Source organism: Mercenaria mercenaria, chromosome 10 (genome assembly GCF_021730395.1).
Source record: "Mercenaria mercenaria strain notata chromosome 10, MADL_Memer_1, whole genome shotgun sequence".
NCBI classification, from domain to species: Eukaryota; Metazoa; Mollusca; class Bivalvia; order Venerida; family Veneridae; genus Mercenaria; species Mercenaria mercenaria.
Window position 1 is genome coordinate 10,910,361 of NC_069370.1, and position 72,089 is coordinate 10,982,449.

Sequence of the window (72,089 nt, forward strand, 5' to 3'; positions counted from 1 at the left end):
TCACCTTTCTCTTCTTTGGTGTGTGTCTGGGGTGGAGGGGATGATACAACTGTTCTTGTTTGACATGCGAAGCTGCTCTCGCCTGTCTGCAGCTTCACATGTCTGAAGGCTACTGGTGACAGAGATAGAGAAGATGATTTCCCACTCTCTGCAACCACCCTGAGCTCCACCTCCGCCCCACACATGTTTTGACTAGCCATTGCCAAGAAAAGGTGTGTAATATGTTATTTAATTTTTTTCTGAAGGTTAAAAAGAAGTTTCTGCAGACAGCATCTGGTTGTACTGAAATTGTGAAGTACAGTCAGCAACCGAAAGTATATTACCAAGAAATAATGCGATAAGAGAAGTGTTAAGGAGTAGACAATATTTGCTATATCCCAAGCAAAAAAAATGAACACACAAGTTTAAATGGTAAAATTAAATTTTGCGGTGAACTGGAAAATTTCAATGCAGAAAGCTTACTATCAAGCATTTGTTGCTGATGGCATAGTTCATAAAAAAGAAATGTTATATATTATGAAAAGCACAGAAAGACTTCTCTTGACAAACAATCTTAAGATGAAATACATAAAAAGATTCTTGAGGTGTTGGACCTAAAACCTTGAAAGGAGACCAAAATCATGAAAGAATTATTTACAAAACATGTGAAGGAACTAGATGTGTGTCCATAGGACACAGGTGCCCCCAACTCCTGACACTGTAACATGGTTTAATGACTCGGGTTTAACAACTTTTAAGATACAACAATCCTGTAAAGTTTTGTGACTCTACGTCAAATACTGTTGGAGCTACGCGTGACAAAACATTAAAATGACAATTTTTTCCTAGGTCAGGGGCCATAACTCCTACAATACTGAATAAATCCGGACACAAAACGCAATGTGCACAACTGCACATGCTGACCAACATTCCTGTAAACTTTGGTGACTCTAGGTCAAATACTTTTTGAGCTACGCATAACACAACATTAAAATAACCAATTTTTTACTAAGTCAGGGACCATAACTCCTACACGACTGAATGAATCCGGACGCAAAACTCCAGGTGCACAACTGCACATGCTGACCAAAATTCCTGTAAACTTTGGTGACTCTTTGTGACTCTACGTCAAATACTGTTGGAGCTACGCGTGACAAAACATTAAAATGACAATTTTTTCCTAGGTCAGGGGCCATAACTCCTACAATACTGAATAAATCCGGACACAAAACGCAATGTGCACAACTGCACATGCTGACCAACATTCCTGTAAACTTTGGTGACTCTAGGTCAAATACTTTTAGAGCAACACGTGACAAAACATTAGAATGACCAATGTTTTACTAAGTCAGGGGCCATAACTCCTACAAGACTGAATGAATCCGGACGCGAAACCCCAAGTGCACAACTACACATTTTTACAAAGTCAGGGGCCATAACTCCTACACCACTGAATGAATCCGGACAAGAAATTCCAGGTGCACAACTAAACATGCCGACCAACATTCCTGTAAAGTTTGTGACTCTATGTCAAATAGTTTTGGAGCTAGGCGCGACACAACATTCTCGGAAGGACAGACGGACTGACAAGAGCAAATCTATATGCCCCCACCACTCAATGGGGGCACAAAAATGCAAGGATGAATACTTGAAGTTTTATTACACATTTACAGACGATATTTATGTTCCAATGTTAAATATGTACCTGAGACTTAAAAGTCTTCAATCTTTTTGAAAAACACTTTTGCTTTGCCCTTCTGTTAGAGATATATCCCAGGTTGATTGGGCCTATATGGTGCTGTGTACTCATGAATTTCATTGATTGATTACCTGTGCTTGTGCATTCATCAATTTGTTAAATATTATAGATATCATAGATATGCATGCAGATATCATAAAATAATTAATGAATAATCTACACATACATGTACCCATGTAGGTGTAGTACTGTGTACCCCTCTCATTTGTATATTTGCTGTAATATTTCACAATACAGTACAAAGTATAATATTTTCAACACGATGTTTAGCAAATTGCTTACCGGTACTAGTAAATACAGTGGTTAAAATTACACTGTATTATTTATATCAACTGTATGAACTTGGTTATTGTAAAAAAACACAGCTTCTGCTTGTACATGAAATACAATGTTTAATACTATCTACATAGCATATTATAATTTCAATTGATAGTTTGATACAAAGAATTTTTTAAACTACCTGAGCATGCTGAGTATCCAAAAATTCAACTGCAGCTGTTAGATTTGCCTCAGTGCTGTTGGGTTGCTCTTTCTCTACCTCTTGATCCTAGAAGATAAATACCCATTTTGTTGTTGTTGTTTTCTAACATGTATTGTAGTCACAACTTGACCGCGATGGTTGACCTTAGGCTGATTATTCATATCGATTATTTCATTGTAGAAATCAAGGGTGCTTAGGGCAGCCGTGTATATTTATATGGAATTAGTTTGTATTCAGTTCAGTATCAAAGTATATATACTTACATTTGATCAGTAAAAACTTTCCAATACACTAACTTGTAATTACACAAATTTATATTTCCTTTTTCTCGTGCAGCTCATGTTTTACGTACACTCCTTTTCAATAATAAGTTGTGCCTCATTATGTATTATAATACAAAGGTCAACCATCGGGGTCAAGTTGGGTCCACTATACATATGAGTTATTACTGTTCAATATTATAGCTTAAGCACTTAAACAGGAATAAAGAGTTTGATTTTTTTCTACATTTACTTAACTTCTAGGCCAATAGTGACAAATGTATCTGCCTTTGCGACCAGTGTGGATCTAGATTAGCCTGCACATATTGGCAGTTTGATCATGGTCTGCACTGTTAGCTATTCAGTCAGTAAATTTTCACTGAATACCCCTATGAACTTTAAATGGTACTGTAATGTCCAAATAATTTTGGCAAATTGAAAGATGGAGTTGCCAATTTTAAAAACTTAACAAGGTAAGAGTTAGATATCATGCGCAATACAGATTAGAAGTCTGTTTTCAATATACAAGTCATTACTACTGATGAATCTATATACCAGTTCTATCTCTGCAGCCGAGTACACATGGTCCATGTTTGTGATCAGCTTATCCAAAAAGATAAATGATAGTTTAAATAGTAATAAACTATTACATGAAAAACAATATATAGCCACAGTCTCCGTAAATGCAGGCAGATTCTTTTGAATTCCAGTACTGTTAGTCTGCCCAGATATACGGTTTCATTTCTATAGTATCTGCCCACTTTTACGGTAGAGTAAGTCTCTCTCTCTCTATATATATACACATAAGAATCTTTATATTAAGCCAGATACAACAAATGTATAATAAAAATGAAATACAAGAGCTGTCTCCATAGGATGACACATGCCCCCGATGGCACTTTGAATGAATAGTTATGGCCAATGTTAGAGTTTAGGACCTTTGACCTACGGACCTGGGTCTTGCGCGCGACACGTCGTCTTACTGTGCCACACATTCATGCGTAGTTATTTTAAAATCCATGCATGAATGACAAAGATATGGACCGGACACGCCCATCCATGCACTATCATGAAATATGACCTTTAACGTCTAAGTGTGACCTTGACCTTTGAGCTACAGACCTGGGTCTTGCGTGCGACACGTCGTCTTACTGTGGTACACATTCATGCCCAATAATTTTAAAATCCATGCATGAATGACAAAGATTTGGACCGGACACGCCCAACTATCATGAAAAATGACCTTTAACGTCTAAGTGTGACCTTGACCTTTGAGCTATGGACCTGGGTCTTGCGCGCGACATGTCGTCTTACTGTGGTACACATTCATGCCAAGTTATTTGAAAATTCATCCATGGATGACAAAGATATGGACCGGACACGGCCAACTATCATGAAAAATGATCTTTAACGTCTAAGTGTGACCTTGACCTTTGAGCTACGGACCTGGGTCTTGCGCGCGACACGTCGTCTTACTGTGGTACACATTCATGCCAAGTTATTTGAAAATCCATCCATCGATGACAAAGATATGGACCGGACACGAAAATTGCGGACAGACTGACAGACCGAGGGACTGACAGACCGACAGACTGACAGATGGTTCAAAAACTATATGCCTCCCTTGGGGGGCATAAAAAGCAAACTCTGTAAAAAGGAAATTGCAAGTTTGTACAAATACATGTACATGTATACATCATCCGAGAAAAACAACCTTATGCTGAGTCTTGTTAGCAAGAGTTGTTTTAATAAAGCAAGTGTTTGATCATATTGTTATTTTTAACTGGAGCCCATTATTCTTTTTAGTTTTGTACACACCCAGATTTGATATCCAGCCGTTAGTCATACCTATAGGGACTGTATGGAATTTGGCCAGAATTTAGAACAATGGATCATGGAGGGATGTAAACAAAACTTGCTTCAACATTTTTCGTGGTTTATAGGATTTATATTTTAAATTTAAGAATAATTCTGTTCATTGAAATGGGAAAAGATCAACATTTTTATATATTTAAGCCTTCGTGATGTGCGTAGTTCAGAATTTCCTCGGTGAGTGTCGGCAAAGCGGCGGACTTCTTATCTCAATTATTCCCACTCTCTCTGCTGGTACAACTAAAAAAACATGCAAAGCAATCTTTCCCTGTGCAATGATTGTTAAATGACACCACTGCTAAAATATGTCGCCAATTCGGGAGACTTCTCTGTATCTGGTGACAAAAGCAGGTATATTTTTTTGTTAAATGTCTCCTGATTAGGAGATGTCTCCCTATCGAGAGATTGTCTCCAATTTGGTGAATCTTCCTTAGCTGCAAGTGACATACTACTCAATGATTGATATCGCAAAATACTGCTGCATTTATTGAAAATGTGCATCCCATTGGGACGTTATTATAACCATTTATGCATTTGGTTCTGACATATACTGCATTATTGTTCAGGGCCCTTGATCAGCCATTTTTAACACCAGATATCGGCTGCTTCCCCTGCCAAAATAGTATCCCTTTTTCCCCCTCCAGAGAAAAAAAATTCCCACTTACATGGGCATTCAGTTGGCCCAAGGTCCTGGGTTTTGACCCGCGTACATAGAGAAAACTTGTATTTGACCCGCACAGAATTTACCCTGTGTGTCGGGCTGACTCGCGGAAATTTTCTTTGATGCGTCTCGAGTTCGAATGTTCTGCCCCTTGTCAATCAAAATCAATGTCAATTTCAATATTGTTCACTGTCATAAGCGGAAGTATGGCAGTAGGCGGAGCATCGTATGTTAATAAGTTACTAACATATGTCAATCACGCCATGGGCCGATTGAGAAAAGGTCATCTTGCAGTTTGTATACAGTACAATAATCCCTGTCATTATCAAAGGTGTTTATTGATCTATGTGTAAAAGTTAATTGATAAACAATGCAGCTTTAGATTTCATTATCGTGTTTGCACCACTTGCTAATTAGCAGTATGCAACTTAAGTTGTATTTTTACATGTCTTTCCTACTTAAAAATAAAGATTATCTTACCTTATAACTAAATAGAACAACAAATTGGATAATTAAAATCATTATTTTGTTTGCCTGATAAAATTACATGAGCCGGTCAACCGTTATGGTCTGTAGAAAATTGATTATCATTGCTGAGGCTTTGTTTGGTCCAAAACAAATTAAATGCTTTAAATAAGCAGAAATTATAAGTACTGAATAGGTATGGTGAAAAATAAAGAAATTTAAAACCGGTATTTCATCAAGAATTTTAAATGTTTACTTTCGTTTTTCATATCTGTCACCCATTTTGGCGACCGTGACTTTCGAACATTTTTATAATTTCTTACAAGATTTTTCTAGCACAATCTAAATAAAAAGCCATTAAGAAGTCTGCATTTAAGAAAAATATGTTCACTGTTGCAAAAGCAGCCCTTATTTTGCAGCATTTTTTGATAATAAAACATGCAAAGGCACTGAACCCCACCCACTTTTAGGCAACTAGAATATAAATCAATTTAAAACAATCTGTAATGATAAACATGATAAATGTACTTGTTTTAGATAAAGTTTGTGGAAGTTGCATTAAAACAGTATAGCTTGACCCCTCTTACGAAATGGTATAAAAGCTGCGAACATGCCGCGAACATACCTATTCGAAGGAAGTATTCGCGGGATATTCACTGCTACCGCGATCATGCCAAGATTGATTTGATACTAGTTTGCGCGATATTCGCAGGAAGACCAATGATCGTGGCATGTTCATGAGAAGAACTTAGAAGATTATAATCTTCTGGTAAACTGATACTGAAGAGCTTTTATAAGAGCAGGTAATTGTAGATCAATTAATTTGTAACATTATCTGTAAGGTCACAGTATGAGTCTGATAAGTTAATCACAACCAGATATTCTAGACATGTTTAGAAGGAAATCTGTGTGCATTACAGACAGTTTTCATAAGTGATTCTTAGAGGCAGGCTGATAGGAATATATACTATTTGTGGTAAGTCAGAAAATTTATGTTTAATATCTATACTCATATATCTCAATAAACATAAGGAATTTTGAAAATGAAATAGATATGCTTAAGAACTTAGAAGATTATAATCTTCAGGTAAACTGATACTGAAGAGCTTTTATAAGAGCAGGTAATTGTAGATCAATTAATTTGTAACATTATCTGTAAGGTCACAGTATGAGTCTGATAAGTTAATTACAACCAGATATTCTGGACATGCAAGGTTTTCCCTCGGGTTTTTTATTTGGGAGTCCATGGACTCCCATGATGGCTACTAATTTAATAATTTTTGGGGTTCAACAAATTACTGATCTTGAAAATGGACATTATTGCTATAAAAATTTACTCTAATACCGTATGAACTTGTATCTTTTTAATTTAGATAGCAGCTGATTTAATATTTCAGAATGGTATCTTTCAAAATGACATGAGCTTCTCAATTCAGACCGATAACAAAAGGTGTGATAGTCTTTTTGTTACGATCAAATAGCCCGTAATTATCAGCAATTAACGTGTCACCTCGTGTCAATTATGTTGTTCACAGTTTTATCTGGGTTAAAGTTAATACTCGATCCTTAATTAGTATCATAATTTTTGTGATTTATTAATATTTCTTTCATCAAAATACTTTTAAATGTATATGAAATTAATTTTGTTTGAAAGAAAAATAAACCATTTGATCTTTTATGGAACGTAACGGCAATCTTAGATTTTAGCGGTGACAGCGCGGAGAGTAGTTTCCCTTAACCAAAATGGCGAACATCGGTAACAAAACTTGTTTTGAAGTTGGAAAATCGTCTATACATGTGTATAATGCGCATCCACCATTCGGGGGGTGGTTCCAGGGGTCAAAAAACTGCACATCATACATGGGTATCTGCGCAAAGGAGGCTTCAGTGCAAAGGAGTTTCGTTAACGATTTTGCGGGTCCAGTGGACGCAGAGGCACTAAAAAATGCGAGTTCAAAGCAGTAAAAGCGCGTCAGGGACGCAGAAAACCTGCGTCCGGGAAAACCCTGGACATGGACGGGATGTTTTCAGCAACTAGTTCGCTGAAAAGCTGATCTTGACATGATATAATTGCTGTTACAAGTAGAATGTTGAGAAAAAGAAACATGTAGCTGCCTGAAAAAAAGCTATACATCTTATTATTCTTACACAGAATGTTATTCTTTAAAGGTGTCGCGAAATTGGTCCTTTCGCGCTTTAAGTGCATTTCGGTAAATTGTATCGGTATACAGTAGTCTATGTAAAAGTCAGAGGTATGTCCGTATGCAAGTGACGTCATACGGTCATATAAATACACACTGCGCATCCAGTTTGGGCAGATCGTCCTGGGAGCTCAAAGAGTGCACATCGAAGAGAAACTGGAGAAATAATTTATAATAAATAAGCCATAATTATAACTGGGACTTTGGTAATAAATAATTTAGGTGAGGCACCCTCATATTTGCAGCTTCGGCTCATCCTTGCTGGGTCCTCTTGATAGCTATATTATTTTTGTGGTCCGGGTCGCAGTATAAGCTGATGGTTTAGGGTTATAGTGCTGAACCTTGGTAGGTCTGAGACAAGGTTTAAAACATAGTTTGAGACAAGGGTTAAAACAGTGGTTTAGGACAAAATTATTAGGTGTTTGAGACATTTGGGTTGAACCAGTTTTAAGGTTTGGACCTAGGTGGGTTGTGGAAAGGTCAGCCTCTCATACTTGCAGCGTATGCTCATACTTGTGGGGTTTCCGATCCATATACTCATTCTAGGTCGAGTGGTTCGTGACAAGGTGTTTAAAACGTACCGTTTAAAACAGCTGGTTAAAGGTCATAAAGGGCTTGGTTCACTTATAGGTTAAAATGGCACAACATCAAATGTTATTGAAATATTATTATAATGAATGATCAACAACTCAGAATGCAAAATCTCATATTTTAATTCATTTGAAATTGTGTTGTTGCCATGGCAACCGATTGATTTTCTTTATGGAAACACGAAAATTTCTTATAACAATTACATCAGAACGTATAATTAACATTCAGATATGCTAAGATATAACCCTAAGCAACGCCTATAAATTGAGGCAAAAAAATATATGGTTGCCATGGACACGGAGTTAAAAATGAAAATATTTGCTATGTCTGTTTTTTATGGAATAAAACCAATTTAGGTCATTCTTTAAGAAAAATAACATATGTAATTTGTTTGTGAAGATCATAATTCATAAATAATACAATATATTTCTGTTGCTATGGTTACAATGGAGTTGCAGTATATGCTTCAGTGAGACAACAATGACGTTTTTGCTAAGTTATTGTAGAACACTTTCAGCATTTACCATTACATGTAAAAATTTTAAAAAAATGCACCACTGACAAGTGTTCTTCAAACAATGTTTTTTTTCAAGACATAATATAGAACAACAGAAAAATGTTTCCATGGTTACGCAGTTAATTCCGTAAACATAATACTACATAATCTCATTTAACACACAGTAATAGTTTAAGAAAAATGCCGTATTAAATGTCTTGATCATATTAAAAGAGTTAGATAACACTAACGGCAATAATATATAATTAGGCATACAAAAACTAAATTGTTTCCACAATAATCCAATGTATGTTTTACAAATTATACATATATTGTGCTTTCAAGACAGGTTAAATTAATTGTTCATGAAAAGGGAAAATAAACATGATACTGCAGACAGAAATGATTACATGCAGTTTGAATACAGCAGAAAATATTCGTAGATCTATATAATCCAACTGTCGTAATGAAAAAAATGTACATTACTACCATATATGTTACAATTATTGTTGAAAAATCTTCCAGTATTTTAGAGGAATTTCACATTTATACTGTGTTCAGCCTTACATGTATATTGTGAGTCAATATTTAACAAATGCATAGTACTGTTGACACCATAAAGTTGTTAATTCAATGTTTACATAAACTATATGTATCATTTGTTCTTTTTCAAATATATGGAATTTGGGTCTAGTACATCTTAAAAAAATCAAAACACTTTCAAATTAATCAAAATTTCAGAGCTCTTTCTCTGTGTTACTTTAAATGTAAAACACTTTTTTCCATTCATTCTTCGTTTTAAATGACTTGAATTATCAATTTTAATGGATTTGACACTGCTGGTTTTGAGCATACATTGCTGTTGCTGCAAAGGGGCGCTATTTCATTATACAGGTACCACTGTCGACTGGCATCCAGCTCAGGAATGGTAATACGGTTAGTGAATTTGCCTGTCATGCCAACCCCCTGCCTAAAAATATTAATCTCCGTCTCTGTGTTGAAGTTATAATCCTTCAAGAATACTATCTATACCAGGTCATGCAGAAGACATTCTGTAATGATAAATGTATCAAATATTTAAGACAAAGAACACATAACCTTTTCATCAATCCTGAACAACAGCATTCCAAAAGACATCCCACACATAATTACATTAAATAACATTTTAGAATTTTATTACAGTAATAACTTCTTTTCATGAAAAAATTCAACCATCGCACATATTCTACATCAAGTAAGGGCCATGATTTTGATCTCATTTTAACAAATAGTTCTTTTACCTGGTTAAGAAAAAACAGTTACTTTATTAGAATTATGTTATTTCTGATTAACTTGCTTGCAGTGAGCTAGACACTCTTTAACAACACAAAAATAAACAAAAACTGTGGTATTTTAATGTAAGTGGCCTCTTTACAAACATGATCTCTGCAGCAAGTTTTATCAATACTTTATTATTAATAAAAACATAATTGATTAAAGAGGCTCAAGCCAAATATACCTAAACATGTTCAGGACTGAATTCTGTATGCCGGGCCTCAATCAGGTTGTACTCCAAGTCATCATGTAGACCCATCACAACAAGCCACATTCCATAGCTAAAATAACGGGTATACTTAAACAATGATTCTTAAACAAAAACTTCTAAGTAGCAATAGTGAGTCCTTAGAATATAACATAGCATCACTTTATTAAAACAAATAAATGCCAGCTACACAGTTTATTTTCTTACATACACACCTAAGTCTTAAAACAGTATGTTGTGTAAGTATGCAGTATTCAAATTGTAATTCAATGTTTATCAGTGGAGATATTATTTTTCATTTAGATAAAATTATGCACATTATATATATAAACTGGAAACTAGTGACTTTCCAAACTGAAGTGTATGAACACACTGTAAAATTAAATATTTCAACATCAAATTCTGTGTGCTTAATAAGTATTTCTTTATTTATTGGGAATTCTTACCTTATTACGACACTTTTCTTATTTTGTCCACTATAATTGTCCATATGTAATGAAACATTCTTTTCTTCATAGCCATGATGCTTGAAGTGATGGTGGACCATAGATACCACACTGTTTGCTCCTCTTCCAACAGCAGTACTGTACTTTTCATACAAAAACAGAACAGTTTATAAGAAATGTATTAAATTCTCATCAAAAATGGAGTGAATCAACACTGACCAAACAGTTCATCCTTTCTTATAGATATTGCTTAACATTAACTTGTATTTATCAAAATTTAATTGAATTCCAATTCACAGTGCTTATGATATAGCATCTTTATTATAAAGCAATGCAGTATTTTCAACCCAATTTCAGGGATTTACAGAAAGTTCAGTGAAAAAAAACCATAGAAATTAGTAATATCAAGTCTTAACGAAACATAACTTCCTTTAGATAATTTTACTTGACAAAATTTCTGCAAAGGTGTCACTATAATTCCAATGTAAAATGTGCACTGCAGGCCTGAAGCTTTTATTCATAGAGTCATGATTTGTTTGAAGACTATGGAAATTAATTTAGTGATTATATGGAATTTCATAGTTAAAATTGATATTGAAAAAGTCCATTTGAGGATACTGACACTGATATGAATGTAAACACTAACTTCAAAATCTTATACCTGCATGAGGATTCACAGAAATACAAGGGCCCTACTTGCTGAGCATAGTATGGGGTCAATATTTGTTGAGCACTCAAAACTGCAGTGAGCCTTTATATTTCTTACTGCTGGAGGTTATCCTGAAAAATATAAAAAAAGAATTTCTCATTTATTTAGTAGCCTACCAGCATGCTGTCTACCAGTATTGGCAGTAGTGAGAATGAAAAAAGTAGTTTTTATTGTAATTTGCATGTAGAATTTTTAAGAAATTTTCAGGAGGTCTATTTTAGCTGCTATAATTACAACAAAAAGTGACAATTTAAAACACCACTTTTCCTGTGTTATTTTACTATAATTTTAAATTTTCATAGATTCCACTGTGCATAATGACCATGTAATTATTAAAATGTTCACATCTGTGACAGTTTAAACAGTTCACATCTGTGACAGTTTAAACAATGTACAATATCTTGTAATATTGGGCTATTCCAGAAAATATCCACCCCCTCCCTGTGGAAGCAGTTTTTTTTGGTACAACCTGAGAGGAGGGGGGGGGGGGGTATTTGGAGGGATCCTATTGGGAGGAAGGGGAGGGGGGTATTTGAGGTAACCGGGGTGTGGAAGGGGGAGGGGGATATTTTCTGAAATAACCCAAGAGGGGAGGGTATTTGGAGGGATCCTATTGGGAGGAAGGGGAGGGGGGTATTTTCATGTAACCGGGGTGTGGAAGGGGGAGAGGGGGGTAAAATGTCTCCAGGAGGGGGGGGGGGGGTAATTTTCTCCGAAAAAACTGCTTCCACGGTGGGGGTGGATATTTTCTGGAACAGCCCATTCCTGTTCATCAGTTCAATTACCTCTTTACAAATTATAGATAGAAAGTTTCATACAGAATGTAGGCCTACTTAACATAGTAGATGCCCGACTGTCTTGGCTACAAGTATATTCTGCCATCATGAAAACTTACAAATACACAGGAAAGATATTAAAAGTAGATCTATTTGACAGCAGACAGTCGAATCGAAATGTCAACACTGCTATTTTTCGCTGCAAAGTTGTATCTTCGATAAGTCAACAAACGAAGCGGTCTGTCCATTTTGTTTTGCCTCCAATTACGAATAAATTTATAATGAAAATTAACACTTACCATAACAATTATTAAATCCGCCATGCACTTTAAATATCCGCGTATATTCAGAGCAATAACTGCATGTATTCTCTGACCAAGTTTCAGACATGTATCCACCGATAATGGCGTGTTGATTTCAAAGGGAAACAATTCGCTAATTCACTCATAAGGTTTGTGATATTTCACTTAATGTTGAAACGTTTAAACTTAAAAATCTTCGTCCGATATTATTGATTTTAACACTAGCTCTAATGGCTGTTGCTTGAAAAACAAATTAATGAAAACAAATATCTAATTAAGTGACGTCAACTTCAACGTCATTTTACCGAAATCGAGGCTTGTGTAATTTCGGATAAAAATGTGTCACTGAGACGGACGTTTTTTTTTTCGTTTTTGAATATGGCGGCATTGCTCACCAGCGACGATTTTTGCACTTTTTGTTGGTTTTTCATGTACGAAGTAGTGGTTAAAATATTAAGACTGGTAAAGGATGCCGCCAAGGCGAAAATCATAAATAAAGTCTCAAATTTCATGGAAAATTCACATTTTTTTGGAAAGTGGGGCATGTTTGGAGTAATATATAAACACAACAACACATTATTTTTCAAAGTTTATTACTTATATATGAAGCATTGTGTTTACTTGTTACGAACAGCATATGTATCAATGTAGAATAAGTAATGTATAATATGGCTAAATTCGGTGCCATTTACGTACATTAGTGAACCAAGCCCTTTAGGTTGTTTGAAACCAGCTTGGGTACAGTAACGACCGCATAGTAAATTGATTATCTGTTTGATTTGTAGTTAATTTATGTTTCAAACAATCATTTACAAATCATTGGTCAAACCTATCAGAAGCAAGGCAGCTTAAGTAAAATTCTTTATACACGTTTTATATTAATCAAAAGCAGATAGCTTGAGAAAAATTATATATATACAGTTTAATAATTAGTTACGCTCGGTACACGTGACAGAAGTTTTTGGTGGCAGCGGTGGGATTCGACAGATATCGAACAATATCACTTACCCACACATAAAGATGGATAGTCCAGATGATGTGGAGGGACGGCTGGAGAATATGAACGAACATTTGAAGGAAGTACAAAGACGGAACGAAATCAGTAAGCCCCAGACAGAAATATCATTTCTTGAACGTTAGCTGAGTATGCTTGAAACAACAGATGTCAAAACACGGCCAAGACAGTTGTTTCATGACAATAAAAGAAGCACAAACAGTATGTCTGGTACAGATATGTCACCTTTGGGTACACCTAAACAAAGTAGAAAAGTTCAGTTCGACACAACAGATCAAATCAAAATCCCAGATCGTTTTGTGACTAATAGAAAGAAGTCGAAACAACCAGTCACCTCAACACCAACACAAGACACTTCTACTCCAAAGATGTCAGTTCAAGCTAAAGCTAGTTTGAAACAGAGTGGTGCCAAGCTGAAACCTGCAACTTTTGATGGAACAGGGAATTGGTTAGATTACAAGGCTCACTTTGAAGCATGTTCCACACTAAATAACTGGTCGTATGATGAAAAAGGGTTATATCTAGCGATATGTCTAAGAGGGCAGGCACAAGGAGTTTTTGGTAATTTATCAGGCAACAAAAATGATTATAACGAACTGTCAAAATCATTAGAAGAAAGATTTTCCCCACCAAACCAAACAGAGTTGTATAGGGTTCAACTTCGTGAAAGACGACAAAAAGCAATTGAAACTTTGTCAGAGCTTGGTCAAGACATACGGCGTCTCACAAACATGGCATATCCAACAGCCCCGAACGATGTAAGAGAAACTTTGGCAAAAGAACAATTCATGGATGCCCTTATAAATTCAGATATGAGAATTCGTGTTTAACAGGCTAGACCTATTAATTTAAACGATGCAGTGCGACACGCCGTTGAGCTTGAAGCTTATAACAAAGCCGAAAGGAAACATCTTGAAAGCCAGGGTTTTATCCGTTCAGCAGGTGACCATGATAAAATGTCTGAAACTTGTTTTGCTGAAAGTTTGAAAACATTGCAGAAAACAGTTGAACAACTTACTAAGTCAGTAAAATCTCTTGAAAATCATCAAAACAAATCCGGTCATAGGATAGTAATTTTCAAAATTTTCAAAGATCAAGGTTTCACCCAAAATTGAAAGAAAGGCGTAAATGTTTCAACTGTTGTTCTGAGAATCATATCTAAAGGAATTGCCCTAAATTACATCATTAACCTGAAAACAAGAGGCAGTCAAATAATTCCACGGGTTCAGGACTTATTGCAGATGTTAAGTTTAATGGGTTACGATCTGAATGCCTGATTGACACGGGTGCTTCTCTATCTATCATATCATTATCTTTATGGAACAAACTTCTAAACTATTCTAAGCATAACTCTTTGAGACCATACAGAAGTAAAATCTATACTGCTTCATACACAACTCTTGATGTAAAGGGAAAAACAAAAGTTTTTATTGAAATAGAAGGCATAAAATGTGTTTGGAACGTTGTAGTTGCTAACATTAATATAGATGCCATTCTTGGCTTAGACTTTCTTAAAACTCAACACTGTCAAATTGATGCAGTATCTGATACATTAATAATACAAGGTAGGAAATGTAATCTAAGACTAGCTGACAGGACATGTTGTATGTCTAGCTTTAGGGTTCAAGAAGAGAATTTATCAGAGGTTAAGTGTACGGTTGTTCGTTGTAAGTCAAAAGAAGGTAGATCAGAGTTACCGAAGATGAATGCACAAGGTATGGATATGATATGTCCACCGGTTAAGGAGCGTCTATGTAAATCCACAATATTTCAGGACGAAGACTTGCAATGTGCTCTGAATAGACATCAGTGTAAGATCTGTCAAAGGTCGTTCAAGGAAATGATTTATCTGTTAAGACATAAAAAGCCGAAACATTCTGGCATATCTGAGAAAGATGATTTTGATCCATCAATAGAAAGTGTGAAGAAGTCAGAATGTTCAGCCATAATGAAAGAAAGGAAGATAGAAGAATCAAAATCGTATTCAAAGTTGCTTAATGAAAATGAAGCGGTAAAGATAGAAGACAGTGTTTGAGACACTGCACTATCGCTTCAAACAAGCGTATTGATAGAACCTCATAGCAGAAAAATCATCAGTCTGCTATTGAGACAGTGATTCAGAAGGTTAGATATATAGTAATTTATTACAGTATTGTTACTTGTTGAGACAGATCTTTTGTGTTATATGCTTTGAATTTATAATGAATAAATGAATGTTAAATGAAGTCAAGCGGGACGCTTGGAAATCGGAGGCGTGGGTAATGTCGCGAAATTGGTCCTTTCGCGTTTAAGTGCATTTCGGTAAATTGTATCGGTATACAGTAGTCTATGTAAAAGTCAGAGGTATGTCCGTATGCAAGTGACGTCATACGGCCATATAAATACACACTGCGCATCCAGTTTGGGCAGATCGTCCTGGGAGCTCAAAGAGTGCACATCGAAGAGAAACTGGAGAAATAATTTATAATAAATAAGCCATAATTATAACTGGGACTTTGGTAATAAATAATTTAGGTGAGGCACCCTCATATTTGCAGCTTCGGCTCATCCTTGCTGGGTCCTCTTGATAGCTATATTATTTTAGTGGTCCGGGTCGCAGTATAAGCTGATGGTTTAGGGTTATAGTGCTGAACCTTGGTAGGTCTGAGACAAGGTTTTAAACATAGTTTGAGACAAGGGTTAAAACAGTGGTTTAGGACAAAATTATTAGGTGTTTGAGACATCTGGGTTGAACTAGTTTTAAGGTTTGGACCTAGGTGGGTTGTGGAAAGGTCAGCCTCTCATACTTGCAGCGTATGCTCATACTGGTGGGGTTTCCGATCCATATACTCATTCTAGGTCGAGTGGTTCGTGACAAGGTGTTTAAAACGTACCGTTTAAAACAGCTGGTTAAAGGTCATAAATTTAGGTTGTTTGAAACCAGCTTGGGTACAATAACGACCGCATAGTAAATTGATTATCTGTTTGATTTTTAGTTAATTTATGTTTCAAACAATCATTTACAAATCATTGGTCAAACCTATCAGAAGCAAGGCAGCTTAAGTAAAATTCTTTATACACGTTTTATATTAATCAAAAGCAGATAGCTTGAGAAAAATTATATATATACAGTTTAATAATTAGTTACGCTCGGTACACGTGACAAAGGCAATGAAAATTCCCCCTTTTGGCTAAAACGACGCGAAAATTCCTCTACCCGAGGGCTGCGGACTCCTTCCCCCAAAGTAGAGTGAGGGCCCTGTTGTCATTGGATTTATAGCTGATTCTAGCTATATATACAGTGTTGCATCTAGGATTCGGAAAATAGGGGGAATTTCCCCCTACTCAGAAAATATAGGGGGGATCTATGAAAAATGGGGGATTTCCAAAGAAGTATGTCTTATGCCGAAAAATAGTAAACCTTTTAATCAACACTGATTATCAGCAAACTATAAGCGGCATAAAACTTTTCTTTTGTTTTCATGTGTTACACTAACATGCAGATGACTACCGGTAATGGTCATCACTAAACGCTGATGAATATCGGTGTCGATACCAGTCCAGTACAGGTTATATAGACACAGCTCAGGATGAAAATGTTGGAGATTTGGTCGCGCATTCGGCAAGAACTTAGCGTGGTCGGCCAAAATTATGCGGGAATCGCGCGTCCTTGATGTAACACTGACAGTAACTCAGTTTTAATGCATGACATGCTTATTTCATTGCTCTATCACAAAATATGTAATATTGGGAATGCGGTGGGTGGGGTAGCGCCGATGTCAGGATTTTCGTTTCGGACCGATTGAGTTATCAAAATTTCCGGAGCCCTGAACACTGTATATAGCTTAATTCAGCTATACTGGTTGGGAACCATTTTCCTGACAGGACCAGTTTCCGGACACGTGTAATATTCGCTTTATTTCGTTGTTATTCATGGAATTGTTTCCTCTAGATCATTTAGATGTTTAGTCTTTATGTCTACAACAAACCACTATTTTATAAGGCTATGTAATGTTTGGGTTTTTGATGATAACTCACCTGCGTTTACAAAACAACTTTCTGTCTTAACGGGGCATGAAGACAGCATTGCGCATGCGCAGTAGTTCACACATGCCGAGGTATCAAGTGGGGAAGGAATATTCAAACTACATGATTGTCTGCTGATAACATGTTCTACTTTTAATTTCACGCTAAAAGTTACACAAGATGCAGGGCTGTCGATTTTTGCACTAATTTTATTCTATATCTATTGGAATTAGCAAGAATTCGTCGAAATTCGAGTTTTTTATAGTCAACCTCGGTTTGCTTTCATAGCTGCTACTGGTCCAGTGCCTAAATCCGGACACTTTTGGTGGGTTTTTGACAGTAACTTTGCATTATGAAACCACACGTGCATAAAATTTTAACTGTACAATTTTAGGTTCTTTATAAATCTCTTTGCAAAACAACAAAATCGTATATTGCTGATTTCATCATAAAAATGTCATCCGAATTGGGCCAGTAAAAGCTGTCAAAACTGACCTTCAGAGTGCTTAAATATTTGGACACTATTTGGGTATAAAATGCAACGAATATGTGCATCCAAAAATAACAATAAACACGACTTCGTTTAAAATAAAGCAGTCAACTACAGTCCTGTAAATATATACAAACATCTTCGTCCGAATAAAATTTTATTACCTGTTCATCACGTGATCATATGGACTAGTTTCTAACTTTATATAATTGCAAAATATAATAATAATATAATAAAACTTATCTGAGCAAAAATTAATGTTTAAAATTACTCTTTCTTACATGTAGATTCTGTCGCTGCTGTTATACATTTTGACACAACTACGGGGATCATTATAATGACACTGTGCCGATTTCATCTAATGAATTGCTTTCCTTGTCTGTAAAATGTTGGCATTTTTTTCTCTATTGATATATAACAGAAATTGGTTAAATCTTTTAAATAAATACTGAGGGTAGTACAGAGTTCTAAAACATGTTTTACATCAGTTTCGATCAGCAAACAAAAAGAGTCGTCTGCAATAGGCAGAATATTTTTCTCATTTAATCAGTGCCTCGTCGCACCTCAAATAACTGGCGCGCGCTGTATGACGTCATCCCCCAACACACACAATGTTTACTTTATGCGGTGTGGATATTTGAAGGTAGTTTTCTCTGGAAAAGCTTACATTCGTACACTGTTGTTGACAGCTGGTCATCTAAGCTTTCGTTTGCGTCGATCCTGTTCATTTCAGTAAAAATTCATGATCGTAAAGCATTTTTAAACGGTGTCCGAATAATTAAGCACTGTCCGGATTTAGGCACTGAACCAGTATTGAAAGTCTGGTTATGTTTCATGTGAAATTTTGAAGAGTTGAATGATAAAGAAATGTGTAGAAATAGTTTAATTACTTATTTTGATATCAAATTAACAACAAAACACCGTCAAAATATTTGTCCGGAAACTGGTTTACCTGACGGGAAAAATAACTCATTTTAGTGACCCCATTTGAGGCCCCATGGAACCCATATTTTACGTCACAGCACGATGCTGATTACAACATCGGATGTGGAAGGAGCTGAAGTATGTTCTTCATTTGTGTCAAATATCTTTTTTAGGGAATAATGGAGCCGAAATACGAAAATGTGTCCGGAAAATGGTTCCCAACCAGTATATAGCTAATATGTGACTTTTCTGGGACATGTTGACTACAACTGTACAAGTTCAAATTCAATGACTGGTCAATACCTTTCATAATTACCCTCTGGCATGTGACATGATGAAGTACAGCGACCTGTCAATAAGTTATCACGCCCTTAACGAGCAAAAACCTGGTACAAAAACATCTGCACGGAGCTCGTCCGGTGCAAATGCCGTATTTGGTTAAAGGGAAGTAACTGTGCACTGCCGAAGTTGTGTGGTCCCGTGTGCATTGACGAATATTTACTCTTTATTTAATTGTGTTTATATAATCAGAATTAATCGGGTTTTTTCACTTTTATGACTTATGTTTACATTGTACATTTGTGATTATTATACCAGAGATGGTCCATAATTGGAAAAATAAATATTCACGGCGATCTCTCCTATTCTACTCTAATTCTGTTATCGTTAAGAATGATAGAAATCGCGTAATTTAACACAGGTTTAGGCTACATATTGCTTTGAACACTATGGAACACTTTGGTCTAAAATCAATGGCTAATTGTTCATGCTGTTTGCCCGCTGTGACAATAGGTGGTAAGATAATTTAAGTCTTCCGCATGTTATTAACATCTGTAAATGCAAAGAGATATAAAAATAAATAGATGTATTTTATACTTCATTGGTAAATGTTATTATGCATCATGCTGCCCAAATTGCCCAAAATGTGCACCCCTGCACAAGTGTATCCATTTGTAACCCATTACATAGCCCAGGGGTTACTTACTCTATGACTTTGATTACTTCGTCAGTGATAGGTGTCCATTTACGACCCACTACATACCTAACTCCTTTTTCCTGTAGACTTATGTGGTCACAGGTCATCATAATGGTGATATTGAACATTGTGCAAAAAGAAGTGGTTGTTTATAATTCAGCATTGCGGCAAATGAAATCTTCAAGTAAGATCATAACATATCTTACGCATTTTGTATTTTCTAATTAAGCACTGTTCGATAGTGTACATCCTCTGAAAATATAAAGAATACTACGTGTTACATGAATTTCCATATTCTAGTTTCTAACTAAACTTCATGATCGAGATTAAATGCATAGTTCTAAAGACATGCATTGTTCCTTTCATGTGGCATTTTTCAAAACAGAGTTGTATATAATGCTCATATTATGTCAAAACCTACAATTTTAAAGGAGCCCAGTACCTTTGAGAAAGCCTTTCCAATTTAGATTGTGTTTAAGGTTCATTTATTAACAAAGAAAAAAAACTGTTAAGGCTGACATTCAGCTTTTGTCTAAAATGATAGTTTTGGCATATTATAAACATATTAGAATATGAGTATTTTTTTAAACTAAGTTAAAAATACCAAAACAAGAAAATAATAATAATGATGATGATGATGATGATAATCATAATAATAATAATAATAATGGTCCTGATCAAAACTATAAGATTGTCTTTAAAATTTGTACAAATTTGGGAGCTAGGCTGCCTGTATGTGCCAATGGAACTAAATTAGAAATAATTTTAAACGACTTCTTCTCAAAATCACCTGATGAATCTTCATGAAACTTGGTTTATAGCATCACTAGAAGAATTTGCAAAAGTAGTTAAAGTAGTAGCCTGGGAATCATGCTTTGTCAGAAGAAATCATACCTAATATCTATCAATTAAAGATCCCACTTAATTTGTGCTAATTAGTGTTAATTGGCATTCATCGAGTTTCTGATATTAACAACATGTCAATTTGAGAGTAGAAAAAAGTTAGAAATTATCAGACTGGATTCCCAAACTATTCAAATGGCGGCACTCGCCACATTATAGCCGCTAGAGCTAAAAATAGAATTACCTTCTTCTGAACCGCTTGATAGACAAACTTGCTTGGTACACTCATTTCTGTCTAAAGTATGTTCAAAATAGAGATATTGGTCCCTTTCAGCGGACATTAGAGTTAAAAATTAGAAATACCTTGAAACAAATTCTATTCGTGAACCATTTCACGGAACTTCATCAAACTTGGTCTGTGGCATTATTGTAAAATTGGTCTGTAACATCATTGTAGGATCCTCTCCTCAATTTGTCCAAATGGTGGATTTTGGCCCCTTATAGGGGCCACTAGTTCACACTAAAGACAGCTGAAACCATTCACGACCCAGCCTGTCATACATGTATTCAAGGTGAAACAGTCGAACCCAGATAAGCGACTTCTTAATATTAAGAATTAACATGTTTATGATTCACATTATTCATGTAGTTTACATAAATAAATACAGAAGAACCCACCCCCCCCCCCCCCAAAAAAAAAAAAAAAAAAAAAAAAAAAAAAAACATGTATCTTTAGTTTAGATTTTGCTGTTTTGAAAGTTTTTATACTGAGATGTACGAATAATTATTAGTTGTTATAAATGTCTGAACATTTGTCTGTTATCATGTATGACAGGAAATCAGTATTTAACAGACATGACCTTGTCACAGAGGCAAGCTTTCCAGTATTTAAATTCCAGTTCTTATTACAAGACAGATGTGAAATAGTGTTGGTGCAAAATTGAAATAAACAAGGTATAAATCCCTGAGTAGTTTTGTTATATATTCCGGTCCGTTGAGATCACAGAGTTCATTCAACGTTTATGTATCGATACAACCTTAAGCCACTGCTACGGGTCTTTAAGGTTGTTGAAGATGACCTCTCGTGAACAGACTCGGTCAAATCAAATCTACTTTTATGTTTTGCCTTTTATGCTTCCAAAGATCTTACAGATTTTATTTATTTGAGGCCAAAAAATAAATAAGGAATAAATTCTTTGATAGTGTTTAATTGATGTAGATTAAATTGGATGTGTATGACACAAACTTGGGATGATATCAGACGAATTTCATTGATAAAGGTTTGTTTTGTGCAATACGACATTGAGACTAAAATTTTCGTCCAGTTTTAGAGTGAATATTACATGTTTTATTGTTGTTTGAGACTTGCATTTGTTAAAAATAATTTAAAAATGTAATAAAATGATGTTATTTGTTTTAACAGACATTTTAAGACGAAAATACAGACAACTCAGACAAACCAGATATCTGAACATAAAATATTTTACAGGGTAGTTCCACTAAAACTTATGCAAGAATCAGACAATCACACATTGCATAAACAAGAAAGAAAGGTAATTAAAAGAAATAAATGTTCAGACAGTTCTGGGTTCCAATGCAAAGGTTGATTATGAAGCAACAACATTTCATTATCACTAATTAGCCATTTTCTCCTCAAATAGGTAACAGGTCATATGATGGATTTACACCAAACTTCACAAGAGTTATTTTTACCTAGTTGTGTTTATCATCAGCACTGTTTGGTGAATTTTAGAAGAGTTATGGCCTTTGATTCATAACTCATTTGTAATGAGATTTTCAAAATAATTTGGCGCAAATCCTAGTAAAAGAGGAGCTGTTTTGTGTCCAATCCATAACTGTGTTGATGAAAGAGTTTTAGTTACTTGGTACAAATGTTTACGGTGATGATACCACATGTCGCATGCAGGACCCAGGCCCCTATCTCCAAGGTCAGGGTCACACTTAGAAGTCAAGTATTAATAAGGTCTGTTTTTTGTCTGCCACTCATCAAAAGTTTTCAGAATTACTTTTCACAGATGTTCCCCATAATGAGAAGACATGTCATATGCTAGACCCAGGCCCCTGTCTCAAAGATCAAGGCCACACTTAGAAAGAAAAGACATTTGGTAATTACTTTCGTTTGGTTAATAACTTTACTTTGCGTAGATAGATGTTGATATAAAACGATCTGTTGCATTGTATTTTGTCGAATTGCAAGACCTAGACCTCTAGCCCAAAGTCAAGATCATAGAAGATGAAATATTGTTGTCTTTTGTTTTGTCTGGTATGTTGCTGGTTTGCATGGATATATTTTCATATAACTTGGCATAGATATTTATCATTGGAAAACAATGTCATGCACTACTCATATCTTGCTCTGAACGGTCAAGGCCACAGTCATCTAAGGTAACTTTCTGTATTTATTGGTACATGAAATTACTTCCCTCTCACGAGATATGTACAGTGCATGCGATCTTTATCAGTTTTTCAACTAATTTAGAAATAGAATTATGTTAAAAGTGATAGTCTTCCCTTTAATATGATAAAATATTTGAGTACATTCACCAGTTACTGTAGTCCAGGAATTTTGAAACTACAACTACATACTTCTTCATGAACAATATTATACATACTAATGATTGATATAAAAATATTATGAAAGATGGACATTTGTTTTAGTATTTTGCCCCAGTTAGCTCGACGAAGATGTTATACTGGCTGGCGACAGAAGGCAGGGGATGTTGGTAACTCTGTCATACTTTTTGTTGATCGAATTATGATTATTTTGCTTCTTAGCGAACCTGAACTAAATGTTCAAGGTGAGCTATTTGTATACGCAGATGGATTAGATTCCCTCGCCAACATTTTAATCCAGTGAAAATACTGGCAGAATTTACACAATATTCCAGCTGACCTCTTTTATGGGCTGCCAGTGCTGAAAAATGGATATTTATATATACAGTGATATATTGTACCTTTGAACAACGACTTCTGATGAATGGTTCTCCATCAAGTTTATTCAGATGGTTCTTCCAGAGCTGAAATAGAAAGAACCTCAAAATACTTTTTATAAATACCCTTTTTTATCTTTACCAAAACAACGATAAAAAGTAAGGGTTGATTTCCTGGAAGCACAGAGTACCCCAAACACGGCCATAGAGCCATGCATCGCTAAGTAGGCCCAAGACAAAAATGCTTCAACGTAAAAATATTGTAGACGAGTTGCTTAGTTTGTAACATCATTGAATGGTCCTTTCTCAAGAGTGTTCAAATAAATCTTATTGACCATTTTCATTGATGCCAGAGCTAACATTTACCATATCCAAATTTACCGGAATTGGTCTGTAGCACCCTTCAGATTTGTTACAATTGATCACTCTCAGTGACAGTCAATGTAAAAACAAAACAACTTTCTCATAAACTATTTTGTTTTCATCGCATAATTTGGTCTGTGACATTTACATGGTGTTACGTGACCCATCTTTAAGGCCACCACATGTTAAAAACATTGAACAGCGTCTACTCATGTACAGCTCAATGTATCTTCACCAAACTTATTATGTAGTATCATTCACTGACATCTCTCAGTCTTTACTAGAATTTAAAACAGAAAAGCTTCTCTTGAAAAACTTGAACTAATCAATGGATTTACGGGATCAACTAGAGTTATGCTTTCCATTCACTGTCTTCCCTTTCACTGACCTTTATCAATATGTAAAGTATCAAGTCAGTACCTTACATAGTATTCGAGTTATGCCCGGACAAGGTTTTAAAAGTAAAGGGGATAATACATAAAAAAAACCGGTACATTAATGTGTTTTGTTTTTTCTCTCCAAAATTGGCATTGCCTATGCTTTTAAAATCAAAATCCAAAGGGATTGTAAGGGCTGTCCAACTTTTGTACAAATTGGTAAAGTGGTGCAGAATATGTTTTCTCTGACTTAATAGATAATCTATGGTGTCCGATTTTAGGAATAAATAAACCTAATGGAAAATTGATTGTATCTGACCTGACAAAAATGATAAGTGGTGCCCTACAAAATAAAAGTCGTCTCAAACCTTATTACCATCATTTCTACTATCACCATTTCAACCATCACAATATCCAATTTCACCACGATCACCATCATTATCGTCATAACCATCTCCAAGAGAATGATCATCACCATCATTACATCAACACCATCTTTGTTATTATTATCGTCATCATCGTCAACATCGGCATCATAATAACCATGATCATCAATATCACCAGCACTCTGACCGTCAACATAGCATTTATGGTACCTGACTTGAGTAAAATACTTAGTGTCTAAATTAAGTCATAGTGATGTCTTAACTAAAACGGTACTCTAGGCCAAATAGTTACTTAAGCTTGTTCTAAATGAGAACACCTTGGTTATTACATGTAAATACTTATATTATGAATTGTTTCTTCTTAAATTTCATGTTTAACTAGTTTAATGTGTCAAACCCTTGTAAATATTATATATACAGCATTTTGTATATGTATGCATTTATGTATGTTGATAGTAGACCTAACTTAATCTCCATGTATGTCATCTATTTAAAATCAAGTCGTTGCTTACGTAAATACGTACTTATTTACTTACCGTCATTATCATTACCAACATTTACATCATCAGTAACATTACCATCACAATCACCACCACCATCAACGGCAGCACGACCATAACCATCATTACCATTGTCAAAATTACCACAAGCAAAGTCATAATCAACGCCAAATTACCATTAATATCAGCATGACTATCATATTATCAACATCATTATCGTCATCTCAACAACCATTACCATTAACACAATGATCGTCTTTACTTTCATCACCATTTCCTATATCATCGACATCATCACTTGATATACGTATGCAAAACTGGAAACGTCTTAGTTAATGCAAGTGTATATCTTAGATAGTGAACTGTTTGTTTTATCATGTCATTTTATCATTTTCACTGTTTTAAAACATTTATTTGTTTTTCTTTTTATGTTAATAAATATGTTGAACTGTTGAAACTATTTTACATATGTACTTTAAACATTGTTTAAGAGTGCTACTCACCTTCATGACTCTCACAATCATTATTATCATTACTTGAAGCTTTAGCACCTTTATTTTCTTCATTTTCTTCATCACAATTATTATTGCTTCATCACAATTATCATCATCATCAGCAGCAGCATCACTAACATTTTTCATTGTCATCAAATCGGCATCATTATCATCTTCACCAGCATCGTGATTAACATTTTCATCGCTTCCATTCACCATCATCGTTGTCTACAACATATTCTTCATACTAACGATTACCATCATCACAGAAATTACCGTTATCACCACCGTTTATCAAGGTTGTCTAACTGACCAATTTAAGGATGTACGAGCATTTTTTTTCTGGATATCCGCCATTTTGAAAAATGCTTTTTCGAATATTGGTTTCTAACAAAAGTTTTGTCAAAAATTAATGCTAAATTATTTGTTTGTTTTTGTTTTTTTGGGTTTACGCCGTTTTTCAACAGTATTTCAGTCATGTAACGGCGGGCAGTTAACCTAACCAGTATTCCTGGATTCTGTACCAGTACAAACCTGTTCTCCGCAAGTAACTGCCAACTTCCCCACATGAATCAGAGGTGGAGGACTAATGATTTCAGACACAATGTCGTTTATCAAATAGTCACGGAGAACATACGCCCCGCCCGTGGATCGAACTCGCGACCCCGAGATCCGTAGACCAACGCTCTTACCTATTGAGCTAAGCGGGCGGGCTAATGCTAAATTATTAGAATATGGCTAATATTGGACCATTTAATCAATAGATTCTATTTTTTTTTTTCAAAAAAAAAATTCACCCTTTTTTTTGGCGGCATTGCCTAAAAATTTACGTAAGATGGGGAAAAGGTGATAACATATTTTTTTAAGCAGGGAAAAGCGAGAGGGCAATCTGACTGATCGTACTAAGAATGTAGTAAGAACACACTGGACGTGAAAAAGGGCGCGTGGTAAGAAAATTAGTGGTGAACGTGTTAGACGCCGTGGAACCCTGGCAAGGTTGTTAAAAGCGGCGCAGTATGAACTTTAGAACTGCACATTTTTCGGTTTGATCCCCGTCCCCCCCGAGTCAAAATTTTCAGGAAGCAGTATGATCTTCATGGTCTTTGCCGAAAAGTGATCGGACATTAGTGACTGTACATTATTGCTTATGGCTTTAAACTATAAAACCATTTTTATGGCAAAATTGTGCTACAATTTGACAAAAAAGAATATTACAGGGACATGAAAATTGTAAATTTTGATTACGCTGATCAACCGGCAATGACTTTTTCCCAAAGAAATCATGATGATCTGACAGGCCAGGGATTTTTCACATGGTCTATCACACTAAAAAACTAATGAATTATATAGTTTTAATTAACTGTCATTAGTTCTTTTTAGTTAAATAAATTGAAATGAATACAGCAAAACTTACAAATTCTGAGTCACGAAAACTAATGAAAAAGTGAAACACATGTCATTTATTCACTAATACACATTACAGACAAAAAACTTCGTTTTGCTCAATCTCTGATAATTCGAACACCATTCTTCAATTAATCTATCGTCAGTTCCCAAACAAATTCCTTTATAATATATTTTTCGATCACTCATACTAATATACCGTTAATTCGAATAAATTTAGTCCGGTCCTGATGGGTTCCAAGTTACCGAAGTTCGAATGTTTTTATAATTTAATTTAATTTTACAAATTGTTGTAAAGTTCTGCACAAGACTGTTGCATTTTTAAACTTTCTTGATATGCCATTTACCATTATATACTTAATTTTGATTCATAAAATGCATTATGAACTTTTTTTTTGCTTAATAGCACATTTTACCCAAAGGGAGACAACTTTTTTTCATTTTTGTTGGAAGAGCGGTATTTTTGTTAATATAATATGTTTATTTATTCAGGCAAGTGGTTTTAGCTTATTATACTGATAACCCGTAAGTGCAATAGAAATTTTATATATGATATTATGTATTTTTGAAAATATATACATATATGGGCGGCATCTTGGATTTTTCGGCCATATTGGATTTTTTTTTGGAAGTGGGTCTCATGCTCACTTTTTAGTATTTTGCCCTAAAGTGTTATGTACCAAATTCATGCTTTTTTCCCATTTTCTGAAGTATTTTTACCCCCATTTATTGTTATCTATAAAAATCAGAATTAATCGTATTTTTTTCCCCTTTTATGACTTGTGTTTACATTTACATTTGTGATTAATTATACCAGAGATGATCCCTAATTGGAAAAATAAATATTCACGGCGATCGTCTCCTTTTTCTACTCTATTCTGTTATCGTTGATAACCATAGAATCACGTATTTTTAAGATGGTTGACATATTGTTTTGAACACTATGGAACACTTTGGTCTGAAATCAATGGTTTAACTGTTATGCCGTTTGCCCATTGTGACAATAGGTGGTAAGATAATTTAAGTCTTTCGCATGTTATTCACATCTGAAATGCAAAGAGATATAAAAATAAATAGATGTATTTTATACTTCATTGGTAAATGTTATATGCTTCATGCTGCCCAAATGTTTCCCAAATGTGCACCCTGCGCAAGTGTGTCCATTTGTAACCTACTACATAGCCTAAGTGTTACTTACTCTACAGTATGACTTTGGTTACTTCGTCAGTGATAGGTGTCCATTTACGATCCACTAGGCCTACATACCTATCTTCTTTTTCCCAAATTCCCTAGTAGAAACTACTATAGCTTCGGTTCCTGCTTACTTGTGAAGCAATTACCATTATTACCATATATTACAGTTGCATTAAAATTCATGGCTCCTGTTAGGCCTAGATCCTGTAGAGTTATCGGGTCACAGCTCAGCCTGTATGAAATTTTACAGCTTTTTAAAGACCTGTATTTTTGTTCAAAATTACAGTCATGATTATTTCAAATTTACACCTGTAGATTTCATTTATCAACATTGATTTACAGCTGTAGATTTTAAACAGTTCGAATTATGCAAATGAGATACAGCTGTAAATTTTTTTACAGCTGTAAAAATGAAATAGTTACAACTGTAAAAATGCTTCAAAATTACAGCTGTAGAAATATTACAAGTGTTGAAAAAGAAGACATTATTTTAAGGGACGAAAGCAGAGGTACAAAAAGTTTTAGGATGAATTGTAATTTTCTAGAAAAAGTAGCAATTACTACAAAAATAGCAAAATAAATTATCTTGTAAGTAAAAAGAAAACAGTAATGAAATATGTTTACAGTATAGCATTTGCAAAATTCAAGAGTAGGATAGTCAAAGTAGATACTGTGCATCAGATCTTGTTTTCCCTCTTTGTCATGAAAACATATGACAATTTTGTAATTATTTCACTTAAACTTATCAGCTTCAAATAATGTGTCAATAGTTAATGCATGTACATATATATGTCCTTTTATAACTATATTAAATAATAATACAGTTGCACTTACTCTATAATGGTTAGAATTCCAATATTTTAGAAAATGTAGTTTCTTTGTGAACTTCAGTTATATCCCGCCAAATTTAATTAAAGATGGCTGACAGTACTTGCTGACAATGTTTCCCTCCAAACAATTTACAGCTGTAATTTTGAGACATGAACATTTTACAGCTGTAACTTTCAAATGTAATTTTTCACAGCTGTATTTTTTGAGAACTGCATGTTTTACACCTGTAAATTTCAATTGTATTTCTGGTCATTTTCTACTTGCAGGTCTTTTACAGCTGTAATTTCAAAATACAGTTCATTTACAGACGTTTTACAGCTGTAAAACAGTTCCTTTTTCCGTGCAGGAGGTCATCATAATGGTGATATTTTGCTGACTGTATTTGATTCTGAACCTGTACATGTATTGGAAGTTGTGTATAAATCAACATTGTGCAAAAAGAAGTGGTTGTTTATAGTTCAGCATTGCGGCAAATGACATCTTCAAGTAAGATCATAACATAATTTATATCTTATGCATTTTGTATTTTCTAATTAAGCACTGTTCGATAGTCTACATCCTCTGAAAATATAAAGAATACTGTAGAATTTTAACGTATTTACATGAATTTCCACATTCTAGTTTCTATCTAAACTTCATGAGGCCTAAAAAACAATTCTTTGTTTCCGGTAACATGCTGAAAAATATTAGGGTAGGTAGGTCGGATTTTTTTTTTTGGAATTTTTTTTTTTATTAAGGGGGACTTTTCGGAAATTATTTTTTTGTCAAAAAAATGATTACAAATAAGAGGGTTATGCCTTTAGAGCATCAATAAGTTGATTTCTAACATCACTGGCTATGTTTAAAGCATAAAAAGTGCAGTTTTGCATCTTTTTGTTAAAAAGTTGAAAAAAATATTCTCCATGGCCATAAAAACATTTAGGGTCGGGCCAAAAATTTAGAGTAGGTCGGGATACCGGAAACAAACAAATTTTTTTACGCCTGATCGAGATTAAATGCATAGTTCTAAAGACATGCATTGTTCCTTTCATGTTGCATTTTTTTCAAAATAGAGTTGTAATGGTCATAATATGTCAAAACCTACAATTTTAAAGGAGCCAAGTACCTTTGAGAAAGCCTATCTAATTTAAATATTGTTTAAGGTTCATTTATTAACAAAAAACTATTAAGACTGACATTCAGCTTTTGTCAAAATGACCAATCTTGAAATAAAAAAGCACGCCCGAGTCGGGAATTGAAACTAGGTTGCCGCGCAATATTTTTTTTTGCACTATTGATCAATACACCACGGAAGAATAAGTACTTAACGGTCGTTACATATAAAGTTTTATAATTCAGGCAACCTCCGATACCCCATTTCAAATGCTTTTAAATTTTGAATGGAAAAATTAGTAAAAAAAAAATAATTTTTATGTGTTTCCCGGGACATATGTTATGATCTGTCAATAACTAAGTTTCTTAAAAGGCCTTTTTCGGAAAAACAAAAATAATATTTCCTGTCTCCTGTTTTAGTTTTCGCACGATCTTGAAATCCGTGCCTTTAAGATATTGCAATCATTTCTTAGCTCACTCGAAGAGTCGGGGAGTTATTAGTGTAGGTAGATGGTCCTGTGGTCATCGTCTGTAGTCTATCACCCACAGGTTTCATAAACATCTTCTTTGAGACTAGGTCAGAATTAAAAAAAGCGTGTTCTAGAGCACTCCTGCAAGCTCCTTTCTCAAGAGAATTCAAATGGGTCTACTTTACCGCTTTTATGGGCAGTTAAAGCTAAATACAAATGTATATATATATATATATATATATATATATATATATATATATATATATATATATATATATATATAAAACTTATACAACTTCTTCTCATGAATCTCTTCATCGATCTTCACCAAACGTGGCCTGTAGAAACATTATAAGATTGTCTTTAAAATTTTAACAAATTTGGGAGCTAAGCTGCCTGTATGTGCCAATGGAGCTAAATTAGAAATACTTTTAAACGACTTGTTCTCAAAATCACCTGATGGATATAGCATCATTATAAGACATTCTGCAAAAGTAGTTCAAGTGGTAGCCTGGGAATCGTGCTTTGTCAGAAGAAATCATACCCCATATTTATGCATTAAAGATCCCACTTAAATTGCTCTAATTAGTGTTAACTGGCATTCATCGACTTTCTGATATTAACAACCGCAAGTTGCGAGTAGGAAAAAATGTGAGAAATTGTCAGACTGGATCCCAGACTATTCTTACGGCGGTACTCGCCACATTATAGGGGCCGCTAGAGCTAAAAATAGAATTACCTTCTTCTGAACTGCTGGATGGACAAACTTGCTTGGTACACTCATTTTTAGGTCCTGTCTAAAGTATGTTCAAAATAGAGATCTTGGCCCCTTTTAGCGGACATTAGAGTTAAAATTAGAAATACCTTGAAACAAATTCTATTCGTGAACCATTTCACGGAACTTGGTCTGTGGCATTATTGTAAAATTGGTCTGTAGCATCATTGTAGGATCCTCTCCTCAATTTGTCCAAATGGTGACTTTTGGCCCCCTTTAGGGGCCACTAGTTTACACTAAAGACAGTTGAAACCATTCACGACCAATCGTGTCATACATATATTCAAGGTGAAACAGTCGAACTCAGATAAGCGACTTCTTAATATTAAGAATTAAAATGCTTATGATTCATCAATAATTAGCCATTTTCTCTTCAAATAGTAACATGTCATATGACGGACTTACACCAAACTTCACAAGAGTTATCTTTACCTAGTTGTGTGTATCATCAGCATTTTACGGTTTGGTGATTTTAAGAAGAATTATGGCCTTTGATTCATAACCCTGCCATCTGTAAAGAGATTTTCAAAATAATTTGGCGCAAACCCTAGCTGATGTCAAGGTCACATTTTGAAGTCAAAGGTTTTAAAAGAGGAGCTGTTCTGTGTCCAATCCATAACTGTGTTCATGAAAGAATTTTAGTTATTTGGTACAAATGTTTACGATGATGAGACCACCTGTCGCATGCAAGACCCAGACCCCTATCGCCAAGGTCAGGGTCACACTTTGAAGTCATATATTAACAGGGTCTGTTTTTTGTCTGCCACTCATCAAAAGTTTTCAGAATTACTTTTCACAGATGTTCCCCATAACCAGAAGACTTGTCATATGCTAGACCCAGGCCCCTGTCTCAAAGATCAAGGCCACACTTAGAGATAAGAGACATTTGGTAATTTCTTTTGTCTGGTCAATAACTTTACTTTGCGTAGATAGATGTTGATATAAAATGATCTGTTGCATTGTATTTAATTGTCGAATTGCATGACCTAGACCTCTAGCCCAAAGTCAAGATCACAGAAGATGAAAGATTGTTGTCTTTTGTTTTGTCTGGTATGTTGCTGGATATATACTCATATAACTTGGCATAGATATTTATCATTGCAAAACAATGCTATGTAATACTCAATATCCTGCTCTGAACGGTCAAGGCCACAGTCATCCAAAGTAACTTTCTGTTTTTGAAATTACTTCCCTCTCACGAGATATGTACAGTGAATGCGATTTTTGTCAGTTTTCCAACTAATTTAGAAATGTTTAAAGCGATAGGCTTCCCTTTAATTTGATAAAACGTTTGATTACATTCACCTATTACGGTAGTCCAGAAATTTCGAACTACATAACTCTTCATGAATAATATAATATATACTAATGATTGATATAAAGAATATTATGAAAGGTGGACATTCTTTTAGTATTTTGCCCCAGTTAGCTCGAGGAAGATGTTATATCGGCTGGCAAAAGAAGTCGCTAGGTGGGGGATGTTGGTCATACTTTTGTTGAGCAAATTATGATTATTTTTCTTCTTAGCGAACCTGAACCAAATGTTCAAGTTGAGCTATTTGTATACGCAGATGTATTAGATTCCCTCGCCAACATTTTAATCCCGTGAAAATACTGACAGAAGTTACAAAACTTGATTCCAGCTGACCTCTTTTATGGGCTGCCAGAGCTGAAAAATGGATATACATGTACAGTGATACATTGTACCTTTAAACAACGACTTCTGGTGAATGGTTCTCCCTCAAGTTTATTCAGATGGTTCTTCCAGAGCTGAAATATAAAAAAAACCTCAAACAGCTCTTTATTAATACTTTTTTTGATCTTCACTAAACCAAAGATAAAAAGTAAGGGTTGATTTCCCGGAAGCACGGAGTACCCCCAAACACAGCCATAGGGCCATGCATCGCTAAGAAGGCCCAAGACAAAAAGATGCTGCAACGTAAAAATATTGTAGACGGGTTGCTTGGTTTGTAGCATCCTTGAATGGTCCTCTCTCAAGAGTGTTCAAATAAATCTAATTGACCATTTGCATTGATGCCAGAGCTAACATTTACCATATCCAAATTTACCGGAATTGGTCTGTAGCACCCTTTAGATTTATTACAATAGGTACGCTTGATCACTCTCAGTGACTGCCAATGTAAAAACAAAACAACTTTCTCATGAATTATTTGTTTTTTCATAGCATAACTTGATCTGTGATATTTACATGGTGTTACGTGACCCATCTAAAAGGTCACCAGAGGTAAAAAAAAAGAAAAAAAAAAAAAAGAAAAAACAAAAAAGAAAAAGGTCCTCCTTTAGGGGTTGCCAGTGCTTAAAAACATTGAACAGCTTCTACTCATGTACAGCTAAATGTATCTTCACCAAACTTGTTATGTAGTATCCATTCACTGACATCTCTCAGTCTTTACTAGAGCTTTAGACAGAAAAGCTTTTCTTGAACAACTTGAGCTCATTAATGGATTTATGGGATCAACTAGAGTTATGCTTTCCAGTCCCAGTCACTGATTTCCCTTTCACTGACCTTTATCAATATGTAAAGTATCATATCAGTACCTTACATAGTATTCGAGTTATGCCCGGACAAGGTTTTAAAAGTAAAGGAGATAATGCAAAAAAAAGGTACATTAATGGCTTTTGTTTTTTCTCTCCAAAATTGGCATTGTCTGAGCTTTTAAAATCAAAATCCAAAGGGATTGTAAGGGCTGTCCGACATTTGTACAAATTGGTGCAGAATATGTTTTCTCTGACTTAAGAGATAATCTATGGTGTCTGATTTGAGGAATAAATAAACCTAATGGAAAATTAATTTTATCCGACCTGACAAAAGTGATAAGTGGTGCCCTACAAAATAAAAGTTAGTCGTCTCAAACCGTATCACCAAAATTATTGTAATTACCATCATCAATTCAACTATCACCATATCCAATTTCGCCACGATCACCATCATTATCGTCATCACCATCTCGAAGAGAATGATCATTACCATCATTACATCAACACCACCTTTGCTATCATTATCGTCATCATCGTCAACATCGCCATCATAATAACCATGATCATCAATATCACCAACAATCTGACCGTCGACATAGCATTTATGGTTCCTGACTTGAATAAAATAGTTAGTGTCTAAATTAAGTCATAGTGATGTCTTAACTAAAACGGTACTCTAGGCCAAATAATTACTTAAGCTTGTTCTAAATGAGAACGCCTTGGTTATTACATGTAAATACTTAAAATATGAACTGTTTCTTCTTAAATTTCATGTTTTTATATAGTTTAATGTGTCAAACCCTTGTAAATATTGTATATACAGCATTTTGTACATGTATGCATTTATGTATGTTGATAGTAGACCTAACTTATGTCATTAATGTATGTCATTAAAATCAAGTTGTTGCTTACGTAAAAACGTACTTATTTACCTACCGTCATTATCATTACCAACATTTACATCATCAGTAACATTACCGTCACAATCACCACCACCAACAGCAGCAGCACGACCATAACCATCATAACCATTGTCAAAATTACCACCAGCAAAGTCATAATCAACGCCAAATTACCATTCATATCATCATGACTATCATTATATTATCAACATCATTATCGTCATCTCAACAACCATTACCATTAACACAATGATCGTCTTTTCTTTCATCACCATTTCCTATATCATCGCCGTCACCATCATCACTTGATATACGTATGCAAAACTGGAAACGTCTTAGTTAATGTATGTGTATATCTTAGATAGTGAACTGTTTGTTTTATCATGTCATTTTATCATTTTCACTGTTTTAAAACATTTATATGTTTTTCTTTTTATGTTTATAAATATGTTGAACTGTTTAAACTATTTGGCATATGTACTATTATTATTATTATTATTATTATTATTATTATTATTATACCAGATTTGTTGAGCGCCCTTTCCATATGTAATATACGTTCAAAGGCGCTTTACAATTAAACATGTGACACATCACAGATATGTAGGAAAATAACAAAACATGACATATGCAATCACAAAACTGAAACTGAACAATTTGATTAAACGCCTTTTTTATAAATGATATATTCAATGGCATTGTACATAATAATAAAAAATAATAGTTATTACAACAATATCATAAATGAACTATGATAATATTCACAGCCTTATTGTAACAAACAGCCATGACCGCACCCCCACCCTTGAGGCCGTTTTACCCCTGTTGCCAATACCAGTGCTTTAAACATCTGGTACGCCCAGACGGACTGCATATAGTGGTTCAACCTCCCGGTAAATGGTGCCGTCATGTACTGTATTAGATAGAAATACCACACATTTCAAGTGAAACTCAAGTCTTGCGAAAAACACACACATAGAACGTCATAACCCTTAAAATGTGACATGATGAAACAAAAGATGGATTGTCAATTTAGTTAATTACATGATGAATTGTACAGTTAAGAGATCTTCGTCAGCGACGAATGACTTGCTGTAGTTCTGTATTATAAAAATAACAATGGCATATTTATTATGAGTAGAAAAAGTCACAGTTGGTATCTATGTGCTGTAGAAAATTTTGAAAAGGTGTGTTTTGAGAGCTCTTTTGAATGAATTAAGTGATGAATCTTTTCTGAGATTGTCAGGGAGAGAGTTCCATAGGTTTGCGGCGGCAACCCTGAAACTTCTATCCCCGTAGGTAACCAGTCGACTTTTTTGTGGCACAAGGGTTGTTGCTGCATTTGCTGACCTCAGATTTCGAGTTGGCACGTACATCTCCAGTAAGTCTCTCATATACACCGGCGACTGTCCATGCAAGGCCTTGAATGTTTGAATGAGAATTTTGTATTTGATTCTATCTTGTATTTGAAGCCAATGAAGATCTTTAAGGATTGGTTTATATGTTCAAAACGGGTGGTTTTCGTAATAAGACGTGCAGCTGTGTTTTGGACATTTTGCAGTTTGCTCGTTGTTGATTTTGGCACGCCGTACAAAAGAGCATTGCAGTAATCTAATCGTGAGGTCACAAGCGAGTTTATCAGGGTTTTTGTGGCTTCAGTTGTCAAATATGGTCGAATATGACCAACGTGTCGTAATTGGCCGTAGCATGTTCGAGTCACAGAATTAACATGATGGTCCATGTGCATGTTCGAATCAAGCGTAGCACCAAGGTTTCGAACAGTTTTTGATGGTCTTATGCTCGATTCGCCAACTTTCAGTTCTAGATTTTCAACATGTTTGGAGTGTTTTTGACTCGAAAAAAGAATTACTTCAGTTTTGTCTACATTCAATTTTAACATGTTTGAATTCATCCATGAGATGATTTCTTTTAGGCATTGTTCAAATCGTGTGATTGTGGCTGCCTTTGATGCTTGGTCAACATTGTTTAAGAGTGCTACTCACCTTCACGACTATCACAATCATTATTATCATTACTTGAAGCTTTAGCACCTTTATTTTCTTCATTTTATTCATCATAATTATTATTGCGTCATCACAATTATCATCATCATCAGCAGCATCACTAACATTTGTCATTGTCATCAAATCGGTATCATCATCATCTTCACCATGCATCGTGATTAACATTATCATCGCCCCCATTCACCATCATCGTTGTCTACAACATATTCTTCATGCTCAGGATTACCATCATCACAGAAATTACCGTTACCACCACCGTTTATCAAGGTTGTCTAACTGACCAATTTAAGGATGTACGAGCGTTTTTTTCTGGATATCCGCCATTTTGAAAAATGCTATTTCGAATATTGCTTTCTAACAAAAGTTTTGCCAAAAATTAATGCTAAATAATTAAAATATGGCTAATATTGGACCATTCAACCAAATAGATTCTACTTTTTACCAAAAAGAAATTCACCCTTATTTTTGGCTTGCATTTGCCTAAAATTGACATAAGATTTATAATGGGGTAGGGATAGGTAATATCAAATATCTATTAAAATAGATCAGGTTTGGTTTTAATATATTCCTGACTGATACATATAATGATAAGCAGTAATTGAAATAAAAGTTTTCAAATGAATGAATGAGTTGGGTTTTACGGCGAACCGACACAAAAAGGTCATATTTCGCCGAGAAAAAAATTAAATGGATTACGTTAATTGTAAAGCATATATAAAACTGTTAAAGTAAAAAGTATATACATATATAGTGTTAAAATCAGTTGCAAACATAAAACTGTGTAAAAGTTGTGAATAAAAATCAAATAAGGTTCAGATTTTATGGTATAAGGCTATTTGTTTCAAAACTGTAAAATTTTGTCGGCAGGAATTTGCTCAGACAACTCTTTTAACGATTCAACATTATAGTATGAATTGCGCTGTGGATCGAAGTCAACACAGTCAAAACATGTAAGCGGTGTTTGACATGGTACACATTCAGGTTGATCTTCATTTTTCAGAAGATACGAATGAGTCAACCGGGTATGACCTATTCGACGAGAAAGAACAACCTCCGCCCTGCGATCAGATCAGTTTCCTTGGTGCCATTCACCTAAAGTAGGGTTAATTTCACGAAGTACATTGAACGAAGCATTTAGTTAAAATGTATTTGTTGACATTTGGCCTAAAATCAGTAAATGGTAATTTCAATTTAGATTGTTGTAATGGAAGTGATTTCTTTGCTGCGGTGTCAGCATCCTCGTTTCCATAAATACCAACACGGCTAGGAATCCAACAAAATATGATGGACTTCTTAAAAGATAGTTCATGAACCCTGAGAAGAATATTTTGAATGAAAGGATTTTCCGTATTTCGGTTGTGAATTGATTGTAATACTGAAAGTGAGTCGGAACAGATGATAAACTTTTCTTCGTTATATTCTGAAATAAAATTAAGGGCCAAATCAATAGCTTTTGCCTCGGCTGAAAAAATTGTAGCGTTATTTGGCAAACGTAATTTTGACTGATGTAGGTGGCTAACGGCGTCACATCCAACCTTTGAAACATCTTTTGAACCATCTGTGTAAATTGGAAAATGATCTTTGTAAGTCGACTTGATTTCGTTATATTTGGACTTGAATATTTCAGGGTTTGTTTCAGACTTTTTCAAGGCGGTTTTCATATCAAAAAGAACTGTTGGAGAATTAAGAGTCCATGGTGGTGTATAAAAGATTTCAAGATAGCCCTTTATATTTTCTAGAAAAAATAAATTAGATCAAAAAGAAAAAAAATTCAAAATTCACCAGTTTTTAACAGTTTTTTCTTAATAAATCCCTAGACGCACGGTGACCCCATCTTTTTTCTTTCCATTTTGAAGCATGTTTGGGTGTCATTAAAGCTGCAAAATATTTTGAAATTCTTAACGTCAGAATTTTCTTGTAGATCTGAATACATTTTTTCCATTGAAAATAAATTTTGTGTAGTAATTATGTCAACATGTAAAAATGAAAGAGATTTGTTAATGACATTTATGCTTATATAAAACTGACATCAGCTTGTATTCGTATTAACATGTAAGACTTTAAATCTCTATAAAATTAAGTTGGATATAATATGTTTTATACAGTATCACCATTTTATTCAATTTTACAAAAAAAAAAAAAAAGAAAAAGAAATGCTTAAACAGTGGGTGAACAAATGCCTTATAAAATTAAAACGAGTTCGGAGACGTGTGTTTTTTCTTCTCCTGTTTTCCTTGGAAATTAATGTTCTTCAAGCTCACAGAGTATGAAAACATTCTTAACGTTAGAAAAAATTCGCTCCTACATCCTGAAGTACTTATTTTCTAGTCAAAATCATATTCATATACCAGCCAGAACCTCCTTATATATTTCAAGACGAAGGTATGAACATTTATATATTGTGAATAGGTTGGTTTTAAACTGTTTAGATTTAATATGCACATATTGCTAAACATCTTTAAAATATATATATATTTTTAATTTTAAGTCTGTCTAGAGACAATTATTAATCTTTTATTGTAGATGAAATCATTTCTTAATTATGTGCATCTTTTTAATGAATGAATGAATGAGTTGGGTTTTACGGCGAATCGACACAAAAAGGTCATATATCGCCGAGAAAAAGTCAAACGGGTTACGTTAATTGTAAAGCTTAGTTACATAAAACCATAAAAGTAAAAATATATATACATATATATTGTAAAACTCATTTGCAAACATAAAATATGTAACAGTTGTGAATAAAAATCAAATAAGGTTCAGATTTTATGATATAAGCCGATTTGTTTCAAAAATTGCAATATTTGTCGGCAGGAATTTGCTCAACAATTCCTTTAACGATTCAACATTATATTATAAATTGCGCTGTGGATCGAAGTCTACACAGTCGATTAAAACATGTTTAACAGTAAGCGGTGTTTGACAGGGTACACATTCAGGTTGATCTTCATTGTTAAGAAGATATGAATGAGTCAACCGAGTATAACCTATTTGGCAACGAGAAAGGATGCCCTCCCCCCGGGCGAACAATCTATTTCCTTGGGCCATTCACCTAAAGTAGGTTTAATTCACAATTTTTAATTGAACAAGCATTGTTCCATGGGGACTGCCTTTGTTAAAAATTTTGTTGAATTTGCCCAAAAATCAGAATGGAATTTCATTTAGATTGTTTTAAATGAAATGTTTTTTTGTGCAGTATCAGCATCTTCATTTCCATAAATACCAACAGATGGGAATCCAACAAAATTTGATGGACTTTTTAAAAATAGTCTAAACAAAAAAATTTTTTGAATAGGGGGATTTTCTGATTCGGTTGGGGATTGTTTGTAATACGAAAGGATGGGAAAGGGGATAAACTTTTTTCTTTATTTCTGAAAAAAATTTAAAGGGCCCAAATCAATAGCTTTTGTTCTGCTGAAAAAAAGTAGCGTTTTTTGGCAAACGAAATTTTGATTGATCGAGGGCTAACGGGGGCAATCAACCCTTTGAATCGTCTTTTGAACCATCGTATAAATTGAAAAATTTTTTGTAAGTCGACTTGATTTCTTATTTTGGACTTGAATTTTTCAGGGTTTGTTTCAGCTTTTTCAAGAGGGTTTTCATATCAAAAAGAACTGTTGGCAATTTTAAGACCCTGGGGGTGTTTTTCAAACAATTTTTCTTTTATTATCAAATTAAAAATCATTTCCTCATAGAATTGTTGATGCGAAACCCAAAAAGGTTTTAATTTTGTTTTGGGTTTTCTGTCATACAATGGGGTACTTGGGTTTAAAATATGATTTTATGAGGGGTTTGGATTTTTGGCAGCTCCCCTCAGAGCATATTGAAATGACTTTTTCCGTTCGTGTAAAGGGGGGTTCGTTTGCTTCAACATAAAAAATTTTAAAAGGGCGAGTTCTAATGCCCCAAGAGCAAACGAAGCCCTTGATTAGGGATATACCCAAACATTTGAAAATACGATTTCCGGGGCTAAACCATAAACAACACAAGTAATTAGTTGGTTAATCAAAGCTTATAAATTTAACAAAACCTTGCGACTCTCCCCAATCGATTTGAAATTACCTTTAAAAGATTCAAATTTCAAACATTTGGCTTTCAGGTTTTTTATTGTGGTAAAAAGAAAGCTTTTTATAAAATATAACCCAAGAAATTTTGTTTCGTCAAAAAAGGGGTATTTTGCCCCATTTAAAACAGCTCAGGGTCAAATGTTGTTTCCGAATTGATAAAAGTGGACACACGGGTTTTTTCGATTAAAAAAATTTAAAACCATTTTCCAGGCCCCAAGTTGAATTTTATTCAAACACTGCGAAATTGGCTTTCAATGTACGCATATTTTTAAAACGAAAAACATTTGAAAATCATCAACTAAATGAAAAATCTTCCCGGTGAAAAACATTTCACAATATTATGTTTTTTGTGCTAAAAAGGGGACAGAAAAAATCGAACCTTGTGGAATCCTTTTCTTGCTCAAAAGAGCAAAAAAAGGGTAGAACCCAAACAGTATTTTTTTGAATTGCGATTGGTAAAATTGGAATAAACGGAAACGACTTTTAAACCCTAAGTGTTAAGATCATTATAATCCCTTTTCCATGTAGTGTCATAGGCTTTTTTAAATCGAAGAAGACAGAACAAAGCTTTTTTTTTAACAAATCTCACAAATAAAATTTTTCCACCCGAAAAAGATGACAGTTGTGCTGCGCTGTTTCGAAACCGTTTTGAAATTTGTAATTAGGCCTTAGATTCAAGATCCCCAAAAACTAGTCTAAATTGATCAACTTCTAGAGTTTACATAAAAAAACAAGTAAGGGAAATCGGTCTGTAATTACTGGGGTTTAGTGCTATTTTTCCCCCGGGTTGGTTTTGGGAATACTAGCTCCTCCCAAATCTGGAAAATTGCCATTTTTTTCCATTTTATTTATAAATTTCAAGTAGGAGGTCTAATGATTCTTGTGGAAATTTTTTTTTAAAAAGTTGATAAAAAAATTTGGTCTGGGCCACTGCAGTATATAATTTGTCTAAAGGTCAAACAATTTTTAGCAAAAAAAGGTTTATTATAATCTTCATCATTTTTCAATAAAAATTAAAGGGTTTTACTTTTCTTTTTTCGATTTTATTTTTTAAACCTTTTATCAAAATTTTTTAAAAATTTTTTTTAAAAAAAGCCCATGTTTTGGGCAATGTCCTCGTTGTAATGCAATAACTGTCTTTTGTAAATAAAAATTTGAATTTTTTCCTTTCCCATTTTTTGCACATTTCCACATTTTTTTTAACCGATGCCCTAGAATTAAGTTTTGAAACTATAAATGCCATACTTTTTCTTTTTTTTTTATAGTTCAAACGGCTTTTGCCTCAGAATTTAAACAATTGTAATTTTTTTTTTGTCGGCCGTATATTAAACTTTTAAGGCCGCTCTACTTTTTTCGAACAGCGCTCTTACAACCAAAATTATACCAAGGCTTATTTTATGTTTACTTTTCTTGAATTTTGGGAATGGACTTGTCAGCAAATGGGACAAAAGAACTGAAAAACCGTCAAAAGGATCATAAAAATTAGAAAAATTCTCCAAAAAATCAAATAATTTTTACAAAAACGTTAAATTGTTTCCCAGTCAGCTTTTTTAAAAATTTGAAGTATAGGGGGGTCGTAAATTTAAAAGTTTTTGAAAAAATAATTGGAAAATGGCCCCTACATAAACATCCAGTACTTGCCATTCAAAATCAAGAAAGATGTTGGGTTGACAAATTGCAAATAAAGTAGGAAAAGTTACCTTTTGCGGGAGAAGAAAGTTTTGGATTTATTTTCAATAAAAAAGGGGGCATTTCTTTCAAAAAAATTTAATAATTTGACCTCTGGGGTTGCTGTCAGAAAGCCCCAAAATTCATGTGCCCATTAAAATCTCCCCAAGCAAAATGGTTGTGGTAATTGTTTTATAAGATCATCAAATTTTTAAAATTTAATTTAAAATTTTGGGGATATGTAAATCGAACAGAAGAAATTTGGGTCGATGTAATGTTACGTTTATTGAACTGATTGGAACTTGTATTAGAACAATTTGTCTGGCGGACAGCATTATTAATAATAATAGATTACACCAGAATTATCAGTGTTAATATTTATGAATTTTTTTACATGAAAATTTTTGAAAGCTTTTTTGTCCTTTTCCTTTAAAAATGTTTCACAAAGGGAACAAAAGGGAAGGATTAATTTTGATAAAAAAGGGAAATTTTTTTTAAATTTTTTTAAACCCAGGGCAATTCCACTGGATAATTTTACTTTCCTTTACAATGGAAACAAAAGTTGAAACACTGGAAATTAAAAGTTTTGTGTTTGCATTGTTCAGAGGGGGGAAACCCTTTGACCCCCCCTCCTTTTGCTGGTTAAAGGGCGGAGCAGATAATGGCGGTGTCATCTCCTCCCCCGTAAACCCGGGTTCAAATAAAGGGGGAACCGGTTATGGGTTTGTAGGGGATCATTGATCCCTTTAAAAACCCCATCATTTTCAAGTCAATTTTTTTTTTGGGTGTTTGACTCACCCCACGTTGATTATAGTTGAGAAACGTTTTTGTCGTGACGAGGGGCGACCTGAATACTTGGGAAACTTTTTGTTAGTGGTGGCAGTTTTGGGTTTAGCAGCTGCCCTTTGAATTGGATGCCTCTAAAGGGGTTTTGTGTATTTAGGGCTTTTTTGGTACAGAAGTTTGATTTGGTTTTGTTGAGCATCATGAAACTTTTGAGTACAGGGATCAATGCACTGGTTTTTGCTAAGACAGATTTAGTTATTGATGAATAATTTTTTGCGAGGTTTGGGGACGTAAAATTTGGCATTGGCAAATTTTTCTTGCTTCTGGGGAAAACCCAAAGCCCTGTGTGAATTTTTACATGAAAAACCTTTTTCGATTTTTATGTTTGCATCACGAGCTTTGGGTGAATGTGGCTCGTTGCGTTCACACAACGCAATGGACGACACAAAGGGCTGGTCATGAGAAGTCCATCCCTTTCCGGGGATTTTGGGGAAATTAATCGCCTTTGCAATTCTTTCATTGTGCCCAAACTTAAAGCAATAAAACATTGAAAAGGATTAGAATATATGTTTAACTTTTTTTGATGAGGTATCCAACTTTTTCGACAGGAAGAAACGGAGTGCCAAATGTAAAATAATATATTTGTGGAATTTTTTTTCCAAACGCTTTATTTTTATACGTCTACAGCAGGGCATGTTGATTGAAAGGGCCTTTCACAAACTCCCCTCCCAAACCCCTGCAAGGTCAGGGCAACGAATGCCCCCCTTGAGGTGTTCAAAGTACGGTGGCAATGCACTTACATGGGCCCGGGTTTAAATGAAGTTAAGAAATAAAATTTTTTGAATGTGAGGCTTTTTCAAAATTTAACAAGCAGATCACCCTCCGCATTTTTTGACTGATTTCGGGACACCCGCAAAACCTTTGATGGTTTTTCAATTATAAATGGCGAAAGCTTGACATTTTGAAAGTTTGTCTGTTGACTGGGTCAAAAGAAATCGCGGAAATGCCATGTTTGAAGGTAGGTCGGGGGGGATTCTCCCTTTCCGTGCCGCAAACTGTTTGGGATGCGGTCGTTTTTTATTTTGGTTTTCCAATTAAATTTTAAAATTTGCAGCCCCCACCCGCCCGGGATCCAACAAGGAAAATGAAAACAGAGCGGATATCCAGCTCATAAAATTTGGGGGTACTGTAGTGATTATCGGCCAGGGATTTTTTTTAAACTTTTTCATATCACCAGTTGAATGCAGAAAAGCAAACTGGATTCAAAGGGGTTGTTTCTCTACCCCAACCCTTGGCCTAAGCCACCGCCTTCTAGGAAACATAGATTGAAGTACATATGAAAATATATTTTAAATCATTTGTGTGAAAGTAAATAAGTTTATTGAGCGCAGAAAATGTACAATACAGCAAGTGAAGACAAGGGGTTTTTTTAACGTATTTTTTTTCCAAGTTGTGTTTTGTGAAAATAAAAATTATCAAAAAGATGCAGTTTTAAATAAGCAAAAGAAAGTAAACGTAAAGGGATTTTTCCTAGGGGCATGAAATACCCATTGATCGTATGGGCCAAATACACCCCCAAAAAATCTACACCGAATTAGAGGCCAAAGATATGTATTGGCACCCCATCCCCGGGGAAAAAATGCCCATGCAAACAAATACGCATCATCTCCCCCGGGGTCCATGGGGCACCTCAACATCCAGGACCCCCCCCCGGCTTACGGGCCCCCACCCACGGCAAACAGGGGCTCCCTTTTCGGGGGGGTCGTCCCCCTGCATGGGGGGTACCCCCAGATTTTTTATCCCCCCGCCGGGAAGGGGCCCCATCTTTTTAAAAGAAATAACCCTTTAAGGGTTTTTTTAATTAAATTTCATTAAAACTACCTTTGAAAAAATTTTATTTTATTATTGAATAATGATTTTCTAAAATTTTTTTTGTACTTTTTTGTCAAAATTGGGGGAAGAGTGTTATTTTTTCATGTTAATGCCCTTTAATTTTAAATCTTGAAGACATTGTATTCATACAGGAATTGATAGAAATTTAAATGCAATGTTTAAAAAAAATTTGGGCATAAAAAACGAATAAACGAAAATCATTTGAATTTAAATTTTCAATTTTCATTAATTCAAGATTTTTTTCTAATTATTAAGACACAGTGGCATTTAATCCATTTTTTTAAGGTCTGATTCTAATGCGCGCAAAAAGAAAGGCCCCTGCTTATTGGGAAGCAATGGAATTAAGTTTAAATTTATTGAAGTACCCGTACCAATACGCATCATGCAAAATGTTTTTAAAACACTTTTCCAAATATATGCAGCTGCTTTTCATTCCAAAACAAGAGAGTTACCATCTGAAATAAATTTTCCCAATAAAAAACACTTTTCTATATAGAAGGGGATTTACAAAGAAAAAATGGGAAATTCAAAAATATTATGAGGGATGATGATATCAAAAACAAGGCTAGCCCTTCCTAAGTTGGTTAGATTAGACGACTCGAGTTTAAAAACGTCTGAAAGTATGGACGATGCTGTTAAAACGTATACGTCTGTGCAAAAGGAATTGTTAAACTTTTAAAACGAACAAATGTCAAAATTTTGACAATTCAAATCCCTTTCCGTGGTAGTAAATTTAAATTCCATTGAAAAAAAAGGAGGTTAAAGGGGAAAAAAGTTTAAAAAGGGAAACAAATTATCGTACTTCTTAAATGACCAAGGAAAAATGGTTAAGACGAAAACGGAGTTTGGTTTCTGAAGTTCTATAAATTCGGGAGTTTTTTTTTTGTCGGATTAATAATTACATTGTCAAATTTGGGTTAATATAGCTTACTTATATAGAAATTTATGCTTTTGTTGGATAAAAAAACTTTTTAAAATAAAACAAACAAAAAAAATTTGTTTCTTAAAGGGAAAGAAAATCTTTATTAAGTGACCCCCTAAAGCCAGACACTTTTTTCCCCTACCGGGTCCGTTGGTCCACTGTAAGGGTCCATAAAACCCCTGTAGACTTGACATTTATCCATTCAGAGGGTATAAATTTATTTATATTTTTTTTTTTCGTTTTTAAAATTGGGTTTTTTCTAGGCTAACATTTCACTGATTGAAAATGAGCTTTTTTTAATTATTCACAAAATTGCTTTAAATTTAATAATATACAAAATTGTAAATTTCTCTTCTTGACAATTAAATGAAATTCTTACATCAAAACAAATTCTCACCTTTATTTTAAAGAAAACGAAATAATTATTTTTAAAACTCAGTAAGAGAAATGCAAGCATCTTTTCAATTTTTTTTAAATTTTTATGACTTTTTATTGTAAAAATAAATAAATACAAAAAACTGAATATTTTTGGTTTTATTAAAAATTTAAAAAACGCTGATTTTTATTTTCAAAAAATGAAAAAATTTTGACATTCTGACAAAAAACCAGCAATAGACGAATGAATGTTCAAATACACATGATTTATTTATATATGAATTATTCATTATTTTTAAAAAGGTGCCTGAATGCATTTTCTTTATTTATTTATTCGTTTAAAAAAAGAGAGCAAGCAATAATGAGGTATAATTGTTTAAAAAATAGATAAATAAAAGAAAATGTATTCACGCACTTTTTTTTATAAATAATGACTAATTTATGTATACATAAATCATGTGTATTTTGAACAATGGCATCTGTTTATTGCTGGATTTTATTATGCAGGTCTATATTTTTCCCCCATTTATTTAAAATGCAACTGAGCGCTTCTTTGATTTCTAATAAAATCTAGCAATATTTAATTCTTCTGTTTTTAATTTGTTACTTAGATTAAAAGATCATAATTAATTAATAATTGAAAAAAAACCTTGGCGTTTCTTTTATTGAGTTTTAAAAAATTATTTTTTTTTTCATTAAATAAAGGTGAGAGTTTTCTAAAATGGTGAGAATTGTCTTGATGTAAGAATTATAATTTAATTGGTCAGGACATTACATAACAAGAATGAGCAATTACAATAAGACTATTATCAATTATATATCAATTATAATATTTTTGTGTATAATCTGAAAAAAACTGCATTTCAATCAGCGAAGTGTATAGCACTGGAAATAACCAATTATCTGTACATATCAATAAAATTTACGTTCCTCTGACATGGACTACATATCAAGTCTACAGGGGTTTTATGGACCCTTATCAGACTGGACTAGACAGGATCCTGTTTATTGGGGATTAAAATGTCTGTTTTTTTTTGTAGAGGTGTGTGTGTGTGTGTGGGGGGGGGGGGGGGGGGGGGGGGGGGGGGGGTTTGTTTGAGAGACAACGTGTTATTTTCATTGAATTTAAAACTTATATAACCTGGTACGTATTGACTTTTAATAAATTTTCACATATGAAATAAACTTTAGACGTGTCAAAAGCGTTTTTAATATTAAGGTTTTGGCCTCGTAATAGAGTACCTCCTTTTTGAAGAGTATTAAATTCCTACAATAAACCTACTTTGACGGTGGGGTGGGGGGGGGGGGGGGGGGGGGGGTAGAGAGGGGACGTAGGCTCAAGCCCCGCTGGGACTCAAATTTTTTTCTTCATATTTTCATTTCTTTCTAGTAAGTGTTTCAAGTTTTCAAGACTTTTTATGGATGTATTGAACAAAAGTGGAAAATTTTCATTTAATAAGCGATTTCTTGCTGTTCAAGTGAATTTACCTCTGAATTTGGAGGGGTAGAGTTAGACATCATTAAAAATACTGCGTTTCTTGCGGTAAAAGTTCTCTATTTTGCCTTCATTCTTTAGATTACATATTGTGGAAGAAATGCAGGTAGATTTTACTTTTGCCCCAAGATTATTTTTTGAAAGAAGTGAGCAAAATTCAAAACAGACCCGCAAGATTCGACCTTAATTTTTCAATGTTGGAGTTAAAATTCTGTCTCATTAAATTTGTTTACTTGAGGCACCCTAGAAAATGATATTTACAGTTTTTTTGTGTTTTATAATTGTTTAACAATAGTTTGATGTTTCTTTTAACAAAATAAATGATGTTATAATTCTCTGCAAACGTTTTAAATAGTGGCCATCACTTTGAAATTTGTCTCTACTTGAGCTTGAGGAAATACCGTAAATTATACAAATTTACAAAAACAGCACGGTAAAAGTTGTTTAAAATTTGCAACACAGTGCGAAACATGGTCAATTTTAAGAATATACCAAGCAAATGCCATTTTTTAAACATTACTATTAGGCGTCCAATACCTTAATGCGCATGGAACATATTAATAATTTTTAAAAGTTATATTAATTACACCTATTTCCTTGGACCATGAATAAATTTGACAAAATCAATTTAAGCGGATAGTCATTCATACTCATAATGGATTTAGAGAGTAAGATAGCACAACTTTTATTTTGATGGGTAAATATATGTGTTTTTTGTATACCTTTAATACGTTACACTTATAAACAGTACTATTGTCATTTCTGAACGTCGATCCTGGATATGGTTACTAAATTCGTGCATCAAACACCAGCTCTAATCATTACTAAATCTACAACGGGTTTTATAACTTTGCCTCTTCAATGCAGAGTACAAACCTGACGCTTAAATGTTCTTTCTGGACTAAGCATTCTTCCAATTTTCAATTGATATTAAAATTATTTCATAAAGTACAATGTAAGTTTCAAATATTATTTAAATCGCCTTTATATTTGTTCTTAGTTTGTAATGTTTTATGTTCTCATGAATTGTGAAGTCACATAGAAGTTTGCAGGTTATAACATGAAAAGAAAAAGAAAAGGAAGGAAATACCTTAACATCTGAGTCTTTATTTGGTCCAATTTTGAAGCCAGGCTATCCAAACACCAGTTCCATCATTAAAAGATTAAACAGATAATAAATATCACATTCCACAAGTATATCCATAACTGTGAAATCACGACACATATAAAACTTACAAATTTAAAAAAATATTTTAAACAAACATTGCTAAACGCCGCTTGTATCCTTATATTGTTTATCCGATGTTATGATGTGAGCTGGCATACCTATAGTTCTTATCTAATTTCTGCATTCAAACTAAATATCTATACAGAAAAACTGATTTACAGACTGTACGTCCAATGACGCTCTCATACTTACAATTAATCATTAATTAGAGTCGCTGTATGTTAATGAATCAGCTTGGAATCAATACAAATGTTGAAACATGTCTACATTCATTTATCTAAATATTAATGCTGAATAAAACCAGTGTTTTTAAATTTCTGGTCCTTTCATTCACTACCTTTGTAATAGAATTCAGCTAAGACAGGTACTACGGGCATGTTTGGTGTTACATATTTCATTAACAGAGGCAGTCAAACCCAGCCTGCAATTATTTTACTTGGTTGCATTCTTACAATTGTGCTGTTGAAACCCAAGGTTAAGGTTTCTAGCTCTAGGGTTAAGGTTATTGTTATGGCTTAATGTGTATGTTTATAGTTGCAGATTTTGCGTGATTGTCAGATTACAAGATATCAGCCCCACAAAACTGCAACTCAAAGCAATACATACATGCACGTACACTCAACCTACGAACATACAAATAAGGTAAAACTTTCAGACAACTTGGACAAATTAAAAAGAAAGGTAACACAGTGGAACACCATATCGGAAAGATCAGTTCATAAAACGCCACTAGAGAGTTTAAATCAGTCTATGGCGCGCACTATAACACGCACGTCACATCCACTAAAAGAATAAGAGTTATGATCCCAGTTAGTTGAACGACCTTCGCGTTCAAGATATATGTTCTTGTACAATTATTCTAAATACCAAGCTGACTAAATATCCATACACGCATATACTCAAATTCTCAGCAGAAAAAAGACACATAGAGAAACGTTTTAAAAGGCCCACAAAACCGTTTCCCTTTTAATGCTGATCTCTAAACAAGGGATGTGCTTGTACTTTGGTCACGTCTATGGTTTGACGGGACCGAGGACTGAAATTCATGACGCGGAGGCGATAACGCTATGCTATCGGGATGGTTACTTATCTCATAATCTCATTTAATGAAGCGTATTCAAGCTTCACGAAATACAACAAGAAAATTGACATTACCAAAATATAACGAAAAAATCACCTTTTAATACAAGCCATTTTGTTTGGGTACCTCCTAATTCACATGATTATATAATATTTTAATGGACAAGAACAAACGGGAAAATACAACCCTCACCAACATCAGGATGTTAAGAGCTAATACAATAATTGTCCCGAATTCTGTAGAAAATTAGAAGCGAATGTTTTACCATTAGAAAATTGAGGTGTTTTTTTTATTCATCATTTCTTTTAATAAAACGTTTAATACAACAGGAAAAGTGGGAGGAAGGATTTATTGATACAAGTTGTTCTGTTTGGGAACCTCCAGAAAGACATTAATATATATTTGAATAGATATCTAAAATAATACAATATTTAAATAAAAACACTGTACATGAATGGTCTGTTGAGATCAAAACCAAAAATGAGCCTAGCATGAACGAGTAATTATCTTCATAAAGATAAACAATGCTTCAGCCGTACCATATACATTGTATAAATAAAATAATGATAGGACATGCTCTCATATTAGTTAATATTTATATTTTAACATTTAGCTCGTGTAAGTCAAATTTTAATGAAGTTTATTAAACAACTCTTATATCATAAGATTGAAATAAAATTTATTATTTTTTTTTATTCACTTTTAACCAGAAAAATGCAATGGATATAAAACTCATTTATTAATTTTTCATTTTCAAAAAATATAATATTTATCTCAGACCATAGATTTTATACTGACAGAAAATAGACCAGAACAGAAGAGAAAATTTAAACCAAATCCTCAACAAAATTCCATTAAAGTAATACAGCTTGAATAGTCGTTTCTCCGAGTCAGCATTATTCACAACCCGGAGGAATTCCTATTTTTGCAATATTATTTCTTCCGGGTATTATCCGCGTGAACTGATCTATAACATGTCGGCTAGAAATGGTTTACAGTCGGAAAGCACTCTGTGAACAACAGCCTTGTAAAGTAATCTAGGCTGTCTCTTGCTGACAAGCACCAATGATAGAAGAAAACAAAATGAGGTCATTTTTATTTTATCTGAAGAATTGCAAGATAAATTATGTTTTTCGAAGTAACTGAATAAAAATTAGGGAAATACTGACTTGAATAACCAGAAAATGTGCAGGACTTTGGTATATCTTCAATACAAAAATTTAAAAAATTAGCAAATACAACTTAAAAAGAGGGATAGAAAAATGGATATAAGGCATAATACGGAAAAAAACCTCATGGATATCATCATTAAAAACATGACCTCTTTATGCAAGGTGATTTAAGAAAATGTCTTTGGCAAATGGTTTTAATATTGGGAAACTAGCTCGATCTCTACCTTATAGTTTCTGCGAAAACAACTTTTAACTTATTTTAAAAGAAATGACAAAAAATACTTCCATCTTGGGGTTAGCTATAAAATTTATTAAAATCCTTATATTGAAAATAAACTTAACTTACTTGTTTTTTTATTTTTAGCGTAAAGGGCCCCCCAAATCGTCGACGTGGGCATTGTAAAATTATGTTCTTTCAATGTTATTTATGATAAAAACCCGGTAAAACCCTTTGTGTTTTTTCATCACATTCATTAAAAGCTTAATCGCCAAGATGTTTAAAAATTTTACTTGTTGGTCCTTGATTCAGGAATCTTGCTTTAGTTTTCTTTTGTTGTATTAACTTGTGTTTTTACCCAAAGATTTAACACACCCCTTTTTTCATCCCGAGTGGCGGTTTGAACAAAAATACATTTGGGGTTAATTATCATTAAGAAAAAGAAAAAACAACATTAATTTTATATAAACGTCTTTGAAAGTGTTTTTTGGGAAAAATTTAAAGCAAGCAGCTTTTAAAAATGTATGACATTTTGACAGTACTTTTTGTAGTGATGTGTTAGTACACCCCGTTTCATCTCTAAGTCATGTATACCGCAAAATGACATGTCAGGGCCGCCGGGATTTAAATTTTATGTTTGCTGACGACTAAAAAATCATTTCCCCATCAAAGCTGTGTTGCTAAAACCCTCATTTGGGATGTGTATTGTTAGTACCTTCTCAACTAGCTGTCCCCCTACGATACAAAATTTTAAGCCTGCAAGTCTGTTGTTTAATCTGGATATATGGGGATGGTTTCAAAAAATTTTATCTTTTTGTTATAAATTTGGGATTTTAAATTAAAAACAAAAGTGTTTTTGAGTAATTTAACAGTAATTTTTTTATTAAATGAAAATTTTAGGAAATAACTATTTCAGAAAGTGATTTTGTTAATTATCTCAATCCAAGTTAAGTGATAATTGGACAACAAGGGTTACAATGTTTTGAAGTTTCCTTTTGTTACAATGATGGAGTTCTATAGAAAAACTAATTTTAAACTTTGTGATGCAAACAATGGCATTTTGTATTATAAAATTTTTTCCCAACACATTGATTGCTTTGGAGACAAAATCTGGTAGGGCTGCGGGAAATTAAAAAAGATGTCAAAAAACCATTTTCCCCAGAACAAAAATAAAATTGGTAATTTTGTCTAGAAAAAAATTGAAAAAAGGCCAGAAGTCACAAATTTCCCTTTCACCTAAAGAACCGACCCTGGTCCCGGGCGGGGTGAAACGGGAAATGTACTATTTTTGCTCTCAAAAACCAGGGAAACTATTCTTTGAACCCACCAACAACGTAGTAACGTATGAACAAAAATAAAATCTAGAGTTTGTCAGATAGGAAAATGGTACATATATGGTCACGCCCGCACCCAGTTCAAAAAAGCCAAAAGATCATTTGGTCTTCGAAAAAGAAAGAAAAACAACGGGGCAACCCCAACTGTGCATAAGGAACAATATCCATGGAAAATTGTAGTGCCCTTAGGTTTCAACAACTTTGAAAAAACCTGCAGTGATGAAAAAGTACAAAATTTCCCCTAGATATAAATCTACACAGATCAGAAGAAGGGTGCAAAAAGCAGATGAAAAAGTCATGACAAAACAAATTGACACACAAACATTTGAAGAAATGTATAAGATCACGGCAAATACTGAACTTTAAAATATTAAAGAAGCAAAACAATCTCTATCCTTTTAAAAAATTGCAGAAACTTAAAAATAAAAAAAACTTCAGAAAAGAAAAAATAAAAAGTCAGCAAAAAGATCAATCTGGCACTCAAGAACGCACTACTTTGTTAAATCAAATGAAACTAAGCCAGAAGGAAAAAAAATAATTGACGCAAAGTGAAATCCTAGAAGAAAAACTTTTTGCAATTACGGCTCAATCCCGATCAAGGAAAAAATCAACAAATAAAAGAAGAAATCAAAAAAATTTGTGAAAAAAAACAGAACGTTTCAATAGATTATCAAATTGCACAAATAAAGATTTCAATTTCGCAAGGAAATTTTCAAAACAAATGGGGAAAAAAAACAGCAGCGCTGGAAATTTAAACATCTTGCATAGACTTAAAGGCGTGCGGTGCTACAGGAAGACATTTTATCTCAACATGCCCGATCTCAAAAGCAGTTAAACAGTCAAGCATGAAGCTGCAACTAATATCGGTAGGCCCGCAACACGTTAGGTAAAACAAAGTTTCAAGGGAAAACCCATGTCGTATTTTGGTGATCGGTTTCAAAAAAGATGAACACGAGAAAAATTTTCGGGGAAATCATTAGCACAAAAACTAATGAACGTGGAGCAAAAGTGCAAGAAAACACAAAAAAAAACGGAATCCTTAAATAACAAAAGGGCTTTCTCAATCTGCCCGGGAAAATTTTAAAAATCCCCTTCACAGATCGATCGGGGCTGGGAAAATGGGGGAAAACATTCCCCAACAATAGAAAGGGGGTACCAACCCTTTCCCCCTCACTACACCATTTGATCCATAGGTGGCCATAATGAATCAAAAAAGCAATAGTTCTTGGATAATGTTTCCCAAATTTAAAAAAAGCAAAAATCATTCAATTGCTTTGACCGTGCATTATTTAAAAAATCTGGATTAATTTTATGATCTTAATGTTCACCATTTTTTTCCAATATTTGAAGAAATAAAATACATCATGATCTGTACCATTTTTATGTGAAACTTTCCCAAAAGGACCTTTTTTGCAAGGAAATTTCCCAAAAAAATATCAATTTTCCGCATAGACAGAAGTCAAATGGTGGGGAATTGTTCTTTACACAAAAATCATGTTATCCAGTGTTCAAAGGAGACTTAGACAATGATAAATTTGAAGCGTATGGGTTGAAATAAATATGAAAAAAAACCCTTTTTTAATTTTTATATTACAGACCTCCATCTATCCACTAGCCTTTGCTGGAATGTTGAAATTGAACAAATTCTTGAAAACAAGGAACTTATTCTTTTCGGTGATTTCAACTTTATTTTTTATTAATTCAGCAAGTGTAAATACAACATGGAATCAAATCAATGAATGTTTTAATCTTAAACAGATTGTTGAAATGCCAACCAGAGTAACTTCTACTACCTGTACGATTACTGATCACGTAACAAATTACCCTGAAAAGATCTCTTAAATAAATGTATCAGAAGTATCACTCAGTGACCATTATCCCATATGTTTTGTGCGAAAATCTAACAGTCGGCTGAAACATGGGCTTGTGAATACAGTTATAAGCTACAGAAACATGAAAATCTTTAATGAAGAAAAATTCATCACATATTTAATGGCTCAACTCTGGTCAGTTCATGACATTTTCAATGACCCTTATGATGCTTTCGGCTATGTCATAAAATATTCTCTTCAGTTCTAAACGAATATGCACCAAAAAAGCAAAGACAAGTGAGACATATAAATCAGCAAGATTAGGTAAGTAAGTAAGTAAGTAAGTAAGTAAGTAAAGACTTTATTTAATGAGGCTACACATGTGGCTTCCCAATCTTCCATGTGGGCCTCACAAAAAAAAATTGGTTTCAATCATAAAATAGCTGAAACAATACAGGAAAGAAACAAGGCATACTAGTCAGGAAGTAAAGAGGTACAAGTTTTTGCATACAAAGGTTGAAAATCTTTCTTCAGCTATTTAAAGGAATTCTTCAGCAGAGCTGTAAATGAAAATAAAAAGACAATAAGAAAATGTGGTATAATCTTAAATCTAGATCTTGAAAAGCAGGAGATTCACAGACACATTTCATAAATGATACAAATGGGGACCCTGTCACTGATCCCAAAGCAACAACTAAAGAGTTAAACAGCTTTTTCACAAATGTTTTCAAGAGGGCCCTCATGTCTCTTGTTACCCTGAAAAGTATAAATCATTAATAAAGAATCATATTGTCAACCAAATGAATACAGACTGCTTTTTAAAAATTGCTCTTATCACTGAAAAGACTTTTAAAGGAATGCTTGATTCCTTAGACAGTATTAAAGTTACAGGCCTTGATGAAATAAGTGCACAATTTCTGAAAATCAGTAGTGAGACCATTACCGAACCATTAGTAAAATCATAAATCTAAACATTCAACAAGGTAAATTTTCTCAAGCATTAAACCAGCTAAGGCTATTCCGATTCACAAAAAGGGTCCAAAGTCAGATAAATCAATTACAGACCAATATTTTTATTATCAATATTATCAAAAATCATCGAAAAGTATGTATCAGATAACCTAAAGCAGTTTGTTGAAGATAACAAAATATTACACCAGCAACAGTCTGGCTTCAAGTCAAACCATTCATGCGAAACAGCATTAATAGTCAGTTGGATAGAAGCTATTAACAACAAAAAACTTATTGCCACTATTTTTCTTGATCTAACAAAAGCTTTCGATCCGGTCAACCACTCATTACATATTGAGAAGCTTCAGTGTTACAATATATCATGTCACTCCATAAAATGGTTTGAATCTTATTTGTCTGACAGATCTCAAAAAAAGGATCTGTTTCCGAAACTGTTTCAGGACCTCTAAAATATTATCTGGAGTTCCACAGGGATCTATTAGGGCCTGTCCTGTTCATTACCTACATAAATGACTTAACCTTACCCTTACACAAACAAGTTTACTTGTTTGCTCTAACGGCTCTAAAAATAGGGTAGGTAAGTAAGCAAACTTTTTTTAGTTGGTTGGTCATCAGACCGACTACTCGAAGATTCTTGTTAATATCCTCTCTAATTTTTTTCTCAGTATGTAGGATTTATTCAAGTGTTACTATAGTATAAAAGATAATTAAAAGGAGCATAAGTTAGCAGAATAAAACAGGAAGGTTCAATTCCCTTCCCAGATATTTATTCAAGAACTTTTCTGGCCGAGATTTTACTCTTTGGATACAACCTGATAAATTATAGAAATATAAATGTTTGGAACTTGTAAATTTAGTATTATATATTTCTGTAAAATATCATCTCATGAACTACAGTACCGGTATAATAAGTCAGGCCATAAAAATATCTACATGTTAACCCTTGTGGTATCAGATGTTTTCTCTCCCACACTTTTGTAGCATGAACTGACTGTTTATAAATTGTATTTCTCACAACCCCAAAAAGTACATGTGTAGTGCATTTACGAAAAGCCGACTTTAGTTTGTGTCCGAAATTTCCCTATCCGAAAGTTTATCAGATGCACGATCGTAACGCCTTGAAAATTTTCATACATATTTCGATTCTCTGGCTTTAATAATGCCCGATTCTTGCATCAACTTGTTCAGATTTATACATTTATAATCATGATTATTCATTAATCTGTTCGAAAACAGTACCAATCTTGTATACATTGGCGATCGTTTTGCAATATTTTGAATGCGAGTTCAGACGGTCCGCGGATCGGTTTCCTGGCAATTCATTTATTGAAATTGGCCGTATTTGAAATAAATTTTGAAACAAATTTATGATAAAATCAAGAAATAACATTTTAGTATTATTTTGAAGCTAAAACACTGAATTATTTAAATATGTACATGGTTATATTATCGAACGAACAAATTTTCTACAGAATTGGCTGAACTTTAGGCAATCATAATAATAATTGTTTTGGAACTACGAGCTAAAATCGGCAAAAATTTGAATATTTTTTGACTGTCAAAAAAGTATTAGGATGGGCGGCAAATAAATAGGGTCGGTCGGGTTAGCGGAAACAAATACTTTTTTAGGCCTTATCACACTCAGCAACCGATATGTTTGCTGATGACACAACCCAAACTGTGACTGGTAGCTGTATTGAAACAGTAAATTCTATGCTACGGAGTTTCCTCAGTGTAGTGCAGGACTGGTGTGAAAACAATGCCATGATTCCAAACACACAGAAAACAAAAGCTGTGTACATATCAGCCTGATCACAATTGCAAAATAAAATTGAAACAACACCAGAACTACAGCTATTCTTAAACAATGAAAAAATAAAATAAACTGAAAAACTCCACGGAGTTCAGGTTGACAATTGTTTGAAATGGAAACTTCTAGTAGAACACACACCTAAAAATGTAATGCCAATCTTTACTTACTGTAACGAATAAAATGTTTTCTCAACCTGCATGCCCGTAAACTATTCTACAATGCATATATTCTAACTCATCTGGACTACTATTATTCTGTTTATGGAAACTGCTCAAATGATCTGTAAGACAAAATAATTAAGTTTCAAAAAAGAACAGCTCGAATTACCTTGAAAAGGACTTTGACGCACCATCTGAACCTCTTTTCAAAGAATCAAAGTGGATGAAATCTACTGACAGAATCGTATATAAAAAAGCTACTTTGATCTTCAAGCCACTAAATGACAGGAATCTCAGATCGTAAAATAACTTAGGTTTGCTAATTCCTAAATCAAACTTGGAGTTTTATAAAAATTCTTTGTCATATTCTGTTCCTAAGATCTGGAATGACATACCTTTGTAAGTACGTCAGTTAGAGAACACTCAGTAATTTAAAAGGGTTTATTTACAGTGGAAGTACTATGGTTGTATGTGGTTTAAAGTATCTTCTACTCTATCTTCAGTTTTTTGACATTGTTAATTATTGTTAATAAAATGTTATATAATAAAAAGAAACAAACAAAACAAAACTACCATGCATTGTATACAAATGTACTTCTATTTCAGATACGTATTTTTATCATGTTTATGCGTTATAAATATTTGTAACTTGTAAATATGTATATTAAGAGGCCCACATGGAAGAATTAGGCTTGCCCAAATGTGCAGCCTCGTGAGATAAAGTCGTTATTATTATTATTATTATTATTATGAATAGTAGTAGTAGTAGTAGTTTTAGTAGTAGTATATGAGGAAGTCATCAAAATGGCTAACAGAAGGTCAGTGGTTCTACCTCATTGTCCGCCCATGCTTGAAGGAACACCCGGATAGGCAAATGGAGTGTCTCGCCACTATCAAAAGCTGGATAAGTCGCTATATGGCCAAAAATGTGTCGGGTTGACTAAAATAAACACAAGAACATCAAGATTTTAGTTTTCTTACTGAAGGACTAACCCAATAATCCCCTGTTAACCCTGTATTACGTATAAAATGTAGTAAAAAAACAGCAATGTTATCTTGTAAATATAGCAACACACAGTGTTAGTATTGAAAAGCAGACACAACATGACCTTAAGGTCATTAATCGATGCGTAAAGAATGCTGGCTATTGATTTGCAAACATACTTATACATTAAATCTTGATGTAATCAGGAGCGAACTATGTTTCACTTTTGCTTTCAATTGTTTCGTTTTGTTTGTTTTGGGTTTAACGCCATTTTTCAACAGTATTTCAGTTATGTAACGGCGGGCAGTTAACCTAACCAGTTTTCCTGGATTCTGTACCAGTACAAATCTGTTCTCCGCAAGTAACTGCCAACTTCCCCACATGAATCAGAGGTGGAGGACTAATGATGTCAGACACAATGTCGTTTATCAAATAGTCACGGAGAACATACGCCCCGCCCGAGGATCGAACTCACGACCCCGCAATCCGTAGACCAACGCTCTTACCTACTGAGCTAAGCGGGCGGGCTGCTTTCAATTGATAACATTGATTGAAGTTGATAAAAAGAAAGAAAGATAGTAAATAATACATATAAGAGTATATCTTAAGAAAGAATATAACATTTGAAAATGGAGGTTGAATTGTCTCAAAACGTGGACATAGATCCAGTTGGAACAAACGAGTCTGTTGCTATAGATGTGAAATTTATTGAAATTTACTTTAGAAAACAATGACATTTACAAAAGAAAACAACCGGCTATACAACACCTAATAAAAACCAGAGATCAAATATCAAAATGATAGTCGCATTGGAATGGGCAGTTCCAAAATATTACAAGTAAAGAAAATAGGCTAACGGTGCGCAGCAATCTTTATACTTGATCCAAAATAAACTGGGAAAATATAAGAAATATAATAGGTAAGGTAGATTTCTAGGAAGCACAGAGCACCACTAACGCAGCCTCAGAGCCACGCACGTGCACTGTATCAATTAAGGACAGAGTAAACGAAACGGGGGTAGGTGTTATTCAAGGGAAATTGCTCCATTTTTGCATGAATGCCTCACATATTATATAGAAATGTACAAACGTCTGTAATTGTTTGGACGGAAAAATACTATATTTTACATTAGTACGTTTTCTCTTGCAATTTCTTTTTTAAATAAAGCTACCAGTTTTTCCGTTAGGAGCTAAGTATAAAGAGTAGAAAAATCATAAGTATTTATATCCGAACATTTGTATTGTTTGTTTAAATGCTTTTTTGATAACATGTAAAGAATAGTTGATGGACCAAAACAGATTAACCCCAAAGTTCTCATATACCTTAGAGCAATACTTCTGCACGTGGCCTTTTATTGCAGTTGGACAAAAAGCCAAAAGAAGAGAAATACTTTTTGCAGTGTTTTAGGTTGAATTTGCAATGCATCAAGCTTTATATCAAGCTTTGTGTAGTTTAGAGATCAAATAAAGTTTAAAGTTAGCCTTGAAACCAGAAATCATGTTAACTTCATATTTTCTGTTGTTCAAAAGGTTGAACCGAATCATCTTTAAAAGAATGTCCGCTTTTACCAAAATGATAGTATAAGAATTTTCGAAATTATTATTATTACGAATTTTATAACAGTGTTTCTTTTGCCAAACCAACTGTGTACCACATCTATGAGCATTTCATGTAAGTGCATAGGTAACATGAAAGGAATTTTAAAATTTGAAGAATTATACTGATTTGAAAGATTAAAGTTGCAGTTCTGAGCTGTATATCCGTGTATAATTAGGATAGTGATCTATCCAAAGCGTTCTACTGACCACATTTTGTTCCGGTTGCTGTTTCATGTGAAATGAAAATCACAGAACCTCAAAATATCTTACCACCAAACTTTTTCATCAGGGTCATCCTAATCATATCTCAAATAAGTATTTAACTGTATCTGGCCAAAATTCTAATATAATACAGTTTTCTAAAGAAACTTTTGCAAAAAGGTTAATAACGTTTTTACTTTTATGTCATTCATGATGCAAAGCTGTTGCCATTCTGGATAATGACAATTTTGTTAATGTACGCAGCACTAATATGAAACCTTTCCTAAAAAGACGCTATGACCCGACTATTTTGAGGCATACCCATATTCAGATGCATAATTGCAGCTATATCCTTTATTGACATAATCTCGTAACTTTGGAACAAGGTTGGAGCAAAGAGTAAAGAGCAGTTTACAACTGAGCAAAACCGGTCAAATGTGCATCATTCTTCACTTTGATTTCTCTCCATTTTTCAAAGTAACACGACAGTATCAATAAAAGGTATTCCTGTCAGGGTCAAGATAATGTCACAGTTAAATGATTTTACTAGCATTTATACATAATATAAGTGATAGAAAACATGCAGTTGTGGTCACTAATATTTGTAAGTTTGAATCGAAGAACAAAATATGCTTTATGCATCGCATGTGACATTTACCATGATCTTGTCTTTTTATTTGTGACAAACAGTAAATCAATGTTTAAACAAAACATCCAGTTGTGTATATTGATGGACACGCAGAGCAAAGGCATTTATTCACCAGATGTTATTGAGCTATAGAGGTCTACATGGGAGATGTTCTTGTAAATTGTTTTAATGTGATGCGTGTATTAAAATTCATGGAGCAAATGTAATTGCAAGTGACAAAAATATTTTTCAGTACAGTTTGAATATACATAGATATAGTGAATTAATATAATTATTAGTGGGTACGTGTTATTCTAATTATCAGACAGAATATACCACTTTCTTTTCGAATTTTTATAACAATCAGTATAAAATTTCGAAGAAGTGGTTGTGCTTTTGGAATTAAGTGTAACAACAGTAGGAAAAAACTATTCAAATTGGATTTAATTTTAAATTTAATTAGAAATATACACAGTAAAGGAATAATAACGATTAGTGAGAATTTTGATGTTCCCTTATCTTCCAAGATTATACACTTTACTATACAATCCTGAAAAATGGCGATTAAGTTTTACAGATATACCAACAAAATCCCCTACAAATTGGCTTCTTGAATAAATGGCGTAGATGAATGCACTTAAGCTACTCAGTATATTGCGATTAAATATATTATATAACTCATCATTTTTAGAAAGTAGGCAAAATATAAGAAAAGTAAAAGCATATTAAGAGCCAGAGAAGTATAGCTATTAAGGTTGCCAAAAGTCTGTCAACAATCAAATATATAGTCAATAAATGAGACATCACTCATTGCAGTATGGTATGAGCTAGGTGTCCAGTGAAAGAAACAAGTTTTTATTCTTCTACGGTAATTGTAACGAAATAGCATCCAGAGTTTCATACAATAAAATAGTTAACTTACCTCTCTTTCGCCTTGAATTCACGGCTCTTGCTCATGTTAGATTATGCTAAGGAATTGTATTTTGCTACTGAAGAAAAATACGTGAAACATAATTATTAGAAAAATAACTGAAATCAACGCTTTTCAGTTACGAACTGTAAGAGAAGACTAAAAATAATTTTGCTCAGAGAAATTGCTTGTGAGTGTTCATGTTTATACACGCTAACGCATACCTTCTTTTACTTTATTTTTGAACCTGTGCAACTTTCCGAATTCGGTTCCTCTCACGCAATGTTACATGTGCTAAAGCAAAATATGATTGTGTCTTCAATTAAAATCTTAGTTAAAAATAAAGACTGAAATAAACTTGCATAAGATATACACGTTTTTATTTTTATTTTATGACTGAGCATAACTAAATTAAAAGCATACCGATAAAATATGTTATGGCCAGCAATACAAATGTAGCTGACAAGATTCCATGTTTGAATTAAGAAATTAAGCAAAATATTCCGCAAAATCAACTCCTGTTAACAAGGAATTTGTGTTCCTAAAACGAAGTCTGAAATGAATATATGATATGATTTGTTTCTCGGAGTTAAAGCGAAATTAACGCAGAATATGAAAGGCAAATACATGAAGTGTGCCTATTTGTCATTCATTTCGTATGAAGTCCTTAATATTTTTTTCAATTCTTATATTTTTTCTTACATTAACCTTTAATTTCCTTTCCGTTTATTTACAAGGCCGTTATAATTAATTACAAACACAAACCACAATATCGTTTGTAATATTAAAACCATTAGAAACGTTTAAACAAGCGACGGCGTTTACTACTGTAACAGTAGTTGCATATTTTTGTTTAAAGTTAGCATTTTTTTAAAAAAAATAATTATGATGAATGTGCATTGCCGTGATATAAACAAATGCTTTCTTTTGATAATCTAATTACAATGTACATAATGACTTAGAAAAGTTTCAAGCATATGTCGATTACTGTGATGGTTTATATCAATCAATGGGATATTGTGTTCACCTGTTTGAAGTGGTAGCCTTTATGTAAAGAAGGCGTAATGAAAGGGATACATCTTTGATAATATGATTCGATAAGAGCAAAGACTAATCTTCAACCGATGTACAATTAGTAAGAAGGTTAATGCACACTTTTTACTCAGAGCACGTTTTAGCATAGCAAAAAAGAAAGTTGTGATGTTGCATTTTTACGACGATTAATATAGTTTCGAGGCGTCCATTCATTAAAACAAAAAATCATTTTTCATAATATAACAGGCCCGTTGAAATCTATACGGTGATGTAATTTTCAAACATGTATTCGACTACTCGCCGAAGGAATGCTTACTGTCCCATATATCAAAAAAACTAAATTATTATATAAATTAATATTACTGTAAAATGAGCAAAAAACATACGGGTGTCTCCGACTTCGTTTTCGCTGTATTGTCTAAACTTTTTCCCTTACCACCCTTTTCACGCGCATATTTTGTGCATCAAACTTTCAGAAAGAACTGTTTGTATTTTAAGGAAAATAAGGTAATAAAAAAAATACATCAACATAGACTTAATTTAAAACGTATTTTAATTTTGTTAGCCGTATTCCGATTTCTTTCGACTTTAACTATCACACTTGTAAATTTTTTTTCGCTGTATTGTCTTAAATTTTTCCCTTACCACCCTTTTCACGCGCAGATTTTGTGCATCAAACTTTCAGAAAGAACTGTTTGTATTTTAAGGAAAATAAGGTAATCAAAAAAAAAAAAAAAAAAAAAAAAAAAAAAAAGAAAAAGAAACAAACAACAAAACACTAACATAAATTTAATTTAAAACGTATTTTAATTTTGTTAGCCGATTTTTTCCGACTTTAATTATCACTCCTGTAAATCTGAATGCATATTAAAGAAACAAAAATGTAATAAAAATGTTACTTTTTATATAACATTTCACTGCTCGTTCTCTCCTCCATTGTTTTTTTATTTTCTTTTTTATTTTCTGAAAACGTTCCTGAAATGTTGTTGAATAAAATGTGATTATAAAATTCCTTGTATGCGATGCTATAGAAAATGTGAAATTTAAACACAGTTAAAGCGTTACATTTTTCCTCGCGTTTTTCAACCAAGTTCACATTGTATGTTTGTAGGATTTATTTGCAGCATTCATTTTACAGCTTGTTGTATTATTAAAATATTTTTTTCATATTTGTTTAAGCCCATTTCAACTATTTCGTAAATAGTTAAATACAATTTTCTCCGGAATCCGGACATGTTAGTTTGAGTCCGACTAGCTCCATAAAATTGGAAAGTTGTCAGTATCTTACGATGAGTGTCTCCTGGTTAGAAACTATTAAGACAGGTTTTGTAAGTAGACCGCCGTGACATAATTGGAAGCTGGTTAGAAACTCAATGGATTTATTTTACGTCGTCTGAGGTTAACTTCATATTGTTTTGACTTTGGAAAATTCGACCAACTTAAAAGTCAGAGTTAGCAAGGAATATTTTTTTTATTTTTATTTTCACGCCCGCTTTCGTAAACATTTTATTTTTAAAAGCACACACTCTTTCTCTTTTTCTCCAACTATCCCATTAAAAAATATTAGTCATTGGTAGAGTGATTGAACCGGGAGACAAACCTATGAGACGAACGCTCCAACCAGTTTGTCATTCGGTCCAACATGAGAGTTAAAATGGGTAAATTAGACAAGAGTCTATTTTTACGGGTTTAGTTGTATTTGAAGTTTCAAAACGGAATTAATTCAAAATCTGAATTGCATATTTTTGTTATCCATGGTTAGAGTGTTCATTTGAAAAGATTAAAGTTAATATTGTGGGGATGGCTGAACATGTCGAAGCCGAAATAACTTGCAGCCCGGCGCAATATTTTTGTCCTGTGTTCAAAAGATATGCTTGTATTATTTTATGTATGAAACAATTGAAAGAACAATCAAATATGATTTTTATACTTTTTCCTCTTTTTATTTGATAGTGCCATTATAAAACAGACTTAGCGGTCATGTTTCAGGAGACCTGGGTTCTAAATGCTTGCCGATAAGTTTGGAAACGGCACCTTTTCATATTTTATACTTCAGTACATTCATATCGCCCTGTTAAGTTAGCGTCTTCATCCAGCCATAATATTTACGTCATTCAAATTTGCTAATAAACACAAACTTATAAAACAGCGGAAGGTTATTTACGAATGTATGTCAATTCCTGACATAATCTCACCTATATTTTTACTCTAACCATGAAAAAGTTTTTCTTTTTTTTTTTGCTTGAAGGCGTTCATTCTAGCAAAATAACACAGTATTTGTAAATAAAAATAAAACTGTAGTATTATTTTTTTTATCTTACTTTAAAATAAACCATTTTTTTTTCTGTTTACTTATGGTATTTTATCACTTTTTGAGTGGATACGGCAGTAGTACTTTTTATCCTATTTATAATTCCTTCCAAATGAATAAAAGAAAGGCCATTTTCATAATGAAAATTAATCATTTCTCCTATAATTTTCATTAATTGATAAAGTTCACTTTTCTTTCAAAATTTAACAAAGCAGTTTCCTTTAACGGCGCTCATTTGGAAATTTGTTTAATTATATCTGATTAATAATTTAGACCGTTCTACATAAATTTACTTCTAAATCTAATTTGCATGTATTTCAATATCACACTAAACAATTTACTTTTAGCGGGTGTTATTTTAAAGTTTCTCTAGTTATAAATTATTCTTAATTTAGTGCATAAATTATAACACGACTTTTTCCTAAATTTAATTCGCAAAGTCAGAAATTATTTAAATATCAAAATTTACCAAATCACTTTCCTTTAACGCCGGTGATTTGAAAGTTTGTTTAATTTCGTATGATTAATAATTTAGTTTATTACACATAAATATACTACTTAATCTAAATCGCATGGTCAGAAACTATTTCAATATCAAAATTCACACCGGTTTCATGCAATTAAAAGAACAAGCTAATTATATAAAAACAATCCGTCCAAATTGTTTAATAAATAGTTAAATACAATTTTCTCTGGAATCTGGACATGTTAGTTTGAGTCCGACTAGCTCCATAAAATTGGAAAGTTGTCAGTATCTTACGATGAGTGTCTCCTGGTTAGAAACTATTAAGACAGGTTTTGTAAGTAGACCGCCGTGACATAACTAAAAGCTGGTTAGAAACTCAATGGATTTATTTTACGTCGTCTGAGGTTAACTTCATATTGTTTTGACTTTGCATAGTTCGACCAACTTAAAAGTCAGAGTTAGCAAGGAATATTTTTTTATTTTTATTTTCACGCCCGCTTTCGTAAACATTTTATTTTTAAAAGCACACACTCTTTCTCTTTTTCTCCAACTATCCCATTAAAAAATATTAGTCATTGGTAGAGTGATTGAACCGGGAGACAAACCTATGAGACGAACGCTCCAACCAGTTTGTCATTCGGTCCGACATGAGAGTTGAAATGGGTAAATTAGACAAGAGTTTATTTTTACGGGTTTAGTTGTATTTGAAGTTTCAAAACGGAATTAATTCAAAATCTGAATTGCATATTTTTGTTATCCATGGTTAAAGTGTTCATTTGAAAAGATTAAAGTTAATATTGTGGGGATGGCTGAACATGTCGAAGCCGAAATAACTTGCAGCCCGGCGCAATATTTTAGTTCTGTGTTCAAAAGATATGCTTGTATTATTTTATGTATGAAACAATTGAAAGAACAATCAAATATGATTTTTATACTTTTTCCTCTTTTTATTTGATAGTGCCATTATAAAACAGACTTAGCGGTCATGTTTCAGGAGACCTGGGTTCTAAATGTTTGCCGAAAAGTTTGGTAACGGCACCTTTTCATATTTTATACTTCAGTTCATTCATATCGCCCTGTTAAGTTAGCGGCTACATCCAGCCATAATATTTACGTCATTCAAATTTGCTAATAAACACAAACTTATAAAACAGCGGAAGGTTATTCATGAATGTATGTCAATTCCTGACATAATCTCACCTATATTTTTACTCTAACCATGAAAAAGTTTTTCTTTTTTTATTGCTTGAAGGCGTTCATTCTAGCAAAATAACACACTATTTGTAAATAAAAAATAAAATTGTAGTATTTTTTTTATCTTACTTTAAAATAAACCATTTTTTTCTGTTTACTTATGGTATTTTATCACTTTTTGAGTGGATACGGCAGTAGTACTTTTTATCCTATTTATAATTCCTTCCAAATGAATAAAAGAAAGACCATTTTCATAATGAAAATTAATCATTTCTCGTATAATTTTCATTAAATGATAAAGTTCACTTTTCTTTCACGGCCATTATCTTAACGTTTATCTAGTTTTATATAGTTTCTAATTTAATCCATTTTACATCAATTTATTTCTAAATTTAATTTGCACTGTCAGAAACTATTTTAATATAATATTTAACAAATCACTATTCTTTAACGGCAGTTATTTGAAATTGTGTTTAGTTTTATATAATTCTTAATTATTAACAATTTACTTTTCTAGCGGGCGTATTTTTAAAGTTTATCTAGTAATAAATTATTCATTATTTAGTGCATTTTTTCATGACTTTATTTCTAAATTAAATTCGCAAAGTCAGAAATTATTTCTATATCAAAATTTAACAAAGCAGTTTCCTTTAACGGCGCTCATTTGGAAATTTGTTAAATTATATATGATTAATAATTTAGACCGTTCTACATAAATTTACTTCTAAATCTAATTTGCATGTATTTCAATATTACACTAAACAATTTACTTTTAGCGGATGTTATTTTAAAGTTTATCTAGTTATAAATTATTCTTAATTTAGTGCATAAATTATTACACGACTTTTTCCTAAATTTAATTCGCAAAGTCAGAAATTATTTAAATATCAAAATTTACCAGATCACTTTCCTTTAACGCCGGTGATTTGAAAGTTTGTTTAATTTCGTATGATTAATAATTTAGTTTATTACACATAAATATACTACTTAATCTAAATCGCATGGTCAGAAACTATTTCAATATCAAAATTCACACCGGTTTCATGCAATTAAAAGAACAAGCTAATTATATAAAAACAATCCGTCCAAATTGTTTAATAAATAGTTAAATACAATTTTCTCTGGAATCTGGACATGTTAGTTTGAGTCCGACTAGCTCCATAAAATTGGAAAGTTGTCAGTATCTTACGATGAGTGTCTCCTGGTTAGAAACTATTAAGACAGGTTTTGTAAGTAGACCGCCGTGACATAACTAAAAGCTGGTTAGAAACTCAATGGATTTATTTTACGTCGTCTGAGGTTAACTTCATATTGTTTTGACTTTGCATAGTTCGACCAACTTAAAAGTCAGAGTTAGCAAGGAATATTTTTTTTATTTTTATTTTCACGCTCGCTTTCGTCAACATTTTATTTTTAAAAGCACACACTCTTTCTCTTTTTCTCCAACTATCCCATTAAAAAAATTAGTCATTGGTAGAGTGATTGAACCGGGAGACAAACCTATGAGACGAACGCTCCAACCAGTTTGTCATTCGGTCCGACATGAGAGTTGAAATGGGTAAATTAGACAAGAGTTTATTTTTACGGGTTTAGTTGTATTTGAAGTTTCAAAACGGAATTAATTCAAAATCTGAATTGCATATTTTTGTTATCCATGGTTAAAGTGTTCATTTGAAAAGATTAAAGTTAATATTGTGGGGATGGCTGAACATGTCGAAGCCGAAATAACTTGCAGCCCGGCGCAATATTTTTGTCCTGTGTTCAAAAGATATGCTTGTATTATTTTATGTATGAAACAATTGAAAGAACAATCAAATATGATTTTTATACTTTTTCCTCTTTTTATTTGATAGTGCCATTATAAAACAGACTTAGCGGTCATGTTTCAGGAGACCTGGGTTCTAAATGTTTGCCGAAAAGTTTGGTAACGGCACCTTTTCATATTTTATACTTCAGTTCATTCATATCGCCCTGTTAAGTTAGCGGCTACATCCAACCATAATATTTACGTCATTCAAATTTGCTAATAAACACAAACTTATAAAACAGGGAAGGTTATTCATGAATGTATGTCAATTCCTGACATAATCTCACCTATATTTTACTCTAACCATGAAAAAGTTTTTCTTTTTTATTGCTTGAAGGCGTTCATTCTAGCAAAATAACACACTATTTGTAAATAAAAAATAAAATTGTAGTATTTTTTTATCTTACTTTAAAATAAACCATTCTTTTCTGTTTACTTATGGTATTTTATCACTTTTTGAGTGGATACGGCAGTAGTACTTTTTATCCTATTTATAATTCCTTCCAAATGAATAAAAGAAAGACCATTTTCATAATGAAAATTAATCATTTCTCCTATAATTTTCATTAATTGATAAAGTTCACTAATCTTTCACGGCCATTATCTTAACGTTTATCTAGTTTTATATAGTTTCTAATTTAATCCATTTTACATCAATTTATTTCTAAATTTAATTTGCACTGTCAGAAACTATTTTAATATAATATTTAACAAATCACTATTCTTTAACGGCAGTTATTTGAAATTGTGTTTAGTTTTATATAATTCTTAATTATTAACAATTTACTTTTCTAGCGGGCGTATTTTTAAAGTTTATCTAGTAATAAATTATTCATTATTTAGTGCATTTTTTCATGACTTTATTTCTAAATTAAATTCGCAAAGTCAGAAATTATTTCTATATCAAAATTTAACAAAGCAGTTTCCTTTAACGGCGCTCATTTGGAAATTTGTTAAATTATACATGATTAATAATTTAGACCGTTCTACATAAATTTACTTCTAAATCTAATTTGCATGTATTTCAATATCACACTAAACAATTTACTTTTAGCGGATGTTATTTTAAAGTTTATCTAGTTATAAATTATTCTTAATTTAGTGCATAAATTATTACACGACTTTTTCCTAAATTTAATTCGCAAAGTCAGAAATTATTTAAATATCAAAATTTACCAAATCACTTTCCTTTAACGCCGGTGATTTGAAAGTTTGTTTAATTTCGTATGATTAATAATTTAGTTTATTACACATAAATATACTACTTAATCTAAATCGCATGGTCAGAAACTATTTCAATATCAAAATTCACACCGGTTTCATGCAATTAAAAGAACAAGCTAATTATATAAAAACAATCCGTCCAAATTGTTTAATAAATAGTTAAATACAATTTTCTCTGGAATCTGGACATGTTAGTTTGAGTCCGACTAGCTCCATAAAATTGGAAAGTTGTCAGTATCTTACGATGAGTGTCTCCTGGTTAGAAACTATTAAGACAGGTTTTGTAAGTAGACCGCCGTGACATAACTAAAAGCTGGTTAGAAACTCAATGGATTTATTTTACGTCGTCTGAGGTTAACTTCATATTGTTTTGACTTTGCATAGTTCGACCAACTTAAAAGTCAGAGTTAGCAAGGAATATTTTTTTTATTTTTATTTTCACGCTCGCTTTCGTCAACATTTTATTTTTAAAAGCACACACTCTTTCTCTTTTTCTCCAACTATCCCATTAAAAAAAATTAGTCATTGGTAGAGTGATTGAACCGGGAGACAAACCTATGAGACGAACGCTCCAACCAGTTTGTCATTCGGTCCGACATGAGAGTTGAAATGGGTAAATTAGACAAGAGTTTATTTTTACGGGTTTAGTTGTATTTGAAGTTTCAAAACGGAATTAATTCAAAATCTGAATTGCATATTTTTGTTATCCATGGTTAAAGTGTTCATTTGAAAAGATTAAAGTTAATATTGTGGGGATGGCTGAACATGTCGAAGCCGAAATAACTTGCAGCCCGGCGCAATATTTTTGTCCTGTGTTCAAAAGATATGCTTGTATTATTTTATGTATGAAACAATTGAAAGAACAATCAAATATGATTTTTATACTTTTTCCTCTTTTTATTTGATAGTGCCATTATAAAACAGACTTAGCGGTCATGTTTCAGGAGACCTGGGTTCTAAATGTTTGCCGAAAAGTTTGGTAACGGCACCTTTTCATATTTTATACTTCAGTTCATTCATATCGCCCTGTTAAGTTAGCGGCTACATCCAACCATAATATTTACGTCATTCAAATTTGCTAATAAACACAAACTTATAAAACAGGGGAAGGTTATTCATGAATGTATGTCAATTCCTGACATAATCTCACCTATATTTTTACTCTAACCATGAAAAAGTTTTTCTTTTTTTATTGCTTGAAGGCGTTCATTCTAGCAAAATAACACACTATTTGTAAATAAAAAATAAAATTGTAGTATTTTTTTATCTTACTTTAAAATAAACCATTCTTTTCTGTTTACTTATGGTATTTTATCACTTTTTGAGTGGATACGGCAGTAGTACTTTTTATCCTATTTATAATTCCTTCCAAATGAATAAAAGAAAGACCATTTTCATAATGAAAATTAATCATTTCTCCTATAATTTTCATTAATTGATAAAGTTCACTAATCTTTCACGGCCATTATCTTAACGTTTATCTAGTTTTATATAGTTTCTAATTTAATCCATTTTACATCAATTTATTTCTAAATTTAATTTGCACTGTCAGAAACTATTTTAATATAATATTTAACAAATCACTATTCTTTAACGGCAGTTATTTGAAATTGTGTTTAGTTTTATATAATTCTTAATTATTAACAATTTACTTTTCTAGCGGGCGTATTTTTAAAGTTTATCTAGTAATAAATTATTTATTA

The 72,089-nt window shown here is 33.3% G+C and overlaps 3 long non-coding RNA genes across 4 annotated transcripts in view; all 3 read right to left on the reverse strand.

The window, feature by feature from the left end:
• Positions 1-1,604, reverse strand: part of LOC123560490 (uncharacterized) — a 13,787-nt gene extending 12,183 nt beyond the window's left edge. The window contains exon 1 of the long non-coding RNA XR_006688240.2: positions 1-1,604. This exon is cut by the window's left edge and continues 124 nt beyond it. This is a non-coding gene — a long non-coding RNA (uncharacterized LOC123560490).
• Positions 1,605-8,320: 6,716 nt separating this feature from the next.
• LOC123550033 (uncharacterized) lies at positions 8,321-13,230 on the reverse strand. Its single transcript, XR_008372613.1, has 5 exons — positions 12,518-13,230; positions 11,395-11,513; positions 10,734-10,876; positions 10,264-10,360; positions 8,321-9,817 (listed from the first exon to the last, which is right to left on the reverse strand). It is a non-coding gene; the product is annotated as an uncharacterized LOC123550033 (long non-coding RNA).
• A 15,697-nt stretch (positions 13,231-28,927) lies between these two features.
• LOC123560489 (uncharacterized) lies at positions 28,928-49,612 on the reverse strand. 2 transcript variants are annotated; one of them, XR_008372615.1, is made up of 5 exons: positions 49,332-49,612; positions 35,046-37,231; positions 34,513-34,724; positions 33,318-33,380; positions 28,928-29,834 (listed from the first exon to the last, which is right to left on the reverse strand). It is a non-coding gene; the product is annotated as an uncharacterized LOC123560489 (long non-coding RNA). The 2 variants fall into 2 exon arrangements; XR_008372614.1 differs by having other exon boundaries at positions 34,513-37,231.
• Positions 49,613-72,089: the final 22,477 nt, after the last annotated feature.